The sequence below is a fragment of the Pogona vitticeps genome, chromosome 3, assembly GCF_051106095.1.
Source record: "Pogona vitticeps strain Pit_001003342236 chromosome 3, PviZW2.1, whole genome shotgun sequence".
NCBI lineage: Eukaryota > Metazoa > Chordata > Lepidosauria > Squamata > Agamidae > Pogona > Pogona vitticeps.
This window is the reverse complement of record NC_135785.1, coordinates 59,941,208-60,013,296: the sequence shown is the minus strand read 5'-3', so window position 1 is coordinate 60,013,296 and position 72,089 is coordinate 59,941,208.

Sequence of the window (72,089 nt, the reverse complement as noted above, 5' to 3'; positions counted from 1 at the left end):
TATCACATTCTGCCACTTTGTAGCTCAGAGCAGCTGAAAGAAAGGGATTTAAGAGTCAAAAAGCCCCAGCTTTTCCTAATCCCCCCCCCCAATTCCTTTTTAAGCGTTAAGAAGAGGACAGTTCCTAACAGCAGAAAGTATTCTGATATGGATGTGTGGGAAATGAAGTTCTGGGAATGTGCCCTTAAATATCCAGTGCAGTGCAAGTAAAGGACAGAGGTAAAAAAATAAAACAAAACCAAAGGCTGCTTTTCCCCCATGCTGAGTCCTCCTATACAGTCTGCAGAAAATGTGCTGCTCCTTCCCTTTTTAAAAATGCTCTTAATAAAGATTAAAGCACTGTCAGCAAGCCCCAGACTTCAGGTGTACATACAATTGTGTTTATATGTACAAAATGTATAACAATGGAAATGAGAGGTATGAATCAAGCAATAACACAATTCAAAACACATTTTTATCACATTTTATTTTCTCTTGCAAATTCTGGCATAAGATAATTCAACCACTGGCAGCAGTCATTACTCAGTCTCTCCCAGTTACCTAAAGTGCTGGGTCAGAAAGGTTCATTCAATGCATGCTTCTGCTGAAAATGAATTCCTTCTAGAGGCAGGAACTTCTCCTGCACTTAGGACACTAGACATATTTGAAGATTGGGAGGGGAGGCTAGCTAGCAGCTTTTCTCCTATTCCAGACTACCAATATTAGCACATGTTATTTTCTGTATGAGTCACAGTGAAAGCTTTTTTTAAAGGTGGAGGTTGGGATATGGGGAGAAGAGAGAGGCAGTGCAATACAGCTTATTTTGGCATATGAAGTTGGAGAAATTGTGGTGTCCCAGATAATGTTAGTCTACATCTCCCATAGTCAGCATAGCCAGCAGTTAGGAGTGCACTGAGTTGTAGTTCCAGTGCCATATAGAAGGCCACACTGTGTCCATCCCTGTGGTTCATCCACACTAGTGTTCTCCCTCTCCTTTCCATGCACCTAGTCGATTTGCTTCAAGCAACTAGCTAACCTCTGTTGAAAACAGGAGTAGGCATCCTTCAGCCTCAAGAGACTATGGCAACGTGCTCTGAACAGAGGTCTAGTGTGGCTGAGAAGTGAAAATCCCTTCCACACTGAAGACAAATACAATCTGTCCCCTGTCCAGCTCCATGATTTTGCTGGTTTCAGGACTGCTTCTTTGCTTTGGCCTGCTGAACAAGTATCTCTTCAAATTGGGAGAGACCATGCTGCACCACCTACCTCAACAGGTTTCCCACCTGTTGAGGTCCATTCCTAAGACCTCCAGATCCCACTTGCAGATATTCTTGTATTGCAGCTGTGGTCTCCCTCTGGGGCGATTTCCCTGCACTAATTCTCCATACAGGAGATCTTTTGATCCGTTAGCCACTCTCACAACATGCCCAAGCCAGCGTAGATATCGCTGTTTCAGTAATGTATACATGCTAAAAATTCCAGCTCGTTCTAGGACTACTCTATTTGGAACTTTGTCCTGCCAGGTGATACCAAAAATGTGTGGGAGACAACGCATATGGAAGGTGTTCAGCTTCCTCTCCTGCCGTGCACAAAGGGTCCAGGACTCACTGCAGTACAGGAGTGTGCTCAGGACACAGGCTCTATAGACCTGGAAACAGGAGACAGGACTACAGTGGTGCCTCGCATAGCGAGGTTAATCCGTTCTGGATTAACCTTCGCTGTGCGAAAACATCGATGTACGGATCAAAAAAAGCCATTGGAATGCATTAAACATCATTTAATGCGTTCCAAATGGTCAAAAACTCACCGTACAGCGATGTTTTCTGGGTCCGGCAGCCATTTTCGTGCCCTCGGTAAGCGAGGGGAGGGCGCGAAAACGCTGCGCGTGGCCATTTTGGCCATAGCAAGACCGCGGATCAGCTGTTCGGCGGGTCCAAAATGGCCGCCGGAACAGCCGAAATGGCCGTGCACAGCGTTTTTGCACCCTCCCCTCGCTTACCAAGGGCGCGAAAACGCTGCCCGCGGCCATTTCGGCTGTTCCCGCAGCCATTTTGGACCCGCCGAACAGCTGATCCACGGGTCGCAAAGCGAAGGTCGGTAAGCGAAACGCTTACCGATCTTCGCAATGCGAATTTCAGCCATAGGGGCTGACGCGATGCCTTCGCATTAGCGATCCCGGAAAAGGGATCGCTATGCGAATTCATCGCTATACGAGGCGCTCGTAAAGCGAGGCACCACTGTATATTGATTTCTGCTCATACCCAGCAGTGATCTTGTGTTCTTAACTAAATTTGTCAAGCTCTATTCCTTTTCTTTTTTGGCAAGGCTTACCTCTGCAGGTCTTTTCTTTCACTCTTTCATCGAATGCAAACTTGCCTTCAACACACATTAAAACTATGGGAGAAGGAATTGGTTTAAGACTCTTCAATCTGATACTTCTTGCTGATACTCTTTGTGTTGATAGAAGGTAGTGTTCTTGACTATTGCTACTGAAACACAGTTCATTACAATGCACAAGGCTGGACCTAGCAGCAGGCAGAGTGAGGCATATACTTTGGGGACAATAAAATAGTGGAGGACAGCTGTTTGCCCCATTCAGTCTGTCCTGCATCTCCTTAGCTAGTCTACTGCCCTCCGCTGCAGTGGTTCCATCACTGGATTTGTGTGCATGAAAGGGGGTTGCCATCCTACCTGCCTCAGGGAGCAGATGAGCTGGGCTGCCCTTGCATGAACATATTTTGCTGCATGTTGCACCAATTTCCATGGTGAAAAACATGCCACACCTCATATGTAACAAAAGAACAAGTACTATACTGAAAAGGCAAAAAAGGAGATACCCAAATAGCAATAAAACCAGCCACAGTGTGGGAGGATATTAGTGAACCATGTTCTCTGTCCATGTCAGGTATTCTTGTATCGTAATGCTCCTTTTGCACCCCAGGTAGCCGTGTGCTCCTTGTGTTTTGAGCCAGCCCTGAATTCAAGTATCCCTTTTCTTTTAACCAGCTGTACAGCTCTGTGAGGATTATATACGGACAACATGCTTCTAATAAAAGGATTTTAAGATCACACACTACAAGCAAAGACATGTTAAGATTCTGCATCAATCAATAGAAGAAAAGGCTACAGTAAGCATTATGAGCAACCATCTCTTGGTCCTCTTTCTATTCTTGGATGCCATCTTAATTGCCCCTGAAAGAGTTTGCCAGAGTTAAAATCAAAAGGAAAGCTAAGTTTTCTTTAGAAAGCAATGCCCATATTAGTTTACATGAATATTAAAGTTGTCACTTTCCAAGGCAAGAGACTGACAGCAGAATGCAGACTGGATTTTGAGGATATAAAAGAAAAGCTGCCAAACAATAAGAAATGGCTTGGTAAGAAAGCCTTGCTTAGCCTTTTATTTTTTCTAAGGTAGTTGATTATCAGGTGAAGACAATCACTTAAATTCTGGGTGAGTGCTTGCCGATGAAGTTTTTATTGAGCAATTGACCTGGCTGGTGCACAGAAATTTACAGATAGCTCAAAGCAAAAGATAAAATAGTGGCGCAAGAGCTATCCAGGTGTTAAAGGGGATATAAATTCCCCCCTGCCCCTACAAGAAGGTGGGCAGATCTTTACGTGGTCACTGTGGAGGTTTGCAGTGGCATTCATAACGACATTCTGCGGAAGTGCTTACAGTGGTTCTCCAACCAGTAGCTCCAATAAGGAAGCATGTTCAGTCCTGGAAAGGCTGTGCCAGTGGAATCCATTTTTATGGAAGAAAGATTAGTTTTATATAAATCGTTGTATATCAAACTAATTTATTCTATATACATTTTGGGAAGAATTCTGGATCCAACTGAAGTTAGGTACCAGTGAGGAAAAAAAGAGACTTCACAGGGCATGAGCAGAATTGTGTTGGCATTTTAATTAACTTGCCTTTCTAATGGTTGTGTACTAGCTTCGAAGAATTTTAATACAACAATTAAAACTAGTGCCTATCTCCTCAGTATTCAATGTCCTTTGGGGATTTCCGGAGGCAATGAAAGCGGCTCGGAATATAAAAAGATCACACTGCTTTTTTTTCTCTCATTAAAAGTTTTTCAAATTTGGATTGTTGCAACTGATGCATACTGATATAATGTCGAGAATGAGCTCTGAAGGGGGGGAAGGTTCTATTTTTAGTTTATTGCATGCCTTATATTTTCAAATAATTACAATAGTACTCTAAACAACAGGGTTGGCAAAGCAAATTTTGATGTCTGAAGCAGAGCAGCAATTGATGTCCTCTCAGCCACATATGTCAATATGGACACAGCAAACAATGCCAGTTATGTTCCTCACTGAGAGGGCCTTGAACTGCAGCCCATTTCTTTCACTCCCTCCCTGCGGCTACAGGCTATAATGTTGGAACAGGGCTTCTGTCTCATGTTTAAACCTCATCCATAGAGAAAGAAAATGCAAGCTGAACAAGAACACAGTGGACATGGATCACAGAGGCTGAATTTGTATCAAAGTATATCTTATTTTAAATATATATCACTGCAGATGGTGACAGCAGCCCCGAAATTAAAAGACACCTGCTTCTTGGGAGGAAAGCAGTGACAAACCCAGACAGCATCTTAAAAAGCAGAGACATCACCTTGCTGACAAAGGTCCGCATAGTCAAAGCTATGGTTTTTCCAGTAGTGATGTATAGAAGTGAGAGCTGGACCATAAAGAAGGCTGACCGCTGAAGAAGTGGTGTTTTTGAATTGTGATGCTGGAGGAGACTCTTGAGAGTCCCCTGGACAGCAAGGAGAACAAACTAGTCCGTTTTGAAGGAAATCAACCCTGAGTGCCACTGGAAGGACAGATCCTGAAGCTGAGGCTCCAATACTTTGGCCATCTCATGAGAAGAAAAGACTCCCTGGAAAAGACCCTGGTGTTGGGAAAGTGAGAAGGCAAGATTAGAAGGGGATGACAGAGGATGAGATGGTTGGACAGTGTCATTGAAGCTACCAACATGAATTTGGTGAAACTCCGGGGGGCAGTGGGGACAGGAGGGCCTGGCCTGCTCTGGTCCATGGGGTCACAAAGAGTCAGACATGACTTAACGATTAAACAAGTATCTGATATAATAGAATTGCATGTCAAAAAGCAGCTGTAGAGATGCTCTGATTAATTTTGATTTGGCTCTTAGTCATATACACTCCTTTCTTTAGTGTTTCTCAAAAGAGCTAGAGTTGAAGTTATGCTACTGAAACATTTTTGCTGAATTTTGGATGTGAATATATAACCAATCTACTTAGCATCTGGAGACACCCACACTTCTTCAAGCCTGAAACTGTCTGTCTCCCTGTCTTTGAACAGTTAATCCAGCTGGCAAGAGTCTCTCTTCTTACAGTTTGAATCTATCCAGGTTTCTGAGCTAAGTGCAAAGTTGAACTATGTATCCTGTCGTCTTGCATCTTATTAATATTTAGGCTCTTCTATCAATGATTCATTTCTCCTTGGTCTGTTTTCCTCATTTCAGTGCCATCAGAGTAAGTTGCTTAACTTCCTTGGGCACTGAGACAAGAACTTCACTTCCTGTGTTCAGCAAATTTTAGTTTTGAAAAACTTCTACAGACATTCAGTACAATTCAGTTCAATAATAAAGAATAAAGAATGAATGATTCAATTCTTTAAAAAACACTTCTGTTTCATGAATGTGGGATATTGTGTTTCTGTACTCACAATTCAAAACACCAGGAAATGGGCCAATATTGTTGGACAAGATTGTGCCCATGTTGCCAGTAGGAAAAAGGATAGCAAAGGGCAGCTTGAATGTTGACAGCACCAATGGCACCAATCAAGATGGTTTACAAGATACCTTCTTCTGCTCACTACTATTCATAAAGTGACACCAAGCAAAGGGAAATCACAGAAACTGGCTCTTTTTTCATCAGTTAACCCAAGCACAAAGCAATTGCCAGGGCTGTTTTCCAGCTAGTGTGAATGGTGGTGAGCTTTTTGTTTGTTTGTTTTGGCTGCCCCCCATTTTTCAAATTGCCTAATAGAATGTTGATTTGTTCTGCCTGCACAAGATTATTGCTGCACTCTCATGATGCAGTAATCGGGGGGGGGGGGGAATAAATCCAAAGCACCATCATTAAGACTCCACAGAACAGAAGTAAATGTATTATTGACAGAATATAGAATAATAGTTTGACACTTATGATCCATGGCCCTTTTATTTGTCAAAATGGATCATTAGTATTTCCAAGGCCCGCTTCCAGGAATTGACAGAAGAAGATAAAAACAAATGTGAATGCTTCTTCAGTGTTTGTTTTCATTCATCCTAATCCCAAAGCGCCATCTCTAATTACAACAGAGAAATCCTTTAAACCCTTGAATGACATGCAGAAACAATGTAGTCCATCTGCTACAACTAATTACACAATCGGTGTGGTGTAGTGGTACGGCTTTGGACTAGGATTCAGGAGACCTGGGTTCCACTTGCCTTTTGGCCATGCAAACTGATAGGGGTGCGGAGTACCAAAGGTAAATCAATTTTTGAACATCTCACAATCCAAAAAAGGCTGTTAGGGTCTAGCTATAGAAGTGACCTGATGGCGGATAACAACACAAATAGTTTGCCCTTCCTTCTCTTGACCTAATTTGGAGCATTATTGCATAAACCAAAGTGAACAGTAGTTTCTGCTTTCTAGGAAAAAGCAGTTTCATTCCTATGTGAAACTATATGATGGTTTAAGAGCACAGTATTTTCTTGAATTTCCCTATCTACTGGGCTAATTAAATTAGTCCATAGAGATTACAAAGTCTACCTACAAAGTCTCTGTTTTTCTTTGGAAATATTTTATGTGCCTATTATGCAGATCTAATAAATTACTAATTCATTAATGAAACTAATAGGGTGCAGTAATATATCGTTGTACTGCTCTTGTCCGCATCTCCAATGCTTCCAGACAGCATCCCTCCATCAACAAGCTGTGCATGAATTTTCTTGAACCAGATGACAGCTTCGGACAAACGCTAGCTCTATGGGTTGGAAACAGGTATGAGCACCGACCCCTAGAGATGGACACGACTGGACAAATTGTCAAGGGGAACCTTTACTTTTTACCTTAGTGGATTTCTATTGTTTATCCAAGAAATGACAAAAATCTTACTCTGTTGCCAATACAAACTATGGATTTGAAGGTGTGGTGCTAATCACACCTGCATGTTTATCAGCATGTAAGTAATCAAAATCAGTAACACTTTAGAAAAGTAGACAGAAGATAGTGATAGCCTTGACATAGTAGTCATGGCTACTACAGTATGTGCTGCCTCCAGGGTCAAAAGAAGCATGCTGGGAATTTAGTCCAAAGAAGTACCGTAACTTTTCCAGGCTCTGGTATAATTCAGAAGGATTGTTCCAGTTTTCTTAAAACTTAGCTAGGGAAGTAGACGGAGTGAGTTCCAGTTCTTTCCATTGGCTTGTTTTTAACCAGCTGTTGAATGTCTCAGCAGCAGCAGAATATACAGTTTGCCACTTTGGTGATAACTGAGCTGGCCCTTCAGTTAGTAATATTTATTTATTTATTTATTTATTTATTTATTTATTTATTTGTTTGTTTGTTTGTTTGTTTGTTTGTTTGTTTGTTTGTTTGTTTGTTTATTTACAGTATTTTTAGCCGCACCATTACCAGTGGCTTCTGGGCAGCGTACAATATTAAAACTTTAAAACATTAAAAAGACAATATCAAATATCTATATTAAACAATTCTTAAAACATAATTCTGTACTGTCAAATCAATTCTGACTTATGGTGGGTCTTTCCAAGGTTTTCTAGGTGGATAACATTTATAAGTGGTTTTCTGTTCCATCCTTCTGGCAGCACCCTGGGACACACAGGCTGGCTCTACCTCGTGGAGGAATAGTGGGGGATTAAACTCCCTTCAGTTAAGGCCAAGGACAATTGTCATCTTTGGATTATAGTAATTAAGGTACCTCACTTCTCTTGGCAAGGATAGGTGTTTTATACAGCCTGATTATTGATGTTAAAATGGCCATGCTAGCATTCAGAGGCACCTGGCCAAGTGACAACCTGGCCAAGGAAAACCTTTTAAAGTATCAAATTTCCTTTGTCTTCTGTATTGCTTTCAATAAGGGCCCCTGGAAGCCTTAAAGTATTGATGTGAAGAAGTTGCTTTCAGTTGAGTTTCTCTGGAAAAACATTTCCATGACTGTTTTTTTTTTTCAAAAACACAGCTGCACAAACAAACGGCCCTCTTCAGTCAATAAGTAAGCTATGCCACTTCTAAAGGCATTGTAGAGCCATTGAATCTGCTCTAATTCATTTTCAACATTCCTGTTGCTATATGTTCAAAGGATGGAAACAATTCCCTTTGTGCTGTATGTGCACTCTAGAACAGATTTTCTGAGTTTTGTTGCTTTGTGATCCAGAACAAGACAAACCTAGTCATTGGAAATTGTGCAGCTATGTTACTATGCAGCAGAGCTAAACAACAGTCTACAAATCAGTTCCAACACTGGTGGCAGACCAAACAAAAATTTGTAACTTTGAAGCTGGACTTGATAAGCACCCATATGGGCCCATATTTTGCAAACAGTCTGATTTTGCTGTGTGCCAAATTTGGGGATGTTTCAGCAAAGGATTTTCTAGGTGTGATTTTTAAAAAAGTACAACTGTTTTACCTCACTGTGCAGAAACATGCAACGTAAATGTCCACAGATTTAAAAAAGCTCATACAAATGAAAAAGAACAGTCTTGCTTATCTTGAAAGAGAAAGACTGGTCCAACCTGCTTTATTTTACTTGGAAAGAATCCAGGTTTCAGGGGCTGAAAGATTGATCCTGAAAAAAGGTCTTTTAAAAGGGAAAAACAACAAAAAGGGAGACATTTTGCCATGTGTCTCCAAGAAATTAGCATACAGTTTTCAAAGGCATGTTTAGAGTATTCCTATATTACAAAAGCACAGAGCAGTTGTGTTTCTCCCAGCCCTGAGTGCTTTCAGTGAACATTCTTTCAGGATTTTTGAGACCAGGCTCCTGACACTAGTTTTCAAAGGGGAAACCAGCTCCAGACGTGGGAAAATCTGAACTTTTGAACCTGTCAGTTAGGACCCAATTGAATTTTTAACTCATTTTAGCTGAACAGCCATTCATGCTGGCAAAGGGATTCTCTGTGTGGTTGTAAACATTGTTAAACTATATTAAAAAAAGAAGAGATAACAAATATTCAGAAGTTCATTCATTTAAGCTGTGGAATTACTGTTTTTGGCTTTGTGGCTGAGGGTGTCTTCTTTGGTGTTAACAGAGCTTTGGTGCCTATATCCTGTCATAATCTCAACCATTCCACCTATTTTGTCACTATATAATTGTCTGGTGATTAAGGGGGGAAACGTCCAAAGTGCCATCAAATCACTTCTGATGTGTGGTGTCTATAGGAATTAATGACTTCTAAAATGTCCTATCATTAACAGCTCAGGTTGCTTCCTCCCACTTCCCTTTCCTGACAATATTTTCTTTTCAAGTAAGTTCTGCTTAAGCCTTGCAAAGCAACAGCAGTGGCATTATATACAACTGCCATAAGCCAAGTAAAGAGAGGGAAAAAAGAACATTTAACAGAGAGGTGGGTTTATCTCTTGAATTGAAAGGCTCGAAAGAATGATTGGTTAGTGCTGGATAGATAGTCACCTCAGCCCAGAAAACTCACTTTTAGTCACACCAGCTACTGACAGTGTGTGGGGTTGCAATAAAATTCCAACATTTTTATCCATACTTATGATCCAATCTAATGTTAGACAACTAAATAAATCATCAGATTTATTAAAATACTGTCTTCTACAATTCTGAAGAAGTTGCCCTGCTACCCTGTTTCCCCGAAAATAAGACCTAACCTGAAAATAAGCCCTAGTATGATTTTTCAAGATGCTCATAATATAAGCCCTACCCCAAAAATAAGTGAAACCTCACCCTCAACCATTGTGCAGCAATCTGAAGATGACACAACTGTAAAATAAAACATCCCCTGAAAATGAGCCCCAATGTGGCTTTTGGAGCAAAAATTAATACAAGACACTGTCTTATTTTCAGGAAAACATGTTATTAAGCAAAGTGAGGTGACCATCTCAGGCAGCTCTTTCAGGATGTCACAAAAGAGGTAGTTGAGACAATCGCCCACATTACTCATGCCATTCATAGTCATGAGCTGATTTGCATGAGCCTATGAGAGGACTGGAGAGGCAGAGGCAGCAGCTACATGAGGTTTGGCAGGAGGAGGAGGAGTCACATAGGGCTGGTTAGTCAGAGAGAGAGGGATCAGATACTGAGAGATAAAGCTGGTTAAGAAAATAGGTAATGAAGGTGGTAATATCTAGCAAGAGAAAATTAGTATGTACTGAGAGAACTGTTGATAATTTGCTTGTGTATAATGTTTATCTGAGAAACTTCTGTTATTATTCAATCTGTTTCATTTCAATAAGTTCTGTTTCTCTTCACAAGTCAAGTGTTCGGGTAAACATCATTTATATTGTGAATTGAGGTAATCCAGTGGTGGCAGTGAGAGGAAAATGTGGCGTGAGCCTTTGTGAGGGAAAGACAAGCAGGGGCCACAAGGGCGAATGCCACAATTGGTGTCCAGCAGCAGTATACAAAAGAATCCAATAAAGTCAAAGTTTAAAAGTGAATTTTCTGGAGTTGTGGGTACCTTTTAGTTAGAGTATGTGGTGAAGAAGTGGGTGACCTGCTAGAGCTTTTGTGGAAAAGCTTAGTGGCAGGGCTTCTGAATGCAGATCTGGGGGAACTAAAGATAGGGAACCAACTCTAAAGGGAAAAAATCTTTTTTTGTTTACCTTAGGATTTGAGAGAACCAGTGGTTAGCTTGAAATCCAAGGCTTTGAGAGATAAGAGAACACTGGTGGATAAAAAGTGCAAGCCAGGGTCAGAGCGGATCTGAGGTGATAGGAAAATAAAAAAAGCAGAGGTTTGAAAATAGAATTTGTTTTGTGTCTGGAGGCAAGAAGGTTGTCTCAGACCAAAAAACATTGTGGCTTGTGTGTGAGGCCAGAGAAAGTGTAGCCATCTTTAGCTGACAATTGAGAGCAACATAGTACCCCAGAAAAATACTGGAAAAAGAAAACAGTAGTAAAAGTGTTTTAAAAAGAGGCCTGGCTAACTCAGCAATAGAAATCAGTTCCTTTTATTAAGAAAGTATATACTTATGCCTCCCAAAAGAACTAAAAAGCCAGTAATGGAGGAAATTGATCCTCAGGAGGTTGAGGGGAATGGGAATGGAAATGGAGACCCTCAAATACCCGAGGAACCCTCAAGAGAAATTATTCAAAGCTCCCTAGATCTGGAGAAATGGAAACTGGAACAGGAGTATAGACTCAAAGAAAAAGCCATGGAGTTGGAAATTAGAGAAAAAGAGAAAGCTAAGGAGCTAGAACTCAAGGAACTAGAAATCAAAGCCAGGGCTGAAGAGAAAGCTCAGGAACTACAGCTCAAAGCTGAGCAAGAGACCAGGCAAAAGGAAATAGATTTTGAAATGGAGAAAGGGCCAGCGAAAAGGAGAGGACTGAGGCCATACAAATGGAATTAAGACAAAGAGAAATGGAATTTCAAATACAGATGAAACAATTAGAATTAGCTTGTCAAAATAACAATAACAACAACTCTAGTGAGGGAAATCTCTCAAAAATTGATCTAAAGAAATTTCCCCAATATAGGAAAGGAGATTGCCCTGAATCTTTCCTCATTTCATTTGAGAGAGCGTGCTGGGACTTTGAGATTAAGGATGATGAAAAGATGATAGCTGAGCTTTATTCTCAGATGCCTCTGGAGCAGGCTAGAGATTTTGAGGCATATAGAAAGATAGTATATTCTTTATTTGGCATAAATGCAGAACACCTTAGAAGAAAATTTTGTTCCCTTACCAAAAAGCCTGAAGAATCTTATGCCCAATTAGGGGCTAAATTGATTCAATGTTTGGACAAATGGATGGATGACGTGAGCCTTTGTGAGGGAAAGACAAGCAGGGGCCACAAGGGCAAACACCACAGTAGTAAATTCATCTTGACTAAGATGACTGCAAATTATGTAGAGAGGAGTTTCTGGAATTTTCTGCCCCTCATGCCAAAATAATCACTCATATAGTGCTTCTGACTAAATGACAATCATTTATAAATTTGCTCATATACATGTTGATGAGGATTTGCAAATATTATAGGGTTTGTTTCTCTTAGTGCCCCTCTTTCCTGATGTTGCATTTCCTCTGTTATGGTGATGCATAACTGGCCACCTTGAGTGGAATTGTTTATGAATAGTTTTATATCACTTTTCTTTCATTTTTTAAATATCCAAATGTGACAAGAAGTGATGAAATAAAACAGTTATTTAAAAACCAAGGACAACTCGAAAGGCTAATAATCAAGAAAATGATTAGGAAGATGCTTAGGCAAACAAACAGGCTTCTAGCTGAAGAATAGAACCCATGACCCGGGTGCCCCTTGATCTCAGTAGAAAGAACAATTCACAACTGTGAAGGCCCTCCTTCAGGCCACAACTAAAGTGAACTCACTACGTTATAGGATGGTCAACAGAATCTCCTTTTTGCCCCATAGCATGATCATCAAGACACTTGATAAATGAGAAGATGGTCTCTGTCCTAACTTGATCCTGAGCTGCAAGGGGATTTATAAGCCAAAAGAAACATACTGAACTTTATCAAAAGGCATTGAATAAAGAAAACCATGTTAAGTCAGGAGAGTGTTGTCCTGTTTTCTGGTGAGCTGGATCTACAGGTTCAGTCTAGGTCACCTGAAGCACAAGGACAATGAGGCCCAAAATCAGAAAGAGGGCAGTGCAGGAGGTTAGATAACCAAAGGCTTACTGAACAGGCAGACAAATAAGGGACAGCCAAGATCACAGTAGAGCAGTAGTCCAAAAAGTCAAGCCATGACTGTATCTACTGCAGACCAACAAGGAATATCCCAGCCAGTTTATAGAGTACAAGTGTTATCATTCCACCCAACGTTCAGCTGCGGGCATTTGGTCAGCTGGGGAATGAATTCAGCTGCAGGGTTTGACTGCTGGTCTCCTTGAGAGGAAGAGCTTACTCCCAAGGGGACTACCTACTGATGTGCAGTCCCTTTCTCTGCAGAATCTTCGGGCACAACTACACACTTCATCTGCGTGATTCTGTCTGGGTGCATGTCTTCTGCCTGTATGATTCTTATGTGCTGGGCAGGGGTTCAGCCTCCTCCTCTGACTCTGCAGTAGAGCCTCTGTCAGCTGGAGGTCTGAGCTCCTGATCCAGGGTCTTCAGTACTTAGCAGTTTTTCTCAAATCCTTGGTTCTAAGATTTGTAGCTTTTCTTCATCGGAGCACTCATGGGGGGGGGGAAGCCCTGACATACATGGACCCACAGGTGTTGACAAGTGGCTACTCCCACCATTCCTCATAACTGGCAAAAGTAGCTGGAGTTGATGGGAATCTGAGTCCACGAACACCTGTGGTCTTCAGTCTGTGCTCTGATTGGTGAGGGGAAAAGAGCAATGAACAGTTTACAGAGAATTTTCTCTGCCAGAACAACGATGTATGCTGTCACTTGCTTGTCTCTGACTATCAGTGTCACAGGATGTAGAGACTCCTTATGAGAATGCTCTACAAACAGTTAGAATAGGTGATGATGATTGCTATTTGCACATGCCAAGCCAGCCTTACACGGGCAAATACAGGAGCCAGTCCCTATGGGAACATTGCATCCTGAGTGGAAACATAGGAACCAGCCTTATCTCAATGTCTTCTGTGCAATTGGAGGCCTGAGTCTAAACTACCAAACAGAACTTTCTGATTTTCAAGAAACAAAGTAAGCACATTGAAATCTAATGGCTCATAGGAAATGCCAACACCTCAGTCCCAGAGGCTGAGCATGGATGCTGTTAAAAGCAAGACAGGAGCCTGATGCAATTTTAATGCAAAGGGAATATATCAAATGGCAGTCTGTTTCTTTTTAAAGCATTCCAGTTCTGTCCCTCCCTCTCCTCAATGCAGGAAGATGGGACAAAATAAATAGACTCTTCAAAATAAGCAGAGCAACAAGGCAGCCACTAGGCCTTTACTTATATAGTTTATTTATATAGAGAGAGAAAGAGATGGGCAATATCTCATAGGCAAAAAAGGGAGAGCAGGATCTTTAAAATGGTGCTAATGAATTATTTGGAGGGACAGGGCCAAATCCAGTTATCACTCCCAACTAGAGTAGACCAACTGAATGATTGGGACTTGCTCTCAATATGTTTACCTTATTGATTCAGTAAATCTACTTTAGTTGGGACCAATAGCTGGATTTAATCAAAACATTTTGCCAGCAGAAATGAATGTCCCATTTATGTTCCAAAGAGAGAAAATATGCGATGAAGATACTGCAACTGGGGTAGGGGAAGGAATCTTTTTTAAAAAAGCAACCTCATGGATAACATGGAAATAAATTCTAAATGAACCAGTTTCTTACATTTCACTTCTGGATATATTGGTATGGTAACTTTACACCAATGCTTATTGGTATATTGTAATATTATGTGCTAGTTCTACTTAAAAAATAGTCCTGTATTGATATATAATGTTATCCTATCAAAAGTAGATAAGTCAGACCCAACTGTTCATCCCAAAGAAGACTTTACATATACAACTGACATTGATGCACATTACAGTTCTAATGGATGAGCATCAATATACCCCAATGAATTTGATGGATGGATTTGTGTGAAATAGGACATGCGTCTACATCTTGACTAGAAATTGGGGTATTCTTATACGAATATCCCCACACAGGTGGCAGTAATGAGGATCCAGCCCCATGGGGCCAGACAGTCTACTCACTGATCTAATGTGGATGCGGATGACACAATTCTACGAATGGTTCTGCAGCACGGGTTCTGCTCGCCACCCTTTGACCTTTCAGCGAGGCTTGTCTTCCCGCCTCCTGCCAGGAGTGGTGATCGGATCACACGCAGCGGAACCATTTGTAGAATTGCGTTCTCTACATCTGTGGTGGATCGGTAAGTGGACCATCTGGCCCCATGGGGCTGGACCCTCGTTAATGCCATCTATGTGGGGATATTTATATTCATATATGAATACCCCCATCTCTGATACTGACTCATTAATTGTATGGAACAAAGTGCAACTTGAATTGGACCAGAGCTTACGGTCATCTGGCTGGAAGATCCTGGGAATTATAATAAAATTCCCCCCCCCCAAAGTTTTGTCTATAGCTTCATGGTAGAAGTGGGCCACAGGTGGTCTACTGGCATATGTGACCTCCTGGGAAGCTGATGGCCAATGCTTCCTGGGATAGGTGGTTCTTCAAGAGGTATCCTCTACAGCAGTGGTCCCCAACCTTGGGCCTCCACATGTTCTTTGACTTCAACTCCCAGAAATCCTGGCCAGCAGAGATAGTGGTGAAGGCTTCTGGGAGTTGTAGTCCAAGAACATCTGGAAGCCCAAGGTTGGAGACCACTGCTCCACAGAGCAACAAGACTACCACTACCAGGTAGTAGTGAAACAGAAATTGAAGGCCTCGGCCTTGTCCAGGTGAATGAAATGAAGGTGCATATGGACTGGAACTCCCAGAATTCTGGGTGGCGAATTCTTGCAGTCCAAAAAACCTAAATGACATACTTTTAATACAATTATAAGAAAACATAAAATTGGCAAGTGGGTGCGAGCATTTCAAGAGTCTGGCTATTTAAATCTATCCTTTAGTTCATTGTGGGAGATCAAGATCATGTATATTCCTATATTTCAGTTGTTTGAAAATAAGACTTCAGCCTTTGGGCAATATTGATGGCTGTACTGGTACTGTGAATATGTTGTAGGGTATTAATCAGTTGCACATAATTAAAATAGTTTAGTTTTTATGTGCCATGTTCACTCAATCACTATTCCCAATGAAATCTTATTTTCAAGTCATACGTTTAATTAAAGAATGAAATAAACACAACATTATTTTTAACAATATGGAGTCCCATTACGTACACACAGCCTATCTCATATATTGCATGAAGGCAGCTTGGAAAGCCTCTGAAAATGTTGCATATTCAAAAACTGTACTTTAATGCATAGTGAATATAGGAGCTTACTTTCAAGTAAACATGCATTGTGTATTTGGCCTATCAAGTTAATTTATAATGAAGTTGCTATGTTATATCTCCAAAAAGAGCTTTATAGCAAAATAGAAGCAGCTTCCTAACCTGGACTTATTCCTTATATGTTCTCATTGTAACCACCAGGGGTCATTCTTCCACCAGTATCTCAGCTGCTCTTTCTCTCCTATCAGTATTCCGGAGGAGTCTTTAATGATGGCAGGTGTGAAGTATGCTTAGAGGAGATACACGTTATTTATTTATTTCAATTTATATTTTGCCCTGTCCCACAAGCTCTCAGTTGCTTGTATTTTCATACTACCAATCCACACAAACATATATATATTTTCTCTCTTGCCTGCCCTCCCTCCACGAGCCTAAAGGATATATGTATATTTGTAGGCATACTGCCCCAAGCAGAAAGATTTAGAAATGCTTCTAAGAATTCAGCTTAACACCTAACAAGGGATGAGGCTTTATTAATGTCACAGTATGACTATGGACCAAAGGGCATGTTGCTGAGAAATCTGCAATCAGATCTCACTCCATTCTTCTTTTTAACCTACACACTAGGTGGGAGATATCCAAAATTCAGCTGCAACAACAGCATTGGGATATGCCATGTTTAGATGCTTAGATTCTCTTGTGCAAAACATATTCAGTAGGAAAGCATAATTTGTATGCACAAGGTCCTTGCTTATTCTTTGGGTAAGATTCAAAAAGATTCTTGCTGGAAACTCCAACTTCTCCAATTTCTCAAAGCTCTGCTTATGTCAGTCTTACTAGCAGTCACATTCATGTTGGTAGGAATAATACAGCCTGCAGCCAGAGAATTAAAAGCAGTAAGAATGCAGAAACCTGACTTGCACTGAGTCAGGTCCTTGGTCATGTAGTCAAGTATTGCCAATTCTGAATGGCAGCAACTGTTTTCAGGCAAGTTCCCCCCCCCCCCGCAAGTCCCATCTAGTCATTTCCACTATTCCCTCATTCCAAGTACTAAGCAGGCCTACCCCAGCTTAGTTTCTGAAGTCAAGTGAGATCAGAAGTGCTCAGGGTTGTATGGTTGGACTGTCGGCAGGAAGATGCCCTGGTTTCCACACTCAAAGCCAGAAGAAGCAGAAGTCACAGTACCAAACCAGGCATTCCTTTAAATAAGGCTTGAGCAACTTGCGCCAGATGTTTTTGGATTGCGGTTCCCATAAACTCTTATCATTGGCTATGCTAGTTAAGGCAGACAGGTGTTGTAGCCACACACAAAAATCTGAAGGCCACACTTGACCACTTCTGCTTTGAACACAAAGCTAGGTGAAAAGAATAAATCCCAACAGCCTGATGTGACTCTGAGGTCTTAAATTAAACTCAGAGCTCTTCCAGATGGGGAAGGGGGAAACCACCATTTACTAAGGACACCACTTTGAAAGCAGCTCTTGTTTGGGGAATTTTGATTCTTTCTCCCAACACACAAAATGTGTAAAACTACAGCAGGTTCTGTGCTCTCCCCAATGGAGGGTGTGGTTCAGAGCCATAGGTGACCATGGGATTAGAAAACCCACTAGCAGCCTGCAGTTAACTTGGGCTTCTTGAACAGGCACAGATACATCCATCCAAAATGCGTTACCAACTACTCCTGGGGACCCCATGCCTACTGTCCTGGATTCTTTTGTGGGGTAGTGAGGTTGTTCACAGAAGTTGCAGCTGGCTGGATTGGTCTGAGAGAGACTTGAGTCCCTTACCCAGGTTGGTCATAATGGGTGGACTCAGGGGACAGAAGAACATCTGTATGTGTAGGAGCAAGATAGGCCATTTGTTGGCATATGTAGCTGCAGGATGAGGGCTTCCTCTCAGGTAAGGAATAGAACGATATGGTCCCTTATGAGAGTGAACAGTGACAGGATGAGAGCTACAGCTGGAGGAAGTACCCACAGATTGGGGAGCTTCCTCCTGCTAATTATGAGATGGACTAGGAACCTCACCAAAGTAAATGCCAGCCAAATAAGGACTTGCTGCTGAGAAGCAGAGATGGAGTACAGACTACTCTAATGGTAGGTAGTGGTAGTATTGGGTCCTTCATTAAAGTAAATAGTGAAAGGAGGAAGGTCATTTCTTTGATGTGTAAGGACTGCCTGGGGGTTACCGTTCTGAGGACAGCTCAGTGGTTTAGGTACCTGGCTGTGGAGCCAGAGGCTGGAATTTCCCACTGAACCTCCTTGACAAGGGCTGGACTCAATGATCCATAGGCTCCCTTTTAGCTCTGCATGATGATGATGATGATGAGGAGGAGGAGAGAAGAGAGGCTTGAAGCATTTCCGGGGAGTGTGTAGCTGCATCTACCTTACTTTGTGTACCTTGAAGGCAAACCCAATATTTCTCTCATAAAAGCCTACTTCCCAGCTGGAATGTGTGTGTGTTTTTTGCTTGTTTTTTGGTGAAGAATTTGTATTAAAGCTTCTTACGGCAGAAATGAAGAACAATACTGCTACACTCCACCCTGGAACAAAGCAAGGTTAAGAACTAAACCATGCCTTCAGAAGGAAGAAAAGCCTAGAAAATCCCAGATTTTGTCACTGCATTCTGTGATATGGCAAGCATCATGCTGATAGGAGGGAAAATACCAGCAACATCATTATTGGATCAACTACATTATGGAGAACAAATGCTTTGTCTGAAACAACCCTCTTTTCCAGAGTGGAGGTTTGTCCAACTGTGGATTTTGTGAGCAGCCTCCATCATTTTTTGGGCTATAACAACAAATCAGAAAGAAAACTTTGAATAAAAAGATATTGTGGATGATGGTATTAGTGCAGTGTTAATACTCCTCTCTTTCCTTGAGGAGGAGGAGAAAACACATTTAACAGCTTAGTGTATTACAGCAGGAAGAATAAGGTTTGAGACTAGGACAATTTGACTTGGGTTCAGCTTTTTCCTACCTTTCATAGATCTTATCACGTTAATTGTTTGGGGATGCTTCTGTAACAAATCTTGTCTTAAATGAGGTTTTTGTGAAAGTGGTTTAATCAAAGACGGTTCTGGAAGGAAAAAGAAGCTAGTATAATTATTCTTCTCTCCTCCTCCTCTTTTGCTTAAAGCAGGTCCAATTCACCAGTCATTTTCAACACTTTGCTTTAAAGCCCGTACTTGTTCCCACAGTATTACACCGATCCCTGACAAATATATTACAAAATCTGCTTGCTGGCTCAGCAGGGGGGTGTATTCAAACATTGCCCCCAGCTGTGGGACAGGCTGCTTCATCTCAAAAGAAATGGTGGCTTTTATTTTTCAGAGCTCCAGGTACTCTTTCCTTCTCTTGTTCCTTCCCTCCCTGCCTTCACTTTTGCTCTCTTTCAAATAGCCCCTTTGGCTTGCCCCCTGCAGTGGGGCTTCTGAGGATCATAAATGTACCCAAGAGCATGAAGTAAAGAAACTCCAGGGATTTTTGCCTGGAAAAGGTAGCAATGAATTTTACTAGACGGCAAAGAATGGAAATAGCTCGACCAAGCAAACAGGTATCATGTCTGTGAGCCTTGAGGGCTCCAGGCCTCTTTCAGCTCTATAATTATTAAAAAGAAAAAGTAGACATGGGGTTAAATTTTCAGATTATTTTCCCATTGATTTCAAGTTTTGAAGGCAATTCAAATATTTCCTACGCTTGAGAGGAGAGCCATGCCATGCCTGTGAACCATTTTAATATCCCCTAACTCACTGAGTGTTGCCTTGCCTACACTCCTATTTGGGCTAAGCTGGACATGCCTTATACCAAGACAAAGAGCCCTCTGATCCAATTCCCACACTGATTGGGAGCCTCCCAGACCAATTCAGAAAAATCTAGCATTTGAAAAGTTAAAAAATGCATTGAAAGCAAGAAAAGAAAAAGAGCAACAACAGGAAGGAAGGAAGGAAGGAAGGAAGGAAGGAGCTGGTCTTCTCTGACTGACAACATCATCCTCCCAGCAAAGGCAAAAAAGCTCTTTTGCCCTTTGTAGTGAGTGTTGCCTTGCCTACACCCACGCTCAGGATCCCTGAGTGAGGCCTCCTGGGCTTTATATTGTCTTGCATGCCAAGTATCTGCTTTAGTCAGTTTCAGCACGGTAGGTTCTGCCTCTCTTTCTCCCTTTCCTAGAGTTGTGACTTCTGGCTGGCATTATTCAACACAAACCTCCTGCTGCATCATGAGAGGGCCTCCCACCAACCCCTATCTCCACCTGACCTCCAGTACAAATTAGTCTTATTCCTGAACTGGGAAGACTTGACAGTTAAAGAAGGTGGAGAATGATGAATATAAGCAAGATTCAGCTGTGGTTTGCCACAAAACCTGAAAGTCTGTGTGTCTGGCACAGTGAGTCTGTTCTTCGTGATCTATATTTTCCATGGGTGTGTATGATAATGTCTCAAAACTACAGGTGACTGTGTATCTCCATTCAAGTCAACAAGAGTTCCAGATATGTGGAAATCTGAATATTGTCCTGGATTCAGGCCCAGATTAGTTCAGGAGACCTCTGAATCATGATTGGATTGGGGGATCCAAATATAAAGTATTGCTTTATTTGACAGTTGGAAACAATTCCCAGTGCTGTTGGACTCAAGTATTTGAAGAGCACTGTCATGTCTAGCTGGTGGAATTCTAAACTTGTAGTAAAAATAGTTTCTGTATCTGTTAAAAATTACCATCTATCTCAGTTTATAGCAACAGAGGTCTTGCTTTCTTTTAAATATATTTGACCTAGGGAAATCATATCCATACAGTAAACAGATAAGAACATATTGAATCCCATATGGTTTTAGCAAACTCCTACTTCCTTTCAAGCTTCTATTTCTTGGCAAGATATGTAGAGTGATAATATAATTTTCCTATGTTTTATAAATGAAAAAATGTCATGAGAACAAGTGAGCATACATGTCTTTTATACAAGGTTTTGTGAATTTTCACTGAGTGAGAAGATTATAATATAGATGTAATTATTTGACATTAAATCCTTAAATGGATATTTCTCCTCAGAGGTAGGGGACCCCCTTGGCAATAAAATTGAGGTAAATGAATATACGTTGGGTGCAAAGTTTATTATTCCCCCACCCCCATGTATTTTCTCTTTTTAATCTCTGCTTAGTAACCTCTCTTCATGCTAGTAATTTTAGGATCAATGCACTTATAACAATGATTAATGTAAAAAAAGTTATGCCAATCTAGAGGTTTTCCCCTTACCCAGAAATTTATTAGCAACAAAAAGCATCAATAAACACTAGCCATTTAGGAAAGATACCAAAACAATAGCCTGGAAAATTATTCTTAAGAATGAACTGAATGACATGGGTCCCACAGCATAATCCTACCAATGTTCCATTGTGGGTGGCTTCCACATGCAATTATTTCAGTTTTTTCTTAAGTAAGTTCCCAAGTCCTAAAAACATAATTTTTTCATCTTACTTAGTCAGATTCTTTATTAATAATATTTTTTCTGAATTGGTCCTCAAGGTGAGCTATTTTAGAACTTCTGGATAGCTCAGTGGTTTAGGTATCTGCAACAGAGGTTGGGAGTTTGATTCCTCACTGTGCCTCCTTGACAGAGGCTGACTGGATGATCCATAGGATCCTTTCCAGCTCTGTAGTTCTAAGATGATGATGATTAATATGTTTATAGCTGGAGTTCACAATTAGATTGGACAGCATTTCTTCCGATTAGGTGATTTGACCGATCTAAGAAGTGCCCCTTTCTTTTGGGTCTCTTAGCTATCCAGAGGCTGAAAACTTGGCGCAGACCAGCCAGTACAGAAATTAGTTAGCGCAAGTGGTGTGTTTGTGGAGACTAACCAGTCTGGGGATGACAACTGCCACATTTATCAAATTGAAAGAACCTGTACTGTAATTGCAGGAATGATAGATATAAGCTAGTTTGCTGGCTACACTTCTTGTTTCTTGGGATATAAGTACAATCTTAGAACTGCAGAGTCGGAAGGGACCCTTATGGGATCATCAAGTCCCACCTCTGTCAAGGAGTCACAGTGTGGAATCGAACTCCCAACCTCTGGATCTGCAGTCAGAGACCTAAACCACTGAACTATGCAGCAATTCTAATTCAGCATGTTCTAGTCATTAGGGTCTAATGACAACTTTGGGTTCATTTTTGAACTGATAGGTATAAAAATGTATCCAAAAGGGGATTTTTGCCCTCCTATGTGGCCCTGTTCAGCCATTCAGTAGTTTAAAATAAGCATGCAAAGTGGGGAAGCATGCTAAAGCCACCTGCTCTGGTGTCCTGTTCATTCTTGTCCTCACATGGAGAGCAACCGTGTTAAGTGGGAAATCTGAGGCTCTCCAGGAAATCCAGAAACCTGAAAAACCAGGGTTTCCTTCTCTTCCCAGTCAAACATACACACACTAAAACCTTCTAGAACTAGAGAAGACCCTTTTCTTTAGACTGTCCTTCTCTACTAATGACAGAGTGGTCGACCGGACCAGATGGGCGGGATATAAATCTAATAAATCAAATAAATAAATAAATAAATAAATAAATAGAGGGGTGCAGGCCCACCGTGCTTCCCTCTTAATGTGTTTGATAAAAATAAATGACTGAATGCCTCAACAGACAGAGCTTCTGTGCTTGTCCAATCTCATATATTCATCTTCTTTCGAAGTGGAAAATACCCTAACTACTGGAGACTGACCTACTGAAATAAAGCACAAATCCAAGAGCATGGAAATCTTTAAAATAATTATCCACTCTCACCCACCTATGCCCTGCATGTTGAAATCTTTAAAAAGATGAGCGCTCCCCACTAATATTGCCTTCTAGCTCTATTTTGAACTATTTCCATTAGCTACAAAACACATTACAGTTTGATTTGTTGACACACAGCTTGAACTTCCCACTAGCATTTTACCTCAGTGGAAACTGAAGTCTCTCAGAGGATGGGCTACTACAGCACTTTGTGCTGCTCCTTACAAAGTACCAGCTACTGAAGCAAGAGTAACCTAGTTTCCACGTTCCCTCCACGTGATCTATTAAAGCTTCATGATAAGATCTATTTCGGTGTTCGCATAAATATGTATGATTTAGGTTTCGGCAGCAAATAACAGGTCTTTCCATTTTATGATGACTGAGGCTAAAATGATCTCTCTAGGATGATGACCCCAAGCTTCTCCCAATCTTTTCAAAAGTGTGGATTATATAAAAATAAAGGGGAAAAGATGAAGACAACCAATGCTATTTTAAATCTTGCACTATACATATACTTAAGATAACCTAAATATTAAATGAAACAGAGGTTTTATATAAAACAAATTATTCATAGTGGCTGGAAATTTTAGGACTCTGGCTCCCAGATCCAATGGCCAGGTGGGAACTCTTGTCACGTTCCCACCTGGCCCTTGGTTGTTTCACCAAGCAAAGGTGCACGCTACGTGTTGTTCAGCTGCCACCAGTTTATTACATCAACTTTGTTCACTATTAATGACAGAGGGCCGGGTTACGTATTATATAAGAACCAAGTAGAAATTGTTTATTGTTACAGGTGATAACAGTCCAGTCAATGTCGTTAACTCTCAATTAAACAACCTTCTTTCTCCACTCTCAACCTCTTACCCTACTCTCCCTCTCTCCTTTTCTTTTCCCCACTTAACTCCGCCCCCACCGACTCCTGTTGGTGGATGCAAATTTCAACATAAATATTCATGAGCAGGGTGAATGCTACATCCCCCCCCCAATTAGTTTGTTTTGGGAGGGGAAACTTAACAGTTTGCCCTCATAAATAAACAAAGGTTCATAGAAGAATGCAAATATTAACCTCTTACATTACTAAGGATACATACCATTATTTTTACTATCACTGTGCCTACCTCTTAGTTTATTAATATCCAAGCAAATTTTGCACTTTAAGCATATCCTATAACTATTACACAAACAGAACAGTTAATACTGAACTCAGATAAATAATAATAAAAAAGAATTTTCTCTAGTCATTCGGCCTTCTAGACAAACTGCCCGCAACCGTGTTATGAGATTCTTTTACACTGTGGATTTCAAAATCAAAGTCTTGCAAAATCAGCACCCATCTCGTAAGTTTGCTGCTATTAGATTTCATAGTTCTTAGCCACGCCAAAGGGAAATGGTTGGTGCAGAGGACAAATTTCCTTCCCCAAATGTAGGTTTGGCAATATTGCTTACTTTGCTGCCCCATCCCTGGCCAATAAAAATTCTGTGCGGCCCTTTGCTTAGTGCGAGAGACGCCCATGTGTGCTCCAAATACATCTTGGTGTGCTTTTTCCAGAATGTTTTCTCAGTATTTAATAGGACAATTAGCTGTTTGTGGGGCCCTTCTCCACCCCTACAAGGTGCCATTAAAACCTCCCAATACAATAGGTCTTGGTCCACACAATACCCCCCTGGATGTTCAGGGGACAGTGGAATGGGATTCTCCTTAACTTTTTCAAAGCAATCAGTTAAGGAGCTATCATTCTTGGGATTCTCCAGATCTGGTTTAGAAGCCCCAAAACTAAGTCTTCCACAATACTCTAATAGATAACCACTTCTTATGCCACAGATCCTAACCTCTTTTTTCTCTCCAGACTCAAGAAAATTCAATTTTACACTGGATTGTTTTGGATCCGACCGCTATGCCACCAATTTGTCACATTCCCACCTGGCCCTTGGTTGTTTCACCAAGCAAAGGTGCACTCTACATGTTGCTCAACTGCCACCAGTTGATTACATCAATTTTGTTCACTATTAATGACAGAGTATCATTTAAAAACCAAGTAGAAATTGTTTATTGTTACAGGTGATAACAGTCCAGTAAGCGTCATTAACTCTCAACTAAACAATGTTCTTTCTCCAGTCTCAACCACCTACCCTATTCTCACTCTCTCTCCTTTTCTTTCCCCCCACTTAACTCTACCCCACCAACTCCTATTGGTGCATGCAAATTTCAACATAAATATTCATGATCAGGGTGAACATCACACATCTTTGCACTCTAACTCTCCAGTCTCCCACAGTGCTACAGGCATTATCTTTAGGGGTGTACCATTTCCCCCCCACTCAGACTGCCAGAATTCTGTAAGACTACCCCAGCCAGGATTTTAGAAGTTCCTGAGCACAGACACATGCCTACATTTTACTCCCCTGGAACAGGGCTATCTTTCAAGCTGCTTGGGGTCTACTTCCTCCCAGGTTGTGGGACATGTATTCTTGTTGCCCAGTACCTCTATAGGGTGCATCCCAAAAATCTACACCCCCCACCAAGACCTAAGCCTCTCAGGAACCACTGGGCCAAATGCTGGGCACTCTGGGGGGGGGGGGTCATAGTCCTGTAGTTCAGGCAAATCTTGAATCTAGCCAAATCTGTCAAATCAGTTTGGGATTTGTCTGAAATTGATGCATAACAGTAGCTTTTATCCAGCCCCCATGTTTTTTAAAAATCCTTCTTTAGTTTTAAGAATATTAGAAATGTGCTATCCTGTGCAATTTTTTTACTTCAGTTTTTTAATCCTCTCCCTAGAGGGGAGGGTATCTGTGCTGAATCTGACACATGATGAAACTATATAAACACTTTTCTGTGCCCCCCCCCAAAAAAGGCAGAAAAGGATTGTCAGTCAAAATATTTGGATTATATAACACTAAACCTTCTTAGAACATATTATATGGAAATCCTTTATCCAATATCCTTCTCGGATGCTTAATCTGTCTGTTGTTTTGCTGGAGATGATGTTGCCCAAACTGATGGGTTATTTTGCTGTCATGAAAAAGTACTGTATGTCTTCATTTAGTTTTTGTTCATTGTTGATGAAGAACATCAACAAATAAGGTCTTTCAAGGCCAAGAAATAGGACTGAAAGAATGTAGTTGTTACCAATTTAGAACTGCAAACAAATAAACACCTGAAAACAACTCTGGGAGGCAGTGGAAGATAGGAGGGCCTGGTGTGCTCTGGTCCATGGGGTCACAAAGAGTCGGACACGACTAAACGACTAAATGACGAAAACAATGATATCTTCCATGAAATACTTCTAAATGATAAACAAATTGCAAGAGTTCAACAATGAGGAAAAAAAGACAACATATTTTAAAGTCATTGATATTGTTCTTTCTGACAGGAGATTTTCTGAAAAGGTAAAATAATTACTGCAGTGATTATCGCTAGCATTTATTATGACTTGAATGTTGAACAAGTAAATCCATTTAGCTCTCCAGGAATCACACTCCCAACAGAAGAATTTTCTGTGGCTGAAAATTACTTGTAAAAACAAAGCAACCCATATATATTTCCAGAAATTGACCACCAAAATGGCATGTGCAAACAAGTAATCAACCCCTGACTGCTGTAAAGGCTTTGGCCTGCAGCACAATCATCTGTGACTCAACATTTTCAGTTGTAACTTAATTCAACCAGCCACAGAGACTTTCAGAGACTCCCAGCTGTTTTGCACATTTGTGGTTTGTGTATGTGTGTGAAAAAGAAAAGAAAGCTAGACTTAGTTTTAGTAAACATCTACATTACTTTTATTTTCAGAAAAACCAAAAAGTGTAATTGTCCTGAAGTATGTTTTTAAGTTGCTGTGTATTTGTTCTCTTTGAGAAAAGTATATTGTCAACTCACTATTCACAACGTTTTCTTACAGGTTTCTCAAGTGCTTTATGAGAGGAAGTCTAGTATGCAGTATTGGACTTGAGGGCATTAAGCCATTTGTGATGGCATATTAAATAAACAAGTAATATGAATGCCTAAGCTGTGGTGTTTTATTGGTGAAAATGGCTAGCTCAGACTGGTAACCTCTGTCAAAGTTTGAAATCAAGTCAAATGGGACTGTGACTGTTTAGGATGAAGGGTATGTTTTCATAGTAATCGTTTAATCAGCAGACCTGTGTCCAGTTAACAAAAGCGGAGGGTCCTAAAGACATCTTGATTGTCCTTATCAGTTAATATGCTGATCCTTGAAGAGACAACTAAGAAATATAGAAAGGCTCTGTCAACTCCACTGCAGTGTCGGGTCTTGGCTCGTTTGCTTTCCTTTGGAAGCCTCTTGGGCAATTGTGGGTCTTATATCTGAGCCAACCTTTGACGTTGCCTTGGCATTTGTTGTTCTTTCATCTTCCATGACCCCAGCTGCAGAGTTGTTGCCACTCTGCATTGGCTTTTAATAGCTTCGTTACAGCCTTTTGCTGACTGAAGGCAGGTACACACTGATGGAGATAAGTGTGGAGAAATGTGGTTTTTAAGAGATAACCGCAGCTGTCTGTGGGATAAAAGATGACTGAACTTAAAGGACAGGAGAATTGATTCATCTGCTGTTGGAACACCTAATGGTATTCTGTACGTTTTTAAGGACCTAAATTGCATGACATGGTGGGGGGTGGGTGGGGAAAGAAATAAATCATCTCCAGTAAAACTAAGGGAGATTCTAGGATTGCTGCTGCCTTTCAAAGCAATGCTCTATGGCCTGTTATTTCTCACAAGCATGGAAAATTGAAATGATATAAGAGGCGTTTCAAGATCATGCTTTTGAATGAAATCCTGGGGCATTTTATAGTGAATTGTCGATATCATATGTTAATGTGATTACCATATGATTGTCTTCTTCCCATGTGAAAGAGATGACATGCTCTTAATTGAGGCTAAGGATCAATTGATGCTATTTTTTAATCATTCCCCTCCACCCTCATGCTCTCCACCATTGTCCCTGGTACTTCTTTATCTTCAGGGAGACAGTTTGCATTGGGTTAGGGTCACTTGTTTCCTGAAGATTCCACTTAAAAACAAGAACAATATTTATTTATAGTTCACTCTACACCACAGCACATTCCAAACCCCTCCCCCCATAAAAGACACAAAATATGCAAACACAAGATTTTACAATATCAATATCATATATATCTATATTTATGCACATTGACTTGTAGAAATGGGCAGTCATTCAAGAAGAGTGCCAGCTCTTCCAACAATTAGCTACCAGGAATTAGTTCCAGTCAAGATACATCAGTCACTTTCCTCTCCCTACACCTGACACCTATGGGTCCAGGTTGATCAGGTAGGTTTTCAAACCTCCTCTACATTTGTCCAACTGTTGCTCCATAGAAAGGTACAGTGGAAATACTTCCACAGCTTTGGAGCCCAGTGGGAGAATGTCCAATACCTGGAATTTGTACCTCAGTCCAAGGGAACTCCAGAACTCTGGAATCTGCAGACTGAGTCCTCTTAAGAGGAATATGCCATGCCAACCAGCTCTAAGTAATTAAGATAGAAAAAACATGACGTTTAAATGTCAACACAAGGAGTTTAAAATATGTCATTGCCCTGACTGGTAGCTGATACCATGTCCTACAGGAGTAACATGAACCACTTGTACTGCACTATTTCTACAAGGCTAAGATAACAGACTGAAGATGAAGAAAGACCTGCCAAAAGACTATTACAATAAGCCAGGTGTGAAGCCACCAGAGCAGGAACAAGGACCTCCATAATCTCATGATTATACAATTATTATACAATTCTAGTGGATATTAGTAAATGGAAATTGCATGCCTTGACTGTTGTATTCAGAAACAATGAAGCTGAGATCTGTGGCCTCCAAAACAAAGCTCACCCAAATCCTTGAGGAAGAGAGGAGGATCAGTAAAAGGATGGGCAAGATGGTGCTGTCTTATCCATGTTTGGTTCCAAATGATGAGAGCATATCTATGGTGAGATGTCCAAAAGGAAGCTCATCAAGCAAGTCCAGACCTAATCACTAAGCTAATGATAAGACTGATACACTGGGGCACCATCTACATAAATATAATAATTGAAACCCAAACTAGAAATTAAAGCATCCAAGGAAAGTGCAGAGACACAGAGAGAAGAATAAAACTAAGCCCTGTGGAACACCAACAGTGAGGGGGAAGGATTGAAAGATTTGGTAAGTTTGACGTTTAACGCATGACCCCTGCTTGTTTCCCCAAACAAAGGGCTCGTGCTATGTCTTTTCATCAGCAGATAACAATAGGGACGTTCCTCCTTTTTCACACTGCCACCTGTGGATTTCCTTCATCCACAATATATAAAGAGCTTTATTCTGACACTTGTCAGGTTGCTGCCAACAGAACTGATTTATTGAAAGGTATTAACTTTAATTATTATCACAGATGTTCTTTATTCAATGCATACAATATAATAATTCGAATATCATATGTCTTACCACCTGCTCTATCTGTTTATTTTCCTATTGTATCTATTATTATGTCTTCTCACGATCTCCCTGACTATATCTTTATCGCTCTCTGCTTCTTTCTCTGCTTCACTCTCTGCTTCTTCTCTTTCTCCCTGCCACCTTCTCATATTCTGCTGACTCCGCCCCTCCACTCCTCTCATAGGCTCATGCAAATGAGAACCAGACTGTGAGTGACAGGAGTGACATGGGGCAACCATCACAGAAAGAATAGAAACGGAAAAGGAATAATTTAATGAATAAGAAGAAAACCAAGAAGTTAGGATTTACAGAGAAACCCAAAGATGCTAGTCTTGCCAAAAGAATCTGTTGGTCCAGTGTATTCAATGCGTCTGATAAATCAAGGAGTACCAACACTGATGGGTAATGTTGAGCCTTGTCCACCAAGGTATCATTCAAAACTCAAGAGAGAGAGAAACGTTACATGTTCAGCCTGAAATTCTGACTGAAACGGAGCAAATTTTTTTTTCCAGGCTAAATAAGAGGCCAGTTCAGAAAGGGCCACTCTCTCCAAAACTTTAGACAAAAAACGAATAATAGAAATGGATCGATAATTGATCCAATTATGGTTTCATATGAAGGTGCATGGGAAAGAATGCCCACTTGGTCCAAAGGCTCAAAAAGGTGTGTGTGTGTGTGTGTGTGTGTGTGTGTGTGTGTGTGTGTGTGTGTGTGTGTGTGTGTGTGTGTGTGTGTGTGTGTGTGTGTGTGTGTGTGTGTGTGTGTGTGTGTGTGTGTGTGTGTGTGTGTGTGTGTGTGTGTAAACAAAGGGTAGACAAAACCATGCTTATAAGAACTTGGAAGCTTGCCGGTATTAAGTGAACAGAAAATCAAACTAGTAAAAAAAGGGCAAGACATAAAACCCTACATTGGAATAAAGAAGAGAAATACTTAGGGGGCAGGGAAACAAACAGAATTACCAATACTTTCTCCTCTGAAACCCAGGAGAATTCAAATTGCAGCCATTCTCAATGTGCCCTGGCACATTTGAAGCGGCGGGGGGGGGGGGAGAAACAGACTGGAAACAATTCTTCATAATAACTTATAAGTTTTGTTATATGCGTTATATAATTCTGATTCAGTCTATATTTCTTTCATAACTTGTTTGTGGCCATGGCCAAAAAAAGAAAAGAAAAAGAAAAGAAGATGATGAAGATGAAGAAGAGAATGACTGCTCTAGAGGATGAGAGGGAAAGCAATGAAAGAGATTAAAATCTCCTTAGAAAATCAAATACATTTTCTGAGTCTTCTAAAAAAATAATAATCAGCGATGACATCAGCCATATGAATTAAAAAAGCATCAGTCTTGAAAGATGCCAGGACTGTACAGGGATGACAATTCACCTACTAGTAAGTGCTAAGCATCCCCTTCTTGTACTGGAATATCAGCCCCTTCTCAGAAACAATGCTTTTCTATCACTTAACTTTTAATCTTTATAGTGAGTCTAGAAATCATTTCAGAGCTTGATATTTTAAATGGAAACTAATTCATTGTGTTACTCGTTATGGGACCTGTTTGCTACATTATTGTTTCCAACATGATATGTTCTACATTAGTAATGTGTTAGTTGGGAATTTAGGTATTATGCAAAGCTGTTCACTCTCAACTCCCTGAATCTGCTTTAAAGCGTGCTGCTTATATATATATATATATATTGGTAATGAAAAGTAACCTTTCTTTCCTTAACCATCATGAGAATTGTGGGGAAAATTTATGCTGTTATGCTGTTACAATGTATATGTCTGTGGCAGTAGCAAATGTATATCTATGACAATGGCAGGCCTCATGCTAAAACTGCAAGTCACTAGTTTCCAGTAAGGATGATCATTAACCTGCTGTCTATTGTCTCTGGATAATGTAGTTAAAGTGTTCGTGTATTCAGGAACTTGTCTGTGTATTTGGATGGTATCTGTGCCTGTTTACTATTAACTGTTTACCAGCCTGTCTGTTTGCTAATCACTCTGTTTACTGATGCCTTTGTATTCAAGGAAATTAGCTGTCTGTGTATTCAAGGAAATTAACTGTCTCTAACTCTGGTTATTCTGTTGTGTATTCAAGAAATTAGTTACCTCTGTATTGATTAACTTGTTCAAAGGTAGGGGATACAATAAACTGAGAGGAGGCCGGATCGAGGGAGGAAAACTCCCACTGAACAGGTACCTCATGGCAGGCTGTTCTGTATTCATCCGGATCCCTTCCTGAAAACCACACTCTGAGTGTCCCGTGTCTCTTTTCCTGTCTCCTTGCTGGTTGAGGAGAAAGATCCCTGCCCTGAGGCTTCATCTGCAAGATCCCTACTTCCTCTCATCTTGCAGATCCCGACAAAATGGTGCCCTCTCTGAGGTAATTCACCTCTCTGAGGTCCATTCTTGAAGACCACCTACTCATCACGCCCGGTGTGGAAGGGCTACAGCGCGCGCATGCATCCTCTGGATCCCGATGAGTAGGACTGAGGTCAACTTTCGACAATTCGCACTCATCTCGCCTGGCACAGGCCCCAAGACGCGTCAATCATCCGCAAGGATCCCTCGGGTGAGTGGAATTTGTCAAGTAAGACACCTACACGTTTAGCAACATGGGAACTTCTTTATCAAATCTTCAGGAACAATTTGTAGTGTGTACTTGCCTCCAAGACACACGTAATATCTTTTTCGATCCAGAATTCGAGGCTAATCTAATCAAACAACTCCCTCAAATTCTGCCTCCACTCCCTTCAGCCTCTTTGGCTTGCCTGGAGCAGCATGAGAACACCTCCTGGAAAACTCAGTTGCCTCCCACTTCTGCAGTCCCTCAGGCATCTGAGATAGATATCCATCCTTCAATGGAGACAACAGAAACATGTCCAGAAACTAGCTGTGCAATTTCTGCTGTCATGCAAGAATCTGCCATAGCAGTTCCTGTTGGATCTGAACTGCCCCCATCTCAAGGCATCCACAAACTGCAAAGCAGTAACCAGGACAATGAGATGGACTCTTTATCTGCCCCATGGTTTAATGACTGCAAGGCCTTGACAAAAGATTCCTTTCCACCAGCAGAAGGACTCACTTGCCTTCAAGAATGGCAGGATTTAGCATTTAAGCGAGCAAAAATTAATGCTGGTGCATCCCCTGATAGTCCTCTAATGTTTATGGGAGGAGCTGCATTTGCTACTACTGTTCAGCAAAGCTTCACGACAACAGCTCTAACTCAAGCAGCAGAAGTATCTATAAACGCATTCCAATCAGCAAATCAAACAGTATGCCTGACTCCCTTCCTTGCTGGTCTGAAAGAAGCAGCAGCTACCTCAGTGACTCCGCCGGTTCAGCCAAAGTTGCATTATGTCCCAGCGAATTGGGACCCAGGCCCAGATTTCTGTGATCATAGACTAGGGGTACAAAAGCAGCTTTACAAGCATTAGATGGATCATATAAGGAAGGGGAGGAAGAAGAGAATCTAAGGGGGGTAACTGCTACACCCAACATGAAGCTTGTTTTGAACTGCTTTTTCCATGTGCTAATCCTGTTTGAATGAAAAGTCCTACTCAGCCGGACATGGCAATTATATAGATCACCAAAGAATGCCTCCCACCTGGACAGTAGAGAGACTAATGCTGCATATTGGGGTGGGAGGAGGCGAACCAGAAAGTTTTCCCCCATCACCTTCCAATTTGGAGAAAGCATTGTGTACACTCAAGCCACTTGTAAGGATCCAAATGATGTCCTGCACACTCTAGGTTCCATGTTCTTAGAACTACACAAACTATTACACCGTCCATTGCTGAGTTTCCTGCGTAACTGAGCATATGGGACTTCATACAAGCCTGCATTCCTGTCTCTGCCTTCCAGGAGTAACAGTGTCACATCCCTGAGAAAATGTTTGTTCCAAATGCTGTAAATTGTCACAAATGTTTGTTTTTCTTTCTGCAGGATAAAGTTGATAAGAATTTCAGAGAAACAATTCTTAGTTTTATACTCAGAATTAACTGCAGTTTTAGCCTTTGAGTTTTTCCTAATATGAATCTAATTTTGTTGTAGACACTGTATGTTTATTCTTTTACATGTCACAGTTTTCCTTGAAAATTATTTTCTAATGTAATATGAAAATTTTGTCTGTTTATCCCTGAGACAGAGAAGCATATTATTCCCTACAAGTAAGCCCCACAGTAGGCAATTTTGTACACTGTGATGCTAATCCATCTAACATGCTTGTAGAAACATATTTTCAGTCCAGGGGAAATTTAAAGGCACTAGCAGGCAACTTTTTAATTCAGTCAGTTGTACAGTTTAAGAACTTTGCCCCAGAGCAAGGCAGATGCATACCAGCATCATTTTTTACTACTCATCCCTCAAAATAAGTTGCTGTTCTGTTGCCAAGCTCTATATGTATCTCTTCAGTCAAGTATCATACAAGAAATTCATGGTGTGTGTGTCTTCAGTGGGGAAGTTGTCTGTGTCACATATTTCTATGCAAAAGTTCTGTATACCTTAAAGTTTTTTGCTTTTGCCTCTTAGCAGTATGTTGTGCTTATATATCTGAATAATATGTTTTCAATATGCTTTCTTTTCCTGAAAATTGTTATTACTCTTGTTATGCAATCTTATTGTAATTGTAATTTTAATTATCCAATATTGTGTTTTCTGTAATCTACACTGTAATGTTGATGTCATCAGAATATGCCATCTAATTCTCTTGCCAAGATTCCAGGTTTATTCCATCTGAACAATGTTTTAAAGTTGTAAAGAATGAGTTTTGCCTCTCAGTGCAACAAGGAAGCAGGTTTGGCTATTTGAATGCTTATTGCAGTGGCCTGGAATATGCTATTCCGCCCTCTGCTGAAGATGAGCCTGACTTCATGCCTGTCTTCAACAAAATAAATAAAAAACGGTTGGGATGTGGGGAAAATTTATGCTGTTATGCTGTTACAATGTATATGTCTGTGGCAGTAGCAAATGTATATCTATGACAATGGCAGGCCTCATGCTAAAACTGCAAGTCACTAGTTTCCAGTAAGGATGATCATTAACCTGCTGTCTATTGTCTCTGGATAATGTAGTTAAAGTGTTCGTGTATTCAGGAACTTGTCTGTGTATTTGGATGGTATCTGTGCCTGTTTACTATTAACTGTTTACCAGCCTGTCTGTTTGCTAATCACTCTGTTTACTGATGCCTTTGTATTCAAGGAAATTAGCTGTCTGTGTATTCAAGGAAATTAACTGTCTCTAACTCTGGTTATTCTGTTGTGTATTCAAGAAATTAGTTACCTCTGTATTGATTAACTTGTTCAAAGGTAGGGGATACAATAAACTGAGAGGAGGCCGGATCGAGGGAGGAAAACTCCCACTGAACAGGTACCTCATGGCAGGCTGTTCTGTATTCATCCGGATCCCTTCCTGAAAACCACACTCTGAGTGTCCCGTGTCTCTTTTCCTGTCTCCTTGCTGGTTGAGGAGAAAGATCCCTGCCCTGAGGCTTCATCTGCAAGATCCCTACTTCCTCTCATCTTGCAGATCCCGACAGAGAATCACACAGGATATATGGATTCCTTGCAAAATTAATAGCCTCGCCCCCCCCAAGCTTTCTGGAAGTGCTAATAAGGCATGTGCTCTTTTACTTGTTGTTGGCTTTTTTGGGGGGGGGGTGGAGACTGTCATCTGTGTGCCTTGCTTTTAGTAGAATTTCTGGGAGCATTAGAGCACTATAGGGACATTGAACTCAGCATTCCTGAAAATTTACCAGGCCATTAGTTCTCTTGGAGTGCTATTAGATTTACACAGGTTGCATTTTGATTAAACAAAGAAATAAAGAAAAGGTCCAGTGGCATGTCTGTGTGCATCACCTAGGTAATGTTTCTGGCACAACAAGTGAATATTACCCATTATGGCAAACTTGGAGCCATTCAGCATTCATGCTGGAACTTGGAAAAGCAGTAGTGTTAAACCTTGATATTAAAAATTTAAACATATTATGAGTAATCCTGGGTAGGTGGGGCTTATTAGCCTCGAAAGGCAGCCCATCTAGGAGAAGAAAAACTCCAATTTCAAACCTCCCCTGCTTTATGGCTATATTCACCAATGGAAAGGGCTTCAGGAGTTAACCTCAAAGCAAACTCCGGAGTTGGAGTCCTAGAGGCAGTTCGTGACATTCTGGCAACTCCTGCGATGTCGCTGGAACCAGTTGTATTGGCTCTTGCTATTCCAGTGATGTGGAGAGGGGGCAATTTTCTGCTTGGGTAACAGTCTGTCCTCCATATTATTTTACCCAGGCTTCATGCTCTGGAGAGGACACTCCAGCTTCGCATACAGCATTGAAATAACATGGGAAGTAGCAGTTGCCGGTTATAAGTCTTTGCTCAATTGGTAGGATGATGCCAGGGGCTACGTCTGGCAGTGGGAGAGATCATTGCACCTCACTAGGTGGCTACTGCCCACCTTAGGCTGGGCAGCCATGCATTGCCATGGTCTGTTAATGTCACGGGGTGTGTGGGGTTTAGGGTGAAAGCCGACAAGCAGATTGATAACCCTGCACCATGCAACAATCATAAGAAAACTTCTGCCCTAAAACTGGACACCTGGAATGTTTGGACAATGACCCCTGGCTTTTCTGACATCCTGCAGGAAATAGGTGACACACACAAGACAGCTGTCAATTGTCATGGAATTGAGTAGGGCATCAACTCCTTTGAATGGGCTTCAAACCAGTCTGACTTCTTTTTGGTCTTCTTGCCAAATGTGGACAAGGCAGTTTTAACATTCAGAGGACTTGATGCCAGCCATTGAGGATAAGAGGAGAGCTCTAGCAGCATACAGAGCCTGTCCTAGTGAGTACAACTTGCAGGTTCTTCAAGCTGATCATGGCAAAATCCAACAAACTGCCAGGGGATGTTCTATAGATTATTGGCTTCAGCTCTGCTCTCAGATACAGATAGCAGTGGACACAGGTAACATCAAGGGAATGTATGATGGTATCAAGCAGGCTTTAGGTCCAATATACATGAGCTCTGCATCATGTATATATACAGTTATTATGCTTCCCTACATGTATACCTTAAAAGTAATCTCATAAATAGGCCTGTCTCTGTGAATACATAGTGTCAGTTTTAGCAGTAATTTTAAAAAAAAGAACAGGGAAAAAAACCCAACAACCCTTGAATTACAATGGACTCTATGGAAAGGCCTTGAATTTGAGCAGTGTGCTGCTAATTTTGCTTCACTAAATGTAGGCCTTACTAGCACCTTTTAAGGTAATGTAGTCTTCCAGTTTTGAATCAGAGCCCAAGGTACTTTCGTCCCTGTAGCAGATGGAGTCTTGTGTCCATTCCAGGCCAGATGCATAATACAGTACCAAATATAGCCTGTGTATTCAAGTTACTTGGGTATCAGACATTCCTTAACTACATCTGAAAGTAAAACATACAAAACAGAAATAATAAATTAAACAACCAGCTGCCCTTTTGTAGTATTCAGAATCAGCTGCTTGAGGTAATTGCCTCACCCAAGTCATGGTAGTGGAGTTTTATTTACAACTTTGCATGCTGTCAGTAAGTTTGAGTGACTGATGTGACTGCCTAGCTATCCTGCACTAATCGATCATTCCTTACATCTTTTGAATTCCAAGACAGCCCTGTCTCTCTGCAAAGTGTTCTATCTCTCTGTTTCATGAGTGTGTGACAGTTGCTTCTTCTTGTTGATCTGTTCAGTTGGTTAGTAGTATCTGTGCCATGAAAAAAACAGTATACAGAAACCTGTAATTTTAAGCAACTGTAAGAAGCTTTTTAAAATTCTTTCTTCTACAAACATCTCAGAGTGAGTTATTGAGTGCCAGTTAATGAGAAAGGGGTGGACTCTGGGAAACTTATACCTCGTCTCCTCCATGGATATCTGTACTTCTGCTGTGTAGCCAGAAGAGAAGTTTATCAGAAATTCAAAATTCTGCAGCCTTGTGCCAGCCTTGATAGGAATGTTGACAGAATATTTGGTAACAATAATGCATATGCCCCAGGTTAAATAAGATTTAAACAAAAATTAAAGCACTGTTAAAATAAATGTCAAAATCTTCCCCTCATTCTTTCTGGAGCATTGGTGGGCATCAAAAAGTCCACCAAGCTAGTTTTTGCAAATCCAAGACTCTTTCCCCCCAATATTTAAAAGGTTATAGAGTAGATCCCCCTGTGTTTCTGTTGTTTTGTGACTTTTCTTCCTCATGTTTTACACACGATGTCTAAAAATCAATGGCTTACGGGTTACAGGTGTCATTTTTTCTTCCATAAACAGTGTAAACACAATGCTAATTGTCTTAATTGTTGCAGGAAGTGTTCAGTCTTTCTTCGATACTTTCATGATTGAGACTTCCTGTCTGCCAGCTGAGGGCTCTGGGCTTGTTCCCTTCCCTCTACTCTCTCTGATTAGGGATTTGCTCATTCATCAGAGAGTCATGAAGCTGTGATTCTCTAAGGCTGCTGCTGCTGTGGCTTCCTCTTTTCCTTTTCTCAGTAGCCTAACAAAGTAACTCTGGAATTTAAATAATACAATTAAAAGTAGAGTAGAGAACTGCAATAAAACATGAACAAAGTGAAATAACATATTAAAAATAAAGTTGGGGATTATAATTAAATACTAATTTAAATAATACAATTAAAAGTAAAGTTTGGAATTGTAATAAATTTAAAAGTCTTCAAGATGCCACAATGTTTCTGTCTGTTGGGTTTTTGTTTTGCTTTTTGTTTTGATCTTTTACCTGTTGTGCTTGCATAGACTAGCATGGCTACTTCGTTGAAAATCATCAACAGTAGAAGAATGGAGATTATCGAAGGGCAATGAAAAGTCCCAGAAACAGTCAAAAGACAGTTTTACTTCAAAAAGTAAAAGGCCAGGCTTGCTGTAAGAAAATAATGAAGTGACAGTCTTCCAGAAAGAGACATTTTGCCAAAGATCACCAGGTAACAATTTTGTAAGGCATATTCAAAGTTTTTCAGCATAGAACAGTTATGTTTTCTCCCAGGTCAGAGTGCTTTCTGTAAACATTCTCTCAGGATTTCTGAGACCAGACTCCTGTCCCAAATCTTCAGAGGGGAAATCAGCTCCAGGGCAATCTGAACTTTTGACTCTTTCAGTAAGGACCCAATTAGCTGACTCCCAGGAGAAGAACTTTTTAATTCCTTCCTGGCATTTATTATGGCAAAGGGATTCTACCATTTATACTTGTCCTAACAATTGCTTTGTGTATGGGTGAGAAATAGATGAAAAAAAGGATTTTTCTGGTATTTCCCCTTGCTTGGTGTCATTTTGTGAATGGTTGTGAGCAGAAGAGGGCATCCTGTAGACCAGTGGTCCCCAACCTTGGGCCTCCAAATGTTCTTGAACTACAGATGTTCTTGAACTACAACTCCCAGAAGCCTTCACCACCACCTCTGCTGGCCAAGATTTCTGGGAGTTGAAGTCCAAGAACATCTGGAGGCCCAAGGTTGGGGACCACTGCTGTAGACCATCTTGTTTGCTACCATTGCTGTTGTCACCATTCAGACTGCTATGTCAAGCTTGGCAATTTAAAGTTTTTTCCTGCTGGCAATGTGAGCATGACATTGTGCAGCAGTATCAGGCTATTTCCTGGCATTTTGAATGAAGGATAGAGAATCACAGTATTCCCACATTCATAAACCAAAGGGTTTTTTTAAAAAAATTGAATTGCATTCTGTTACATTATTTCTTGTGTGTATTGCCATTACTAATGATTGTATTAATTTTATTTAATTTATTTATTTATTGTATTTATACCCCACCTATCTAGTCATTTCGACCACTCTAGGTTATATAAATAATATATAAATAAATAAATAAATAAACCAGTTATTTAAAAAAAAATGCAGACTAGCTTTTTTTTGGGACTCTATGCTTTCCTTTAACCACAGCTCTTGTGGGTGTGGCCCTTGGGCTGCTGGCCAATCTGGAAAATCCCTTGACCCTACGGAGACCACCCTTGACTGAGTGGGGTCCTAATCATATACACTGAAACATTAGCAGAACTGCACTGCATGATTCTAGTGTTTTAAGGATGCCTTTTAAAGTGTGAAGGGTAATGTCCATACATGTCAGGACATGTAAGCCATAAGCAGCAGAATGAGATTTATGAAGGGGCCTGCATTAATCAGTGTGATGATCTCATGAATGCTGGTGAGATGCCTTTCTCTTTTTTGTTCTTTTTTTCTTTGTTTCTCCCTTCCTCCCTCTTTCCCCACCTCACCTGGCAATGAAACATTTTTAAAAAACCAAATTGTTAGCATTCAGACTGCAAAGATCTGAATGCTAGCTATTTGGTTTCCAGCGCTGGAGAATAATATTACCCACAAATGCCCCTTCCCTAACTATCCCCGTGAGGATGCGGGTCCCACAACACCTGGCAGATCCCTGGTTTCCTTTGAAGGGGAAAACCATATCCTTGTGTTAAAGCTATAGCCTTCTCCTTAAAAAAAGAGTGTCTCTTGCTTTTGTCTCTCAAGGGGGCAATTAAAGCTTCCCATTGTTTCCTGCAGCACAGGCAGAAAATGTGCTTGGGCTCTTCTGGTTTTGATTTATTATATTGCTGTAAACAGATGATGCAGCACAAGAGAGAGGCTCTAATCTGTTTTCTTCCCATCCTCATCTTTGAGGCCCTTGCAAATGAGTCAATTAATTTCAACCAGTGCATCCCTTTGCATGAGAAGGTGCAAAGCTGGCAGATATCCCAGCTCTGGCTGGGTTCTGGGGGAGGCAGTGTGTGTGTGTGTGTGTGTGTGTATAGATGGCAACACTGTTAAATGTGGCAAGGGTCTCTGTTGTGCAGGCACGTGCACAGTCTCGAAGAGACAAGACTCACAGTCTTCAAGTGCCCTACAGATACCTTTCTTCAGTTTAAGAGGTTTCCTTAGCTATCCCCCCCACACGTGTAAAGGAAGCTGGGAAACAGGCATTTAAAATTTTATGAAGTGCCTCCTTTATTGCCTTAATAAATCTTAGTTTGGTTTGCAGAACGCAACCCCATTGATGTTAAAGAGTTTATATGAAAATTAAGCTGCCAATCTATCTCCTTAATTAGACAAACGCCTAGATTAAAAATAAAACAAATGTCAGCTGAAAATGAAGGGTTAGCTTAGCTTGCCGGAGAGAGAGATTTCTCCCCTCTAAAATTGTTTGCAAAGGTTAATCGACTCATATCTTATCATTAAGATGAGCAAGGGGACAGCTACCCCCACTCCCGCATTGTGCCTTTCATCTGTGCTGAATTATTTACGCCTCAAAATGAGTTACATAATTATGGATGCCATAAAAGTTAAGCTGAGTTCATTTTTCAGGAGGTTACAGCTGAGCCCGGGCCTTCAGTGCCTTTGATGTCTTCTGCCCTTTAAGGTATATGCCGACTGGCAGACTTTGCAGGCACAAAAAATTGTAAACTGACAATGTTGATTAATGAATTTTTTATCCAGAACATCTTTTCATTCTCCAAAGAAAGATGTTTCTTGGCTGGTTTTATTTTATTCTATATTTTCTTCCCTTCGATAAAGATCATGGCTTTAAAGCGAAGCTGGCTTTTTTGAAATGTTCTGCAAGAGTGTTAGGTAATTATTGGAAAGGTCAGAAAGCAAAGTTCTGCTGAGGCACCTGTAATGGTTGAAAGATAGAATGGGTGAGGAGCAGAAAGCAATAACATGAGACCTGGGGAAACTCCCCCCCCTCCTTCTTCCTGTGTGTTTTACATCCGGCTCTTTCCCTTTTTATGCTTCACAGAAAACTTTAGCAATGATTTGTCATCTATCACGCTACCAGAATTGTATAATTTTACTCTCTGTATATGCACGGTGTTTGTTATTGCCTATCTGTTCCATCAGGTCTACACCACTATTTTCATGGGAACATGTCAGTCTGTATGCAAAAGGAGTCCTGAAGAATTATTTGAATATAAAGCATGCCAATGAACTTCAACTGCCTTTTCAGATAGCTTATGGTTTCAGGGGAGACATTCCACAGCTCACTATTTCAGGAAGAGACATTCCCCAGCTCATACTACAGGCAGCTCCTGCCCACATCTTCTTCTTAGGTGCCCTTCAGTCTCGAAAGACCATGGTAACACGCTCTGTATGAGTGTCTTCTCCAGAGCATGAAGCCTGGGTAGAATAATATGGAGGATAGGCTATTACCCAAGCAGCAAATCCCCCCTCTCCATGTTGCTGAAATAGTCCAATGGACACATCACAGCCCTGGTTAATTTGTGATGGCATCAAAAAGCAACAGAACCTGCATTGGCATGGACTATTTTTCCATACAAGGCCATTAAACGTCTGTGGTGGCATTAATACCATGATGAAGAACTCTAGTCAAAGGGTAAAACTATTCCTGAATGATGATGAAGGGAAAAAGAGGAACGCTTAATCCTGCCACAGTGTGAGGCCATTTGAGGGACAGATCTTTTACCCACTGTCTGCACCAGCCATTCACACACATTTGGAAGACATTCTTATCTTAAACTGTTCTAGAAGTAAGACGACAATGCTACAAGTTTGAATGACAAAATGCAGGTGTCTTTAGTACTTTATTCACTAATATGTCCCCAGAGTATTAGTGGAGACCAAAAATACTCCACTGCAAGCAGTCCATCTAGGCTGCTGCTCCAGATTTCTGGCCTCATTATGCTAGCCTTACCTTCTCTGTTACCAGTTTTGTCATCCTCCTACTTATGGAGAGTGATAGATCTGAGGTGGTGAGCCCCTGACATCTGGGGGGGGGGCTCTCCATGTGAGATGGGATGCTGATTTTCCTGACTCTCAATTCATGAGGAGAGCCCTTGTCACTAGCATGGGGCCTCATCTTCAGTCTTGTTGCCTTCTATACGTAGAGAGGGATGCAAATGGAAACAGAGACAGTGGGACTATTGTGCTCCCCTTTACTCATAGTAAGTGCTCTGGGCTGAATAGCAACTGATTAGAGTGTAAATAGTCCCATAAAGTGCAGTTCACCTGTAGTGGTGGAACTGAGACAAACCATTTGGGATCGGCGTCTGTAAGAAAACAGTAGGTTGCACTTGCAAAGAAGGTTTCCACCCAGAACCTTTCTCTATCAATTGCTTGCTTCTTTGTTTGTATGTGTTTGTGGACTTATAAGAGCATGAGTGGGCAAGTCTGAATTCTCAGCTAAATGTATCTTTTTTTAAAGAATTGTGCTTGCTTTTTGAAAAAAGACACATTTTAGAAGAGGTCTAGTATTCAAAACTTTGAAGCCAGCCATCTGAAATTTGACAGCTTTCCTGTATTCTTTTCAGGGCAAGTTGATGGGAAGTGCAAGGCACACTCTGGGCCTGTTTATCTGTGCTGGGTGTGGAGAAACTTTCCAAGGCTCTGTTGTCATGGTCAGAACATTACCTGATAGGATTTAGATTTACTGGAAATCAGAGCCTCAGCAGGAGTGGAGGACCAATTAAAATGGTTCATCCCTGTAGTGGTCACGAAATGAGAAGGCTGATAGTTTAGGTGATCACCAGATAATTAAGAAAGCAATTAGTCTTAGAGAGAGAAGAAGTCAGTCACAGACAGAGATGTCTGCCAGTAGAGTCCTCCACACACACCACTCCATACACCAACTCTGGGCAACGCCCCCAGGAGGACTCCCTTTTATTAACCTTACAGATTGTTGATAGTATACAGATAGTTGACAGAATTCAGATAGGGTACTGGTTACATAATGCCAATTAGGATAGGCTTAAAAGAGCCTTTGAAGTTAGCTCTCTATCTCTATGAGAAAGGGGAAGGATGGGTAGCCATTCTTCCCTCAGAAGCAGCTGCATCACATCCAGGAGAGTGTGCTCTACACTGAAGAACAGACAACAGCTTAGCAACCTTGGGGAGCCCCCCCTCCCACATACCAAGGAATCTGATGGAGGTGAATTGTTTTCTGAGAGCTTTTGGGGAGTTTCCTGTTGCCATGGCAGTTGGTCCTGTTGGAAGCCCTGGTTGACTTCTGGAATGGGGAAATGGACAGAGCCATCCATGGATATGATTACTCTTAAGTGTCTTTTCTCAAATGGTGGAGCTAAATTAGCCTTCTAGTTTACTAGAGAGCTGGAGATGGTGAAACAAAGGGGATGGAGACTAGAGGGATGTTGGTGGAAAATTTGGAGCAAATCCTACTGAACGTGGGCTAGAGCACATTTGAAGGCTATTTCGTGGCAGTGTCTGCAGTAGATAAATGTTTATTCTCTGCAACATTACATCTGCAGATAGGTAGTCAGCAGAACTGTTTTGGGTGGTCAGGGGCTTATTCCATGTTTGCCCACACATACAGGATGCTGATCACTAAGACACCTTGCTGTGAAGAATTTGCATAACATTTTGCAGATAAAGTTGCTTGGATTCACTCTGATTTAGATGCTGCAGTTGATCCATGCCTGTGGATGTAGTCTTGGCTCTTGTTTCATCTGTTATAATGGATACTTTTCAATCTGTGCAGCCTGAGGATGTGGACGTGATCCTTGGAGAGATGAAAGCCAACACATGTGTGCTGGATCTTTGCCGTTTCTGGCTTATAAAAGCTGCCAAAGGAAGCAGTTGTAAAACCTCCACTGAAAAAACCTGCATTGAACTTCACCATATTAGATAATTATCAGTGAATGTCCAATATTCTGTTTTTGGGCAAGATATTACAGCAAGTGGTGGCTTCTTAACTCCAGGGATTCCTGGATGAAAAGGATTATCTGGATCCATTTCAATATAGCTTCAGACCTGGTTATGGGGTGGAGGAAGCTTTATTCAATTTGTTGGACAGCCTGCACCGGGAATATGTCCCTGTTGCTTCTGTTGGACCTCTCAGCATCTTTTGATACCATCAACCATGCTAACCTTATGCACTGTCTCTCTGGGATTGGACTTGGAGGCAGTATTTTGAAGTGGCCCCGGTCCTTCCTGGAAGAGTGGACTCAGATGGTGGTTCAGGGGGACTCCTGCTCAATGCCTTTACCTTTGACCTATGGTGTCATACAAGGTTATGTTTTGTCCCTCGTGCTGCTTAAGATTTACATGAGAGGTTGTCCAGAGTTCTGGAGCTCAGTGTCACAAGGATGTGAATGGCACCCAGCTCCATCTCTCCTTTCCACCTAACACCAAGGATGCTGTTTCTGTTCTAAACCAGTGTCTGACTTTCAAGATAGGTGAGATATTTAAGGAGTGGTTTTAACACTGGTGAGATTCCATGGCTGAGTAGCGATTTGAACCCAGGCCCCCTGAGTCTTAGTCCATTACCCTATCCAGTACACTACACTGAGTATTGATTATGACCTATATAGCTTCATATGGTTTGGGTCCAGGCCATCTGATAATCTGTATCTCTCCATATAACCCTCTTCAGATCTTAAGATTATCCGGGGAGGCCTTTCTCTCAGTCCTGTCACCTTTACAGTGATGGTTGACAGGGACCTGGGAGCAGACCTTCTCAATTGGAATGCCCTCTTTTGTGAGGCTAGACTCGCCTCCTCTCTCCTATGTTTTCATGAAAATATTTTTATCCCAACAAGATTTTGGTTATTGATACATGATATTAACATAGCTATTTGCCCTACGTTTGCTTTAATATATCTATTTAACGTTTTAGAACATGTTTTTATATTTGTGATCTCTTCCATATGATGATGTTAATGGTTCTTTGCTTAACAGTTTTTAACTGCTGTTGAAATCCTGTTTTTAATTATTCTTCTTTTAATTTTTTGTGAGTCACATTGAATCCCACAGTCAGTGAAAAGGTGGCATATAAATGCAATACATAAATAAACCAAATTTACAAATAAATTTGGATCTAAGGCACAAATTGAACTAGATGGGACTTGAATCACTTCTGGCTAAGTCTAAGAGATCCATCTAAAGCCTAGAACTGGCTTCTTGACCAAGTTAGGCATCCTTCAGTCTCGAAAGACTATGGTACCGTGCTCTGTATGGAGGACTTGGAACAGCGTCTAGTGTGGCTGAGGAGGCCGATTCGAGAGTGACAGTCTCTTCCACACTGAAGACAAATCCAATCTGTCCCCTGTCCAGCTCCCTGGTTTTGCTGCTTTTGTGACTTCCTCTTTGCCTCAGCCTGCTGGGCAAGGGTCTCTTCAAATTGGGAGAGGCCGTGATGCAATGCCTGCCTCCAGGCTGAACGCTCCAGGCTTGACCAAGTAGTTCATCCCTAATCAACATGATAACCAGCATGGTAACAAAGGACATTGTAATACATTGCTTTTGTAAACAGCAGTGATACTGATATGATCCTACTGTGCTCCGAAGCAAGGAATTACACAGTGAGTTCCTTAAAACAAACAGAAAACCTCAGGATCCATGCAATTCTTCTTTGGAAAATACTCTGCCTCACCAAGACTTTCTTCAAGATAATGAGACCAGAAAAAAATTGACTTTTTTAAGAAGAAAAAAATAAGGCTGAAACCCTCAAGATTCTGAGTCTACTTTAACTCTCTGCCAAACCTGATTTATCTTTGGGCTATCCACCCAATAAATTTCAAGAAATATCTTTACACAGCAGGAGGACTTGTTCTCTCCAGCTATGTAAACTAGTGATTATGACCAGATATTAGTTGAATCCATCAGTGTTTCTTCCTTTGCCCTTGGTGTGGTGATACAAGCTTGGTTTATTATTTGCCCGGACTTAACTGCCAACAGGTTAATGAAATCAGTAATTCTATGGCAGGAGCTGACAAAATGTTGGTACTGACTGATAACTTAATTGGAAATTTCATGGGAATATGAGCTTTTGCCACCCGCTTTCTGCCTCAGATGCTCTTGAGTGCAGTGAATAAGTATCTACTGACAAACTTCTTTGTGAAGAATGAAGACCTTGGGATGTGCTTGCTAAAATTGTTTCTATATTATGGAGTCGTCTCTTCTCTTTAAATATATATATATATGAACCAAACTAGTAAGCATGAAAAAGTGTCTGCTTAGAATTTGCAAGGAATATGTCAGTTCTGAAAACATTGACCCAAGCAGGAGTGAGTCCTTGTAAAACTGTTACCAGGTCTGAGAATAGAGGAGCAAATGAGGGGGAAAGAAGGATTGAGAATATAAAGAAGAACTGTTTGCTGCCTCTCAAGGCTGAAGTGCCTGCACTGGATGCTTTCCATTTAGTGTACAGCTTAAAACACGATTGGAGGCATTAGGCGTCTAAAGGTTTTTTGCTAGTGGGCCCTATTCATCTTGTGGAGTCCTATGTTTATCGGTGGGGAGCTCAGCTGGTATGAAATTGTCCTCCAAAGGAACTTTGCTATCAGATCTGTATTTGAATGACCAGCAATTTTAAAAAGCACCTTACCCTGGCCTATTGACATGACTGCCTTTGCAGGCATTGGCAGATAATTGTCAATTTGTATGCTATGGCCCTTTCTGTGGGAATGATCTTAGCAGCCTTGCACTGTTTGTAGAGGCCAAGCGTTTCAAGTGCTTTATTGCACTGCCCAGAAAGTGACACAGAGGAGCCTCTCGGGGGCCTGTCTCAGGCCTACCTGGTTTAAAAGTATGGTAGAAAGAGCAGCAGACACCAGGATCCAGCTTCTCCTCTAAGGCCAGGAAAAGGAGAGGTTGTAGTCAGGTTCCACTCAGAACGTTTTGCTGGAAGCGAGAGAGACCTGAGCAAGATAGAAGCTGATCCTCTTGGCTCATGCTTCTCTTAAAAATAGCAGCAGCTGGTGTCTTGAGCATCTGAGGAGGGGCTGGGGCAACAGGAGTGCCAACAGTGGCAACTTCCTCACACAGTCCTATCAAAATAAGTTGGCATGCATTAGTGGGTTGCAATAGATTTATAGGCTGCTGCCAGCCTTTAAATCTACAAAATTTACAAAAACCACCATATATCATGAAAAGAGAAGTCATGAAGAATAGGTGGCAAAGAGCCGGTAATGTTGGAGAAAATTAACAATCTTACATGGAACATAAAATTCTGAGTTTTAACTTTTCTTTTATACTTCTGATTGTTACTGAAGATCACAACTGTATGTAAATATACTTTTTTCTAATTAAGATTCCTTTAGAATGATTTTTATTATACAGTGGCCTCTCCACGAGGCACGCAGCTCCCAATGTGGGGCTGTTTTGCCCGCACGGCTGGATGAGAGGAGACATTGCGAGGCTGGCAAAGTAGGGTGAGATCAGAAGCCTTAAGAAGGCTTCCCAGCCCAGCACTGGCCTCTTCACTGCTTCAGATTTGCAGGGGACAGTCGACAGCGCTGCATTGACCAGGTGGTTTCAGTTTTGACTGCATGGTTGTGCAAAGAGGAGCGATGGAGAGCGGCAGCTGGGCATCGGCTCAGCCCCAGTGGGGTTTGGCTTTCTCTCTTTGGAAAGGGGAGAGAGCCTTTGCAGGCTTTTCTCTAGACTTTTTATTTTTTACAAAAGTAATAATAGTGACAAGGAACAGAGCTGGGTTTCCAGAGTGGAGCTCCAGCCTGTTATTGAAAGGGGGAGTGTTCCATATATGTGTTGTTCTTTTGGGGGAGGATTTTGAAAGGAAATAGTTAGGGAAAGACCACAAAGGAGTGAGGGTGCTGGTACATCAGCGGTGTGCAGGTCCCGTAGAGAGTCTAAAGCACAGAAAATGGCTGAGGTCAAAAGGATGGGTGATCTCATGTTATCCTGTATTGCTGCTTTGGAGGTGGAGCGTGGCAGCCCATTAGGAGCATCTTCAGTGGTTGGGATGCCAGTGCATCAACAAAGATGTTCGTGGACAGCGGAGCAGGGGCGTGGCGGATCAAGCTTGGCAGCATCTAGCACACAAACAAAAAACCTGAAGAACAGGTGCAGAGGGATGCTCCCGTGGCAGCTGGGGCAGTTTGACAAGGATTGAGTGAGGAACTCAGAGCCGGCACTGCACAGGGGCAGCCAGTGACTTCAAGTGCACTGTCGGTACTGATGGGAGTGGCACAACCAGGTGAGGGTACTGTTACACCGGGCACTACACTATACGTAGGGGTTTGGCCATGGAGTAGCGGGAGCCTTACGGTGCCAGTCCCTTCAGCCTTACCTCTGCAAACACCAGTTTTAGGTCATCACACTCTCCAAGGGTGCACTGGGGGTACATCCCCTAATCAACCGTATATACAGCAGGCTGGTGGGCCGGGAGGTATTGGGGAAACAGCACCCCTGGCTGTGGTGGATACAGGGTACAACTCAGTGGCTAGGAGTGCTCTCCCAGAGGCTGATCAGTCCCCGCCATTGGGAGATCACCTTATTCCAGCCACTGTAGAGAAAATTTGAAAAGATAGGTATGTGTACATCTTTGAACTACTGAACAGAAAAATCAAGGAGAAGAGGAATGATAAGGAGGAAGAGAGGGAGAAAGAGAAGCTGCGCAGGTGTAAGCTATTTAGATGCTGGGCAAATTGGTTGCCTGGGTTTTTCATTTATGCAGGAACAGTGGTTCATGAACATTCTGAAAGGGCTTTGTCCTTAATACAGTATATGGGGCCTGAATATAGTATATGGACCTTATCTATAGGCCCTACGTGGACTTCCCTGGCCACGTGTGGCTTCTTTATGCTGAAGGTTCCAAATGAGGGTGGTGCTGCACCCCAGCATGCGATGGGATGTTCCGCATGATGCCTTGTGGCTACAGTTGATGACCCCATTCTGCCCAGTATTGGGCGATATATTTGATAGCAGGCATTTGGTGCAAAGGGCACAAGCCAACAATTCCCGCATGGCAGTTGGTCAGGTGGTTCAACCCCACCTGTTTTGCTGGGAATTCAATGCCCGAGGAACTTGCAATAGGAGACTGTGTAGGTTCAGGCACAAGGCATCATGTTCCACCTGCAATGGTTCACATGCCTCGTCAACTTGCCCAAGAGGCCGACCTGGCGGTAATGCAGGTAGGGATGCCGGGGGTAACCGTAAGCTGCCCACAGCTCCAGCCAATGTTCAGAAGGGGTCCTAGCCCAATTAGAGCATCAATTTTGGAGAGATGGCTAAAACGTTACCCTGACAGAAGGGTCGGTAAGTTCTTGTTAGGTAGTTTTAGGTTTGGTTTTCATATACTGGTCATGGGTACCAGAGTTGTTACATGGTCTGATAATTTGAAATCTGTCAAGGGGCAGGAGGAGATAGTTAGGAGAAAAAGGAAGTTAAGGCGGGATGGGTCCTTTCCCAGTTCCTCCAGTTGAGCATCTGTGAGTCTCCCCTTTGGGAGTTGTGCCAAAAAAGGCACCAGGTGAATTCAGGTTAATTCACCATTTGTCGTTTCCTGAAGGGGATTCAGTTAATGACAAAATCCTGCAAGAACTGTGCAGCGTGCGATACACATCCTTTGACAAAGCTGTGTGCATGGTGCAGAGTTGCGGGGTCAGTGCAGAATCAGGAAAATGTGATATTAAATCGGCATTTAGGTTTCTTCCAGTTCACCCAGATGATTTTGATCTTTTGGGCTTTACTTTGAAGGAAATTATTATATGGATAGGGCTTTGCCAATAGGTTGTTCAATATCTGTCATCTGTATTCAGATACTAAACAAGCGGAAGATGAAAATCCTACTGCCAGGCAATAGCAATCTATTTTTGAATGAATGTTGAGAAGAAAATTCAATTTTTATAAACACACATTATAAAATTAAAAAAAAAATGGTGAAGTGTAATTTGCTCATCAAAAGCTCGCAGGGCTTTTACATCCCCTGTAAGAGAAATAGTGATAGTGAAAATAAGCATAGGCTTCAATATATCCACGGCCTTTCTGGAAATTTAGATCTTACCTCAAAACATCAAAGTTTCCAGCGATGTGAAAGGTTATTATAGTTGAGACAGGAACAATCTCTTGTAGAGCTAAGAGAGAATTTGGAATTGCAGCTGTGAAGGAGGTAAATCAGACTATGGTTGGGTCAGGGCCAAACACAGATAAAGAAAGAACAGTGAATATAACAAGACTGAAGGAAGCAAAGGACAGAGGGAGGAAGAACCATCACCATCAGGAGGCTAAGAACATCACTGCCATAACAAGATCAAGCTTTAAACACGATTGCCCTGTAGGTCTTGCCCCTTTTACCTATGCTCCAGGAAGGTATAAGAAGGTTAAATCAATCTTCACTGTCAATCAATTAAAGAATGATTAGCTGGTGAATAGACTAATAGGGGTATGCAAAAGAACCAACTAAGCAGTTGGATATATATTTTTATAGAGAGTAAAGACAAAGACTTTCAAAAGCCCTTCTAGAGAATGGGAAGAGGACAGGTTATTTTCTTGGTATTTAAAGTATCAATAAATGCTGTTATTTGGCAGCCTCCCAGGTACACATGGAGATGACCGCTACCAAGGCATCCAGAGGATGTTCCAGGCCAGCAGTGGGAATCAGCCAGCACATGCGCCACATGTTGTCTCCCTGGCTGGTTTTGTGGGCTCCAACCCTCTCCCAAGATGTGGGAGTCTGGGGGTTAGATTTGCTGGCAAGGCATACGTAGACTCCTGAGGTGCTGTGTCCCATAAGCTACATTTTAACATAAACCTAGGCAAAGACTTCAAAACTGTTACCCTCTCCCCCCAAATAACCAGAACTGGACAGAATGTTTTTCCTTTTTGGTTTATTTTGGGAGGTAATGTGGCCCTCAGTGGATCCCCAGTGGACTGCAGTGGATCTTCAGAGCTTGCTTATCTCTGTTCTAGGTTTTCTGAGAAGGAGGCATAATTAAGCCCAAACTAAATATAAAGAAAGGAAGAAACCCTTTGTTTGTAAGCCTAACTTTGGAACTTGGTTACCAATAGCACAGTTAAGAGATACTTGCCTCCAGATATCTAGGAAGAGTCACTGACATATGCTCTTCTCTAGTGTATGCCTCCATCTTGTTTGACTAATATTTGGTTATAGTGTAAATGGGTGTGTGTGTGTGTGTGTGTATCTAGTGTTGGCGATGGTAGTGGTAGGTTTGGGACAAGATTAAATCTGTCCTTTTGTGTTGTCACTACACACTATGTTGGCAGAGAGCTTTTAGAAGTCTTAGCCCAACATACCTTGAGGGACACTGGGTTGCTAAAGGCTGTTGTAGTCCTTTAGCAAGAAACATTGCATGTATTTCTTTGTCAAAAGACCCAATCAGATATGGCATTTTCAGGAATGAAGCTTAAGGTGTCTCTTGCTTTAGTTTGGGTTATATGAACATAAGACATACATTGGCTTTGGCACTCATTAGCATTGCAAATATTAATGCTAATAGCATAAATAGGATTTTGAAAAACCAAAAGACTGAAAATTTAATCTTCGCATACGAAATGCCCTTGGTTTTCAGTTGGTCCTTAATCCTCTTGTAGGGTCAGCTCCCTACAAACACAATTGTGCTGCTTGAGTCTCCAACATCCTCACAGGTGGTTAATACTAAATTAGGAAGGATTTGTCAATCAGCCCCACTTGCTACATTTAACCTTCTTCAGAGTTTCTGACTAGCAATTATCATCTTTTCATTCTGCATAAACCATTGGAAGAAAAAAGCTGGTTAGAGAATGGGAACCTTTTTTTTGCCTTAAGTATAGCAAAAAGCCACTCTGATCTCATCATACAATATAAGTTCTTGCTATTCATATTGTCAGATATTTGGCACTGAAAGGCTCCTTTTTGCCTGTGAGCTGCAAAATATTTCATGACAGTTTTTTCTTTTTTATTATTATTCCCCTTAAAGAATGCCAGTTTCTTTCTCTCGCCCATGAACTCTGATTTTATGAGCCCTTGAAGACAGAAGCAGCTTTGAACAGAAAAGATGTACCATTGTGCTGAGTGAGTTTACTGAAATAGACAAAGAGAAGCAGAAACCATCCACCGGCATCTTTTTTACAAGATGGTTCTATTTTGTTTAGTGCCAGAGAAAAGATCATAGGTATAGGTTTTGTTCCTCTTTAGGATCTAGCTAATTATTATGCTTGGAGTCAGGAACAAATGTTCTGAAGTCAGATTGGCTAGTGATCCCAAAAGTTTTGGTGCTCTCTCTCTCTGTGTTGCACCTTAACTGCAAGCCCTTTGGCTTAAATCCTTGATCCTTATTCCCACTTTAAATGATGATTTAGACTGAAATTACATATAAAGCATAAAATTCTTCAACTGCTGCTCTGGAATCCTCTTCTAGCTGCACTACTTAATGCAAGCTCAAAATAATTATACTTTCCCCGTTTGCTTGTTTGTTTTTTAATGCCATTTACATATTCCCAGAGTTGCCTAGCTTGGAGCTTGTAGACCCTGTCCTGCAATCCTGAAATTATTTTATGAGTATGCACCCATCTTTTTCTTTCCTCTCTTCTGTTCTCCAAGGATGTAAGAAGCTTGGGGGAAAGCATTGCCAGTTTCACTGATGCCTTGTCATTTTTACTCTCTTAAATTAAAATTGCTGAGCGTATCAGGGTGGGTGTGTATATACACATTTTTCAGAAGGAAAAGTGGGGGGTTACAACAGCATAAACACCTCTGATCTTATCTAGAGTGTAATTAAAAAGATGAAATTTCTCTGTCATCTGTGATAGTTATAAATACCTTACAACCTTTTGACTGTCAGTTTTGTCAGGGACCAGAGAAGGAGAATGGCAGAGGCAGCTAGCAGAGGTCAACTTGTCAAAGAGAGCTGCAATAAATGAATGAATGAATGAATGAATGAATGAATGAATGAATGAATAAATAAATAAATGTGTATAGATGCACACATATTTGTGTGTTCACATGTTTGCACACCCATACAAGCTACATGCATACAAATCTAATATCAGATAACAGGCCCACAATTTCTTGTAAATCTTGTGACAGAGTAGCAATGAGGCATGGACATCAATTCTACAGGTCTGGATGGATCAGGTGTACTCTCTTGTGTCAGTGGGTGGAAAGGGGACAAAATGGCTTGCTGTATCTGGTTTGAGATGAGGTGGGGCAAGGATGGGACTGTGAGATGGTCATGTTTCCAAGACTACCTCACTGCATATTTATAAAAGCCTTAAACTGGTTTTAAACATCAGAACTCCTAACCCTGGTATGTATCCTTCTGAGCTTCCTTGACTGGGAAGCAGTTCTGTGATGCACTCCTGTTGTGATAGAGGGTTCGACAGTGTCATTATGCATATTTTTGTGTTTCAGGCTTGCAACTGGAAAGGTTAGAAAGGGTTAACATCCTGAGAAAGATAATCTGTGGTGTCAGTAGGGATGCTACTGATCAGGCATCAGCTGATTCCTCACTGGTATCAGGCAACTAGGTTTATTATGGGATTTTTAAATTATGTGTGAGAGTTTTCAGGCATTTGGTTCTTCCTCTCTTTAGCTAGAGGGACATGGTGACGCTGTGGGCTAAACCGCAGAAGCCTGTGCTACAGGGTCAGAAGACCAGCAGTCGTAAGATCGAATCCACACGACGGAGTGAGCTCCCGTCGCTTGTCCCAGCTCCCACCAACCTAGCGGTTCGAAAGCATGCAAATGCAAGTAGATCAATAGGGACCACCTCGGTGGGAAGGTAACAGCATTCTGTGTCTAAGTCGCACTGGCCATGTGACCACGGAAGATTGTCTTCGGACAAAACGCTGGCTCTATGGATTGGAAACAGGGATGAGCACCGCCCCCTAGAGTCAAACACGACTGGACAAAAATTGTCAAGGGGAACCTTTACCTTTACCTTTACCTCTTTAGCTAATCATTGGATCACTGAAGATGCAAGAGAACTAGTTGGCTGTGAGCTACCATAGTTGCATCATGAACTGTATTCGATTTTGGCTGGGCTGGTTATTCTAAGATTGCCTGCATTGCTTTCCAATTTCTTTTACCACTTTTGTATTTTTTTTAAATCTTGAACTCAGAGACATGATTTTTCTGCCTTGCTTTTTTCTTTTTTCTTTCTTCTTCTTCTTTTTTGGCTTTGAATGTGCAGTAACTTTTTTCTTTCAGGATTCAGTTTATTTCATTCTTTTTCTTAGTACAATCCAGCCTGTCTGTTGCTTATCATCTAACGGTTCTCCAGATTAAGGAAGAGGAGAACAAGCCATTAGGATTTGCTGAAGAAGTATGTGCTCATGAGGCAAGAGCTGAGGTGGGAGGTGCTTTTTGTGTGTGAGCAGACATACCTTTTCCACCCTATATTGTTCAAGCTATCATATATTTGAACTGAAGTTAAAGGCTTTGACTTTTTAAAAAGTAGAAGGGTCTCTCATGGTTTTGGTGTGTGGACTCCAGACTGACTCACATTTCCTCTTGCGTCCTGTGATCAACAGAAAAAAATCACCCCCCTACAAGCTCCCTACATGCATATATGTGTAAACAGATGGATGTGGAAAGCATAAAGTATGCAGAATTGCCTGCTTTTATAATAAATGTAGGAGTTGCTTATGTTATACATATAGAAATGAAAACCAATGTATTTCTAACTTTGATTTTGCAGATGGGTGCTAACCAATTTATGAGACTTAAAACTCTGATATTCTGCTTTATGTCCCCTCTCTCTATATTTTCAAGATGGATTTCTTCATATACTTGATGTTCAATGAAAACTGTTCATGAGGTTAAAACAAACCTCAGACCATACAACCATGGCCTGGTTTCCTGAAATATTTATTTCAAAGAAAATTATCTGTTTTTCTTCTTTTATTAATACAATAAAGTGGGGCAGAGGAGATACCCTCAGCTAAAATCTCTCTTGCTGTTTATACCTCTTCTGGCCAATCCAGGCACTTCATATTATCTACCAATCATGAAGACTGATATTCCAGTATCCTAATTCCCATCTGTAGCTGGCTGGTTTAGTATCTGGCTGTGGAGCTAGAGCTTGGGAGCTTGATTCCCCGCTGTGCCTCCTGCGAGTAGAGCCAGCCTGTGTGGCCTTAGGCAAGCTGCACAGTCCCAGGGCACCCCGGAAGAGGGGACTGGCAAACCACATCTGAGTACTCTCTACCTGAAAAGGACCATCATAAGTTAGAACTGAGACAGTGCTTGATTATTATTAATTCCCATATGTACCTGGAAAAGGAGTCTCTGAGCATGCCTTCAAAACTCATAGAAGCCTGTGGAGCTCATCAGTTTAGGGCCATGAAGTTCCTTTCTGCTATGGATTTCCAGTTGTTTTGTGTGAGTTTTCGGGCATAGATGTAGCTTAGAATTAGCTCTAAAATGTTTTAGTATAACAACTGTGTGTACCCAGAGTAATTTTTTTTTTTTACTGCTGTTGACTGAACATTGCTTCTTTTGTTTCAGTGGTAATGGCCTGTGCTCTTGGCTCTGCAGAATATCCTAAGTTCAAGCTTTAACTGATAAGTGACTACGGGGATTGTTATACTTAAAGAAGATGAAAGGAATTCACACAATAATGAAGCAGGAGTTAAGAATTGCCTTTTTACAGCTATTTGGACCCCTTTCATTTCCCTGAGCAAGTTAAGTATATCTGAGGTGCTTTCTCTAAATTGCCAAAACAACAATACAAGCTTTGACAAAGACCGTCCTCCCTTCTCCCCGAGTCCTATATCTGTTTCAGCATATTGATCCTATGAAGCCATTTCTTTAGATGGTTCTATACGGTGTGATATAAGTGGTGCTGTCTCTTCAGGAATCAATGCCTTTGGAGGCTTTGTTTCATCTGTCAAAAGTGAGATGTTATTTGCCCTGTGGTGGTGAGACTGGGCTGTGAGCCCATCAGATTTAATCAGCTAAGCAGGACTGAAGCTGTTCGGTAAGTTTGGAAAAATTCAGGGCCTGAAAGTAGATAAGTTGGTAGCAGTCAGTCAGTATGATTGCCTCCTATCACGAGGCGGTTTCAGCAGGGACCAACTGCCTAGAGAGTGAAGCAGCTGCCCCACGCAGCATATTTGGGGCAGAGCAAAGCTAGCTTTTGAATAACAACGCTAGAATGGTGGCCATGCTGGCTTGGAGATTCTGGGAACTGTAGTCCAAAATAGACTGTAACCTTTCCACCGTCTGATTTAGAGCATCTTGAACATGCACCAAAATGCAGGCTACTTAATTGGTTATCATTATTCTTCTACTGACATGGATGGGAAAAGGTGGTTGCAGGGATTTTCCACTCCCTGTGCTAAAACAAAATGGCTGGATTTCAGCCCTATGAGCCTTCATTAGCAGGATCATCATTTTCCATGTGCCTCATACAGTAAAGTGTATTGGACCTGCATTTGGATGCATCTCTTAGGAACACATCGACCTTTACTCTTTGCGTAACAGTGGTAGCATTCATATCTCTGTTACTCTCTGCAGATTTATTGAAGCTTTCTGCTTGCCTTTGTACAAACATGGATTGTTCAACACTTCTCTCCTCTCCTCTTTATGTATGTGTATGCGTACACACATTTTTTTATCACCACAGGGTCACTGAATGCTCTTTTAATGAACGCAGCCTGTTTTTCATCCTCAGAGAATTTTGTGTTTGATAAGACTTAACAATCCTATACCACTGTGTCAGTTGGGTTACAATGTCCTGTCCATAGAGAATACAGGAAGACAAGCCGCATGGGTTGTAAGACAAATTCCAAAATCCATGTTGTGGTGATGCCTTTATTAGGCCAGCTGAAAACTTATGTGCAAAGCTTTCAAGAATAAAACATCTCTCTGTGATGTTGCAAAAGCAGTGTGTGTGTGTGTGTGTGTGTGTGTGTGTGTGTGTGTGTGTGTGTCTGTGTGTCTGTGTGTCTGTGTGTATATGTGTATGTGTATGTGTGTGCGCACATGGGGAGAGATGAAATCCTAAATACAGTATTGTGTTGAAAAATGGGATATTCATTATTAGGGGAATTAATTAATAGGCTGTAATTCTGCTGCACCAAATGGGCAGGGCAAGGAGGTGTGAGTTTTCCCATCCTCTAGCATCTTAAAAGTATCAAAGGACATCCTGTGTTCAAAGAACCTTTTGATGTCATGGAAATGGAGGTGCCTCCTTGTCTCTGTATACTCACAATGTCTCTATATCCTCTGGCTGTACTTGTGAAATACCTTTTGGTCAAACAGTACAGGCTTCCAGCTGGGTTCAAAAGCAGCTTGCAAGCTACTAGCAACAAGTGCTTTGTTTACAGCAGAGAGATAGGTATGGAGAAGAGTGAGAGGTTGAGAGTGTCTAGGTGTCTCTCACCCTGAAGCCATGAGAAGAGAAGGAAGCTCATCCTGTGTAGCTCAGGAGCAACTGAGAAGTCATTTGTCTGTAAGTTAGGAATATGTAAGTTTTGGGAGTCCTGCTTTTTCTATTTGTTTATTTGTATCTTAGTTTTGTAACTTTGAAATGATTCTCTTCCATTGATAGCAATTGGTTTTTTCTATTCCTCATATGCTTTCTTTTAACAAATTTTACAAAAACTGTCACAAATGTTTTATTGGCTACCAGTGGGGTGGGGGTGGTGGTTTAGTTCTATATCCAGTGGTTTTGGCTCTTGGAAATTCTGCTACGAAGTATATATCAAGGACAAGGGTTCCCCCAAAGCCTTTTTACTCTAAATTGGGGAAAGTGGCAGCAAGGAATGTGTTTGAGTATCCTGACATGTTTTAAAGATTCTTGACATGGTGGCAGTGGATCTAGGGCTCCCTCAAATGATGAATTTGATGATACTTGACAGTGTGCATGTGGTGTAAGAGGAAGTTCAATGTCAGAGCAGTGTAGTCTGCATGTTGTCTTAAGATGTAAAACAGAATATGTTTTCTTCGCTAGAACACAGCTCTTTGGGAGTTAGATTTTATCCTAACAGCCCCCTGATTTTGCTAGAAGTAAGAAAACTCATTAAAAAAATTACATGTTGGCCTCTACTTTAAACAAAGAACAATCTCTTAGAAATCCAAAATTGTTGGTCCAGTTGGAGGTTCACAATCCCTTTGTAGTTGGGGGTCAGAGAATCAGAGGCAGTTTCTGTGCTGTCACAACTGTTGATGATTTTAGATGATGAGGCAGATAAAGCAAGTCAACAGAAGCCAATCTGGAGGACCTTATGTTGTGTTGGAGGGGTTAACTCTTAGAGATCAATGTCCTAGGGTGCAACTACACATGCTGATTGATTTCCTGGCCCTGATAGTTTCCACTGCTGAAACATCTGTTTCACAAAGGAAATGATTAGTTATCCCCAGAGAACACTGCACCTAAAATTGCTGAAAGATAGAACCCCTGCCCCCAAAAAAGCACACTTCAGCACCCCTTCACCCCTCTCCTTCATCTATGGACTTCTCCCTTATTTTTTAAAAAAGAGATTAACAGGTGATGCAGCACTGAATTGACATAACAGTCTGTTAGTCTAGCACAGTCTCTTCCCGTGTATTAAAGAAAAAGGTGGTTGGATGTGAAAATTAACTTGGTGAGAGGAAGCAACTGAGCATGAAGGAGGAGGATGGCATCCTAAGCTGAGCAAGAGGCACCAAAACCAAGCCACTTCTGAGAAGGGGAACGGGCTGGAAGAAGCTCACGTTGAAGCTAAAGGTGGAGCTGAAGCAGTAGCAGAAGCAGCTCCGGAAAAGCTTTCCTTTTGTTTTTTCTAACCAGGTCCAACAGCAGCTTGGCTCCTTCCATCCACTATCCCTTTGCATCAGGCTAGATTATCACAGATGTCCAGAAAATGGGGAAAAGTGATACCAGATGAACTGGAGCAAAATAAATCACTCCCTGCCATATGAATATAAAGAAACAATTTCCCATGGAAAAAGACTTCCTCACACTTAGTTTTACATAGTATCGTCGTCAACTAGTCGTTTAGTCATGTCCGACTCTTCGTGACCCCATGGACCAGAGCACGCCAGGCCCTCCTGTCTTCCACTGCCTTCCATAGTTGTGTCAAATTCCTCTTGGTTGCTTCGATGACACTGTCCAACCATCTCATCCTCTGTCGTCCTCCTCTTGCCGTCACACTTTCCCAACATCAAGGTCTTTTCCAGGGAGTCTTCTCTTCTCATGAGATGGCCAAAGTATTGGAGCCTCAGCTTCAGGATCTGTCCTTCCAGTGAGCACTCATGATTGATTTCCTTTAGAATTGATAGGTTTGTTCTCCTTGCAGTCCAGGGGACTCTCAAGAGCCTCCTCCAGCACCACAATTCAAAGGCATCAATTCTTCGGTGGTACATAGTATACATAGTATAGCCATCAGGAAATACTTTGATTTTAAGCATGCCAATTCTGACACAAACTGTGGGATAAATTGTCAATGCAATTGCACCCCCACTGTAGGTGGTGTGACACCCTCTACTTCCAGTGTAGCTATCCACTCCTGGTATGGCTAAATGAGTTACCTAAATTCTACAAAATGCAAGTGAGGCTGTGCTGACCAGTTGACCATTTCTAAAATTCATGTTGCTGTTATACTTTTATTAGATATTCCTTATGGTATACCTCAGGGCGTTGGCTGTACAGTTTTTCAGTTTTCTGTGTCTCCAGCTTTTGCAAATCAGGCCGAAATTGGCCTGATGATGCTTGTTTGCTTGCTTACTCTATCACCATGTCACGAAAGGGATGAACAGTTGCAGTTCTGGCTATATTCTTAGAAAGAGAGGAGCTTGGTCAGGAAAAGTATTGACAGTAACCTCGTACTTGCACACTTTCTGCTTGGATCCCCCATCCACCCTTTATGGTGCACAATCCTTAAGCACTGCTCATGTCAACTTGGTGTTTTACCTTAAGCAGCAGCACAAGGAACGCTGGAAGTTCTAATGCAGTTTAAGTTTTATTACTAAGCAAAGTTGGTGTAGGACTAGGTTTACAAGGTCAACAACATCCCATTTCCTAAAAGTTCAACATCCAACACCTAAGACTAGTGGGTGGGCATTTACAGTGGACCCTCTACTTAAGGAATTAATCTGTATTGGAATGGTGGCTGCAAGTCGAAAAGTCTGTAAGTCGAATCTCCATTGACCTACAATGCACTGAAAACCAATTAATCCCATAACCAGTGGTTTTTATTCTATTTTTATTTCATTTTGGTTTTTTTCTGGTCTGTAAGTCGATTCTCTGGCTGCAAGTCGAATCTAAATTTTGCAGCCAGAGAAGTCTGTAACTCGAAAAGTCTGTAAGTCGAGCCGTCTGTAAGTCGAGGGTCCACTGTATTATGAGATGGGTGAGTCTTTGTGATGTAACAGACATGGCAGCAGGCAATGGTTGGGAGAGAAGTAAGCTCATCGCACACATGAAAAGCCTTCATGCTGAGTAAGTGAGCCCTGGTGTCAGCTCAAAATGGTGGAGATGGTAGACAGGCATTAAATGCACCTCATGATAGAAGTGGGCATGTGACTGAACTCAGAGTGTTTCCACAACATAATCCTTCCCCATCCCAAGGCTCTTAAAGGCTTTCCCAGAGCGAAAGGGAGCCCCAGGAACTCTCAGGCTATTAGGAGCCTATTAGTTTGAATTAACTGCTACCTGTGGCATCTGATGATTAACAACTTCCGCTATGAAACTCTCCATAAACTGGATTTTGTCCAGTGTGTTGTGTTCTGGAAGTTTGAACTACCATGCTCCAAATTGCTGACCATTGGTGATGCTGACCAGGTGGTCAAGCTCAAACGTATGGCACTCAAGTAAAATCCTCAGAGTGGTTTGAAACATTGTTCCAGGCCTCTTTGGTGGGCAACTTTAGAATGTGTGGATGGGAGTAGCTCTTATATCGTGAAACCACTCATAACAGCCCCAACATCTTGGCTGACCCATTGAGTCAAAAGCCTAGCAGAATCATGCAGGGTTGGATCTGCAAGGGTATAGCATTCATGTAGCTCTTTGGTTAAACGTTTTGTCACAGGTACTGGGAAAAGTACACTCATTTCTATCATTCCATTGTGATTTCTGGTCAAATTTCTGAGTGGGCCTTGGGCGAGGACAGGCAGTAGATATACATACACACTCCTATATATATTGGAGTGGGGGAGTGGAATCTATCTTGGATTTCCAGAACCTGATCTAAAGAACAGTGCTTGATGGAGACTCTTGCCTTGCAAAGAAGATTTACAAAATAAGACGACTGCATCTTCAGCATCTTGACAACTATGCTAAATGCATAATCCATTGTACCAAAATTTCTTTTTGAAAGGGTCTCCCTCTTCTGATGGCCATTCAATCCAGTGAAAAATATTCAGTGACAATGTGGAGTGGAGGAGCCTTCATTTAATGAAACACACTTTCCCAAATATATTTTAACTTGCATTTTCTGTTCCCTCTTGGTACACTTGAAGGCTTATCCAATATTCTCTCTCTTTATCCACTCTGCTGACTTGTGGTACTGTGGTTTGCTGGTCTTTTCAATGCCACAAAGAAACTGCACATTTTCATAAGCCTCTTTCTACAGCTAGGATTCTTTCTAAGTGCTTAGATCTGTGTTTTCCATTAGGAGCCCCCTGTGGGGTTTTCACCCTTTACAAATGTTCTAAAATTATTGGTTACAGCTACATGGTAGTGCAACTATTTTATTGTGCAGCACAGCAGAGCAGTATCCTATAAGGCAGTTCTAACAATGGGAGCAGCCCAAACAAAAATTATAACATTGAAACTGGACTTTGGGGACATTTAAAGCAAGGGAAAAATCCCAGAAGCTCACTCCTTTTTTCATCAGTTCACCACTCACTCAAATGCAAAGCAATTGTCAGGGCTGTTTTTCTATAAGTGTGAATGGTAATGAGCAGAAGAGGTTATCCTGTAGATCAGGGGTCCCCAACCCCCAGTCTGCTGCCCGGTACTGGTCTGTGAACTTTTCGGAACTTGGCTACAGAGATGGATCTCTGCCCCCGCCCGCCCACACAGTGTCACACTTCAGCGCATGGAGCCCACCCCCCCAGCCGGCCCATGGTCCAAAAAGGTTGGGGACTGCTGCTGTAGATCAGCCTGATTGCTGCCATTGTTGTTATCAACATTCAGGTTGCCCTTTGCTATGTGAAGCTTGGCATTCTTTTTTCCTGCTAACAACACAGGCATGATATCATGCAGCAATATTGGGCCATTTGCTGCCATTTTGAATCATGGATACAAAGGCAAAACATCCCACATTAATAAACTGGAGAGTTTCTGAAAAGTTGAATATAAATTAGTTTCTCTCATCCATTTTACCTCTTGAAATTTGTAACGTCTTCTCAATAGTTTTCTTCTCTTCCATTTACATTTTTGAATCCAGCCTGTTTTCAAAAGAGCAGAAAAGTAAGACCATCTCCAGCTAAACCAAGCTATGGGTGACAGATCACATGCACCATTTGGGCATTAAACCCAGGAGAAATGCTAACAACTGGCTACAACCAAAGTTACAGATGCCACAACCTTGGAGAATGTTCTTGTCTCTAAAGTAACAAAATATTTCACTCTCATGAGCAGCCTAGAGGGCTTTTTCACACTTGGATAGAATCTCTTTCTGCTCCTGAGATTTTCTTTTTTCAATGGTTCTAACATTTCAGCTTACGGAAATGACTCACTTTCATTGCCTGTCGATTTGATCAAAACAGGGTATTACAAATCTCAGTGCGATGCAGGGACAAGGCTCAGGAGACTTTTCTTCTTACCATGTTTTACCTCCTACCTTTCTTATTTCTGAATTATCGGATGGAGAAGAGAATAGATGTTGAAATGACAATAGCATAATTTTCTCCAGGGATAGGAGCTTTCACTTGCATCCTGAATATATATCCTTCAAGTGAGATCAGCTCCTTTCTGCATTTCCCATTTTCTTCCTTGATACTCATGGGACAAAGTTTCCTTGCTGAAATAATGGTTGTGAGTGCTTAGTTTTTGGCTTCATCCAAATGGAGACTGCAGCCAAGAAATCAAAGACTTGTACAGCTAGCTATGAAGGAAGTAGAAAATATCTTTAAGTGTAAGGATGTGTCACTGGACATGAAGGCCAAAATCGTCCACCCAATCACTATGTACAGGTGTGAAATTCAGACAGTGAAGAAAGCTGATGGGGCGGGGGAAATTGTTTCATTTCAGATATGGTACTGGAGAAGAGTTCTGTGAATAACACGGACTGCCAGAAAGATAAACAAGTGTGTCCTAGATCAATTCAAGCCTGAACTCTCCCCGGAAGCAAAAATTGTGAATTTGAATCTGATGTACTTTGGGCACATTATGAAAATATAAGATTTGCTGGAAAAGACAATAATGCTGGGAAAAGTTGAAAAGAGTAAGACCAAATCTGAAATGAATTGATTCAATAAAGAAAGCTACAGCCTTGGGTTTGTGAGAGCTGAGCAGTTAATGATAGGATGTTTTAGAGGGCACTTATTCATATGGTCATCATAAGTCAAAAGTGATTTGATTGCATATAACAACAGGTTTTTTGGCCTTGAACCACCACTAGCATTCTTAACCTTGATTATTATTTCTACTTGCTTATGGTAAGCTGAACCTGGCAATAATAGGCCATTGGTGCTTTCATTTCATTTCATTTTAGCAACTGAGTCTTTTCAACATCCTTGATCTTTTTCTTTGCATACATAGTTCCTCTGCAAGCATGCATCTCAGCTAAACTAGGTAAGTGTCAGGAACTGTCAGTTCTCAAATTTGGAAAATTTTGGATGCATTTGATGAACCACAAAATTCCCCAACCTTTGCACTGGTCTCACGTCCCCAGGTTGGCCATTGGTTGTTGTATTCTTCAAGTTTCCTTTTGGTTTTGGCTGGGCTTGCAATGAACAAATGAATTATTAAATGAACGAATGAATGAACAAACAAACGAATCAATGAATGAATGAATTAATGAATGGACATAAAAATTAAACTGAAGTTTTCTGGTCCAAAAACTCAATGCCAGTCAGGGGATTAGGGGAGCTATAGTCCAAACATTGACTTTTGCAAGCTCTGACTTCTTTTCAGCCCAGATTTTTGCTTGACCCTGTAGTTCTGTCCTATGGCCAGCTTGCTGATTATGATTCCCACTTGTTCTCAGCAACTACTTGGTTCATTATGGATATCTGTCTATGACCCTACCTTGACAATGAGTCCATTTTCTGCCTCCCTCATCTCATATGTCCCTAGTAGAGATGGGCACAAACTGGAAAACTGGTGGTTTGTTATGGCTTGTGGTTTGTGGCTACCCACAAATCATGAACCACGAACCATCACAAACTCCCTCTAAAAATGAACTTCTTTGCTGCTTGTTTTTTGGTTTTGCACTGGAGGGAAGCTTCCTGCCCTCCCCCTTCCCATTGCCCCATCTCTTCCCTACCTAGTCCTTCCTCCTCTTCCTCCTCTTTCTCTATTGCTGCTGCCATCCTCAGAGACAGCAGGCTTGCTTCCCTTCCTGACCTCTCTGATTATCTCACTTGTCTTTGACTGACATATGTTTTATAGAAGGAATACTGATACTGCACTTCACAAGGATTGTTGTTCTTGTTATGTGCCATCAAGGTGCTTCCAACATACAATAACCTATGAATTAGTGACCTCCAAAAAGCCTATTACAAATAGCTCTGCTCAAGTCTTGACCCACTGCTGTGGTTTTCTCTATGGAGTCAATCCATCCTATTTTCTCTTTCTTAAACTTTTAGCATTATTGTGAATCTTATGTTCTCATGATACAACCAAAGTATGATCTTACAAGTTTAGTAATTTTGCTTCTAAAGAAAGACTGAGCTTAATTTGACTTAGTACCTTTATTTGTTTTGCTGGTGGTCCATGGTATCTGCATAGCTCCCCTCTAACAGCACACTTCAAATAAATAGATTTTTCCTCTGTCATCTTGTCTCCACTGTCCAGCTTTCAGGAATTAAAAAATCCATAGTACAGATGATTTTGGCCTTGGTCTTAAGTGATGTGTTCTTACTTTTAAAGATCTTTTCTAGTAATGTCACAGCTACCCTTCTAGTTCTCTTCCTTCTTGTGATTTCTTGGCTGAAGTCTCCATTATGATTGACCATTGAAACAAGGTATAATCTTTAAAATGTTGATTTTTTTCATTGTGAGCCTTAAACATAAAGTTTCATAATTTTCAGTGATCATCTAGCTTTTGAGTTTTCACCATTTCTCCTTTTTACCAGTAATATATCATCAGCATATTGATATTTTTATCCACTAATTTTCATGCCTTCATCTTAGTCCCTTCTGGTGTGATCATCCATCTCCACAAAGCTGCTGCTGCTGCTGCTGCTTCTTCTTCTTCTTCTTCTTCTTCTTCTTCTTCTTCTTCTTCTTCTTCTTCTTCTTCTTCTCCTTCTCCTTCTCCTTCTCCTTCTCCTTCCTTCCTTCCTTCCTCCCTTCCTCCCTTCCTTCCTTCCTTCCTTCCTTCCTTCCTTCCTTCCTTCCTTCCTTCCTTCCTTCCTTCCTTCCTTTCCTCACTGCCCCTTCTCTTTCTTTACTCCTGAAAGGTCCTGCCTTTCTCTCTGCTTGTTCTTTTCCCTTTCCCCCACCTGTAAGACACCAACACCTTGTCTGTTTTCCTCTCCCATTTAAAGCAGAGATGGTCATCAAATGACTCATGATCCCCATAGTGTCCTAAAAATCTCCAGCAAAAACATGGCAACATGAAAAAAATTGGTACTGTAGCTGCCAGCATCTAGGCATGGGATTAGGATTTTATGGACCACAGACCCCATACTTCTTCATTATGGGTGTTCCACTTGACAGACAAATGCCTACAGATACATAAATGTGGCTCACCTGGAGAAAAGGCCTATCTTTGTCTACTATAGGTGTAGCTCCTTCTAGCTTACTATTCAGAAAAAGAAAACCCAGCTAAAAGAGGGGTGGCTTCCTTTCTGCATAGGAATCTAGGCCAGAGCTACACCTTCTTTTCTCACCTTTGAAATGTTTGAGTAAACTTGTTTTAACTTGTTTTGTGATTAGACATTGCTGAAAGCATTTAATTTAGCCTAAAAATTGAGTTTCTTTAATTTAATTGACTAACTGATTAAGAAAATCATTATTCAGACTAAGTACTTCATGGCTTAATTTGTGGTCAGAAACCAGGAAGCAATTACTCCATGTGAATACTTCTTTAATCAATGAAGGCAGTAGTTAAGGTAACGAACACACGTGCACACCCATCCACCCCACACACAAATATAAAAACTGTAAGTGGTGTTTGACAACTGAATAATTTAAAAGAAAATGAAGGAAGTATCAAAAAGCTGCAGAGATATTGGGAAATTTGCCAGTAGTCATATGGCCATTTTTTATGGTGGCGGGTCTTGCTGCCATTTCTTCCTTAGTGGTGTTTCCTTTTCCTTTTTCTTTCTTTCTTTCTTTCTTTCTTTCTTTCTTTCTTTCTTTCTTTCTTTCTTTCTTTCTTTCTTTCTTTCTTTCTTTCTTTCTTTTTTTGTGGTGTTGGAGGAACCCAAGGCTCGGTCCTCAGCCTGGCCACAATTATCCTTTCCTGATGTAAACTTTCTCTCTCTCTCTCTCTCTCTCTCTCTCTCTCTCTGTGTGTGTGTGTGTGTGTGTGTGTGTGTGTGGGTTTGCAAAGGGAAGAACGACTCTTTATAGATATAGTATTTAGGAAAGTGTGCTGCCTATTGGGTGACTGAAGGTGACACTGCACTTTACAGTAGAAGATCATTGTGGGTGCCATGAGCTACACACATGCGCGTGCGTGCGCGCACGCACGCACGCACGCACGCAGAGAAGGCAGATTCCACATTGATCAGACTAAAGCAGTGTCCAAGCATTATTGATCTAATTAGAGTCACCCAGAACAGAGGGAGTGTTCTCTGTTCCATCTGTTTTTGGTGTTGTTGTGCTTCTATACAAGAAGCACATTTATCTTAAGAGGAAATTCTGTACTACCCATGGGAGCTCTCCAGATTAGCTAGCGCCATGATTTTCCAGGGCCCTCACTCATGTGGAGGGTTTCCATGGATAGTAGAGGATGCCCTTCAGTCTTGATACTATACTTTGTGCTTGGATTGAATTCTTTTGTATTTTGCATAATTGAATGTTGACTTGCCTTAAAATGAATGAATTAATGAAAAAGGCTTTGTTGTTGTTGTTTAGTCATTAACTCATGTCCGACTCTTCGTGACCCCATGGACCAGAGAACACCAGTCCTATCTTCCAGTGCCTCCCGGAGTTTGGGCAAATTCATATTGGTTGCTTCGATGACATTGTCCAACCATCTCAACCTCTGTCGTCCCCTTCTCCTCTTGCCCTCACAATTTCCCAACATCAGGGTCTTTTCCAGGGAGTCTTCTCTTCTCATGAGATGGCCAAAATATTGGAGCCTCAGCTTCAGGACCTGTCTTTCCAGTGAGCACTCAGGGTTGATTTCTTTCAAAATCGATAGGTTTGTTCTCTTTGCAATCCAGGGGATTCTCAAGAGTCTCCTCCAGCACCACAATTCAAAAGCATCAATTCTTCAGCGATCAGCTTTCTTTATGGTCCAGCTCTCACTTCCATAGATCGCTGCTGGAAAACTCATAGCTTTGACTATGCGGACCTTTGTCAGCAAGGTGATATCTCTTCTTTTTAAGATGCTGTTTAGGTTTGTCATCACTTTCCTCCCAAGAAGCAGGCGTCTTTTAATTTTGTGGCTGCTGTCACCATCTGCAACGATCATGGAGCCCAGGAAAGTAAAATCTGTCACTGCCTCCATAGCTTCCCCTTCTATTTGCTAGGAGATGATGGGACCAGTGGCCATGATCTTATTTTTTTTTCTTTTTGTTGACCTTCAGACCATTTTTGGTGCTCTCCTCTTTCACCCTCATTAAGAGGTGCTTTAATTCCTCCTCAATTTCTGCCATCATCTGCATATCGGAGGTTGTTGATATTTCTTCCGGCAATCTTAATTCCGGCTTGGGATTCATCCAGTCCAATCTTTCTCATGATGTATTCTGCATATAAGTTAAATAAGCAGGGAGACAATGTACAGCCTTGTTGTATCCTTTTCCCAATTTTGAACCAATCAGTTGTTCCATATCCAGTTCTAACTGTTGCTACCTGTCCCACGTATAGGTTTCTTGGGAGATAGATAAGGTGGTCAGGCACTCTCATTTCTTTAAGAACTTGCCATCATTTGTTGTGGTTGACAGAGTCAAAGGCTTTTGCATAGTCAATGAAGCAGAAGAAGTTGTTTTTCTGGAACTCTCTGGCTTTCTCCATAATCCAGCGCATGTTAGCAATTTGGTCTCTAGTTCCTCTGCCCCTTCGAAATCCAGCTTGTACTTCTTGGAGTTCTTGGTCCACATACTGCTGAAGCCTACTTTGTAGGATTTTGAGCATAACCTTGCTAGCGTGTGAAATGAGTGCAATTGTACAGTAGTTGGAGCATTCTTTGGCACTGCCCTTCTTTGGGATTGGGATATAGACTGATCTTTTCCAATCCTCTGGTCACTGCTGAGTTTTCAAAACTTGTTGGCATATTGAGTGTAGCACCTTAACAGCGTCATCTTTTAAGATTTTAAACAGTTCTACTGGAATGCCATCACCTCCACTGGCCTTGTTGTTAGCCATGCTTTCTCAGGCCCACTTGACTTCACTCTCCAGGATGTCTGGCTCAAGGTCAGCAACCACGCTATCTGCATTGTCTGGGACATCCAGATCTTTCTGGTATAATTCCTCTGTGTATTCTTGCCACCTCTTCTTGATGTCTTCTGCTTCTGTGAGGTCCCTACCATTTTTGTCCTTTATCGTGTCCATCTTTGCACAAAATGTTCCTTTAATATCTCCAACTTCCTTGAACAGATCTCTGGTTTTTCCCTTTCTATTCTTTCCCCCTAAGTCTTTGCACGGTTCATTTAAGAAGGCCCTCTTGTCTCTGCTTGCTATTCTTTGGAAGTCACTATTCAATTTTCTGTAACTTTCCCTGTCTCCCTTGCATTATTTTCCCCTTTTCTTCTCTGCTATTTGTAAGGCCTCGTTGGACAGCCACTTTGCTTTCTTGCATTTCCTTTTCTTTGGGAGGGTTTTTGTTGCTGCCTCCTGTACAATGTTACGAGCCTCCATCCATAGTTCTTCAGGCACTCTTTCCACCAAATCGAGTTCCTTAAATGTGTTCTTCACTTCCACTGTGTATTCATAAGGGATTTGGTTTAGATGATATCTGACTAGCCCAGTGGTTTTTCCTTTCTTCAATTTAAGCTTGAGTTTTGCTATAAAAAGGCTTACTCTGTGCAAAACTTAGAGAAGGTTGGACATATACTTCTAGAGTTCTATTTTCTGTGCCTCAGGCACTGTATATAATTTAGTGTTCTAATTTATGTGCCTCAGGCACTGTCTATAGTCTGCCTGCAGTCACTTTGCCAAAGATCCTTCTGACTGGATGGAACAGTCCTGAACTAGCAGTATTGGAAACCTCAGCTCAGCTCTAGGCTGAACTGGAAAAAGGTGTGCATTGGGCACTGTTTTCAAGCTGCCTTGTCTGGTGGACCTTTCAGACCAGCTGACAGATATGCCAAGTGAATTTGCAGCTACTGAGGCTGAAAATCAAGGAAAAGCTACTTTGAAATTAAAAAAGGGGAAATTGGGCCAGTCAGGCAGTTGTCATCCAGCTATGGAGGAAGAAGAGAGATTATCTAATCACACATGTTTCTGCCTTTGGAAAAACCAAAATACAAAGTGTAAAGAATCATGGGAGTTTAATTATGCCTACATTTGCCAACCTCCTTTGCTCTTTGCAACCCTGAAATACTTTCTAAGATTTTCCTCCTCAGTAAGACAGTTAAGATATTTCATGTCTTACTCTTCGGCAATCACGTCTATAAAACATTGTCTAATTCTGTTCATTTAATTTAAAAATTCTTTGCAGTCATCCAGTTTGTCTGTGCCTCTGGATATTGTCTTCATAAGGCTCACTTTGCCTTGTTTCACCTGCATTCTTTTTGTATTTTTACTATCCAGAGGAAATGGGTAACTGTTTCTGTTGCAGGTCAAGATGAAGTTTAATAAAAGAAGAGACCCATTCAAAGACCCATCGAGTCTCAGCATTCTGTTCACCCAGGGGCTACACAGTTGCCTATGAGAAACCCACAGGCAGGTTATGAGTATTAACGCCACCCTCCATCTTGCATTCTTCAACTGATATATAGAAACATATTGCTTCTTAATATTGAATCCACAACTGATTGAAGTGCTGGTGAAGAAGTACTCCTTTTATCTGTCCTTTATCTTGCTGCATGGAATGATAAAAAAGCAGTTTGCCCATAAGCTTGGACACATGAACTCAGTTATCTTCCTGCACACACCTACTTGGGATTAAGTTCTCTTGAGCTAAGTTGAACCTGGTTCTGAGTAAGCATGTATAAGATCAAGCTGCACATCTGTTTCTTAAAAACGCACACACATACACATTTTTCTCATTTGGCTTACTTATCATAACACTGTTTTAAATCTATGGATTTTTTTTTTCATCTGATCACTATTTTGGTAATAGCACCTGTGTCGGGCATTCAGAATGGATTAAAAACTCTACACAAACCTAGAAAAATGTTTATAATAATTCACTGGTTAGAATCCTGTTACACAGTTATGCATATGATGTAACTTTTAGAGGCCAATTGCCATACAGTAAGAAATATCAATTGACCTTATCTATTGCATGTTGCATTGTGTGACTCATTAAGCAATGAATAATGTCTATGGAGAATTATTAATTTATGGCAATTTGTTTTCAAAAGTTTCACAATTTGCATAATTGAGCAACAAGATTTTAGCCATTGTTTCCAGTCAGCCTAGAGATGCAAACAGAAGAAAACAGTTGTCTGAAAAAAAATGATGGCCTTGGTCCAGTTGACAGCTGTTCATCATGTTAAACCTGGCAATTAAAGGATGAGGAAGAACAGCTCTTATATATGCAGAGCAATATGTTTATAACCTGAATACAACGTTAAGCATGCGATTTTTCAATATTAAAAAGGACGTTCTGCATCTAGATAACAGTATGAAAATAGCTGAGCCATTGTTTCAAACTATCAAATTACTGCAGGAGATTTAAATGGATATCAACTGTGAGTGTATGTGATTTATTAGCTTTTCCTATATACCTACCTTTTTTCTTCAAGATGCCTGCTTCTAAATTTGCTTAGATACAAATACTTAGCCTATTACTGAAACAAAAAGCTGTGACAGTTAAAACTGATATGTCAGCTTTAGTTGCTTATGAGTTTAAAATATTTTTGTATAAATATGTACAGTTTCCCTATTTCTTCCTTCACAGGTATGAGACCTAATGCATCAATCTAGGGCCTAAAACATTTAAGAAACACAAGGGAATAAGAATTGTTTTTATCAGTTAACCACTTCTCACCCAAACACAAAGCAACTGTCATGGCTGTTTTTCAACAAGTTGCTTAGGTATTTATTGCTTGGAGCCACAAAGTAAGCAACATGCCTAGAAAAATGGTGTCTTTCAGACACTCATGTACATGTACTGTATGTGCAGCTGGAAAGTATTGGTTTGTTAATCCCCAAGGCGTTTACATGAATTTGGAGTACTTCTGCCCTGTGGAACTGAGTGTATAGCACACCCAGTATTGGGAAAGGATTCTCAGCTGTGTTCCTTCAGAGCCAAAGTTCTTTTTTGTTCAAGAGTGGTGCACAACATATCCAGAACTTGAGAGAAGGCTAAAGGAAAGGTATGGACACTATTGCAAAACCTCACTTTAAATCACTCTCGAAGGTGTGCCGTACAAGTCTTTCTTTGCGAAATGATGCTTAGGGATCTACTTAAAATGGAAGGGAAGGGAAATGGCTTAAATAAGGGCATCTGATTGAGCTGAAAAAATTAAGTTACATTTACACCCCCACCTCCTTTCTGTATTTTCTGATTTGCAGCTCTACATCAAAATTAAGGCAGCAGAAAATATTGTCAGTTGCTCTCTCGGCCTCCTCATTAATATCAGGATTTATGAATCATAAGCTTGTGTTTAAAACATTGGCAACATCCAGATTCAAAAACAAGAGCAGCAGCAAGGATCACGTTTAACTGGTGTCATGCTTCAGCAAAGAAAAGGAAGGTTCCTGATGCAGA